The following is a 72,089-nucleotide window of genomic DNA, read 5'->3' as shown; positions in this document are numbered from 1 at the left end:
TCTTAGGCCTTCCTCTTTTCCAGTTACCTGGCAGCTTCATCCTTAGCATCCTTTTCCCAATATACTCTGCATCCCTCCTCAGCACATGTCCAAACCAACGTAATCTTGCCTCTCTGGCTTTGTCTCCAAACCTTCCAACCTGGGCCAACCTTCTAATATACTTATTCCTAATCCTGTCCACCCTCATCACACCCAGTGCAAATCTTAACATCTTTAACTCTGCCACATCCAGCTCTGGCTCCTGCCTTTTTGTCAATGCCACTGTCTCCAAACCATATAACATAGCTGGTCTCACTACCCTCTTGTAGACCTTCCCTTTCACTCTTACTGGTACTCATCTGTCACAAATCACTCCTGACACTCTTCTCCACCCACTCCATCCTGCCTGTACTCTCTTCTTCACCTCTCTTCCACACTCACCATTACTCTGAACTGTTGATCCCAAGTATTTAAACTCATCCACCTTCACCACCTCTACTCCCTGCATCCTCATCATTCCTCTATTCTCCCTTTCATTCACACACATATATTCTGTTTTAGTCCTGCTGACCTTCATTCCTCTTCTCTCTAGAGCATATCTCCACCTCTCCAGGGTCTCCTCCACTTGTTCCTTACTGTCACTACAGATCACAATGTCATCTGCAGACATCATAGTCCACGGGGACTCCTGTCTGATCTTGTCTGTCAACCTGTCCATCACCATTGCAAATAAGAAAGGGCTCAGAGCTGATCTTTGATGTAATCCCACCTCCACCTTAAACACATCCATCACTCCCACCGCAGACCTCACCGCTGTCACCCTACCCTCATACATATCCTGTACCACTCTTACATACTTCCCTGACACTCCCGACTTCCTCTTACAATACCACAACTCCTCTCTAGGCACCCTGTCATATGCTTTCTCTAAGTCCAAAAAGACATAATGCAACTCCTTCTGACCTTCTCTGTACTTCTCCATCAACACTCTCAGAGCAAACATCACATCTGTAGTGCTCTTTCCTGGCATGAAACCATACTGATGATCACTAATCATCACCTCCCTTCTTAACCTAGCTTCCACTACTCTTTCCCATAACTTCATGCTGTGACTGATCAATTTAATCCCTCTGTAGTTACTACAGTTCTGCACATCACCCTTATTCTTAAAAAATCAGTAACAAAACACTTTTTCTCCATTCCTCAGGCACCCTCTCACTTTCCAAGATTTCAGTAAACAATCTAGTTAAAAACTCCACTGCCATTTCACCTAAACACCTCCATGCTTCCACAGGTATGTCATCTGGACCAACAGCCTTTCCATTCTTCATCCTCTTCATAGCTGTCCTTACTTCCTCCTTGCTAATCCACTGCACTTCATGATTCCCTATCCGCACATCATCCAGCCTTCTCTCCCTCTCATTCTCTTCATTCATCAGCCCCTCAAAGTACTCTTTCCATCTGCTCAACACACTCTACCCACTTGTGAGTATGTTTCCCTCATTATCCTTTATCACTCTTACCTGCTGCACATCTTTACTAGTTCGGTCCGTCTGTCTAGCCAATCGGTACAGGTCCTTTTCTCCCTCCTTAGTGTCCATCCTTTCATACAACTTGTCATACGCCTTATCCTTCGCCACCTCTCTCTTTGTATGTCGCATTTTTATTTGTGATAACAACTTACTTAAACTAATATACAGGAACAATTTTGTAAAGACCAAGTCAGACTATAATGTTGCTTGAGGTCAGTTGGATGCAAAAGATCACAACATTTATCAGAAACCATAGGGTAAGTTCCTCAAAGGTCTGCCAACTACAATGACTAATTGGTCAACAAACTATGACAAAAAAAATAGTACGAAAGGCATTATTTTTGTTAGGAAAACAGCAGTTGTATGCTACAAAAATTATGCTTGTCTAGCCAGTCAAACGTTAGATATGTGGGACGCCAGGGGTGACAGGATGACACTGAAAGTAGTGTAATCTCTCCCACATTAGTAATATCATATGTCCACCATTTTATAGACACACACACACACACACACACACACACACACACACACACACACACACACACACACACACACACACACACACACACACACACACACACCTTTGCTCTCATTCATGCAAGAATGCAAACACTCACACACACATTCAGAAACATAAACAAATGTACGTGTGCACTTTTCTTTTTTATGTTTATTGTACACTCGCTAAACAGCAAATGCGCTGCTTAACGAGTGTAAAATAACATCTTAATTAATCTCGCTTGTATTCATATGCATGCAGACACACAGTTCTATTTTTTTTAATTTTCTTCCTTTTTATTCTACACTAGCTAAACAGCGCCACTTAGCAAGTGTAAAATAATGATGGCTCCACTGTAATCTCCTTAAATATAAATTCGGGGATTGTTGCTATGGCAATGCAAAATGAGACATGTTATGGTGATAGGAATGCAAATTGAGGGTTTCATTCAGAATGGGAACTGAAAAGAGACTGGGGAAGAGGATGTACAAAATAATTAAAGGACAACAACGGGATTCTGTTATTAAATGCTCAACTTCTCTGTCCTTTTTCTCCCTATTTATTGTCCCCATTAAGAATAGACAACAATACAGCATTTAAAATATTTTAAATCGACTGTTTCTCTCCACTAGAACAGTACCTTACTGTACTGTGGTGGTTTCACTTTCAAAAAACTTTTATCCCACCCTGGAAAAGCTTGCTGCAGTCTCCAATTCATAGATGTCATCAAGGCCACTGAATACAGGTAGTTTTCTGGCCAATTCCCTCCCCAAACTGACATCACCATGACGATCCTAAAAACCCACCCATACTGTGATGTCACAGCTCCCTGGTCCTTCCCCTACCCATACAGAAAGTAAAGGCTAGAACAAGGAAACAGTACATGAGTCAGGTCTCCTGTTGCGAACTGTCACTCACAGCAGGTAACAGGTCAAATTACCCTTAGCACTTTACCAGCTAGGGAAGTTAGGTGTGAAGGAGGATGGGAGATGAGTCATAGTACTACAATTCAGGCTTCACAAAAGACTGCAATTCAGCAATTCCAAAAAGCAGCAGCAGTAAAAAAGCACTTTGAAAGTCTATTCTGTGGCATTTGCACTGTTTGTGTTTTAAATAGTCATTGAATGGCATGAAATGTTACTTAAAACTGACTGAAAGACAGCAGTGTATGCATGTAAAATCAATGTAGTGACAGGAGCTTTAGGATGAAAGAGGCCTATGTGATGTCATTTTTTACAGACGAGCACTGCATTATGGGATACCTAGAGGCAGACTAAACAATCAGAATTACTTCAAGATGCCAGACCCCATGTGGTCAGACTCAGAAATTAAGTATAAAAATATTTTAAAAACTGTAAATAGTCCCAGAGTGGTGTTAAAATGTAGGAAACACCAAACCATGATGAAATAAACATGTTTTTTTTAGTCTGTGGGTTCTGTTCTCCTTTAAAGTAAAACAACACTGTGGGCAGGAATTATGTGACTTTGCTAAAGTGGCTATTACTCTGGTTGACCTAAGTTTGTACCTGAAGTTTAAATGCTGGGTTTTGTATAAAACAGAGAAATGTGGAAATAAAGAAAGAGCACAAATTGAAATATTTGTGGAAGACTTAATTTGCCAAAGTTAAAGGTATACGTGGCCAAACAACTAACATTTAAGATAGGAGATGAGATAACAATGGTGATATATAATCAATCTTCAGGAAAATCTCCAGTAACAGATGGTATTTCTGTGGACGTTTGGAAATTAGGAAGGAAGAAAGAGATAAAGAAGGTGTCATTCACCAATACTCTCTTCAGTGGTTCCACACTCTTTGGACCCGTGGTTAAGGACAAACTAATGGGGTACAAATAGTAAGGGAAGAAGCTGTCTGCCATAGGCGTCAGATTTGAGAACCCTCAATGATCCTTTAATTGAAATTAGAAGGGTTACAAGTCACTGAGGTTTAGAAAATTCCAGGATCAGCAGTTTGATTACTTCTCAGACAAGGACAGCTACATCAAAGAAGACCCCTTCAACGGATGCTGACCATGTGGTCAAGGGAGTGAAGATTTTGTTTTATAGTATTTTAAAAGGAGGGAAAGCACCAACATCTTGGAAGAAACGGTGGTAGCTGTATTATCTAAAGGCATTAAAGACTCATCAGACCCAGCTTCACAGAGATCCATTTCAATTTTAAACCACAATTATACAGTGCGTATGTCTATACTAGCAAAAGGCATGGCAAAGGTGTTACCAAAATTGATAGATATAGATCATTGTGGTTTTGTGGAGGGAAGGTAAACATTTGAAAACCTTAACAGAACAATGATGATCCAGGTGGAAGCAGAATATAAGAAAATACTGCTGTTGTTAGTGGGTCTTGATGCAGACAAAGTATTCGATAGAGTAAGCTGGGATTTTATGAGTAGGCAATGGAAGCCTTTGCATTCTGGGATACAATAATAAGGCTAGCTAGAAGAATCAAAGGAAAGAATTAAAGAGGGAGTGTTCCTTCCGTATAAGCTGTGTTTGAACAGAGGAACTAGGCAGGGATGACTTTTATCTTCTTTGTAAAAAATAAAAGATTCAGAAGTGCATGGATATAATTGGTATTTTAAGAAAATTTGGCTTTATTTACAGATGATATCATGTTGTACCTGGTAAATACAGAAAAGTACATCTCAGTTTTGTGAAACATTTTGATGCAGTTTCAAGTCTTTTCAGGATATAAAATGAATGAAGATAAAACAAAGGCTATAGCCATAAATTATGTGCCAACACATGAATTGGTTAAGCAATGCCTATATTAATGGGAACACGATAAGATGAAGTGTGAATTAGAAAGGTTTCTGTTATGAAGCCAAGGATATGTGGCAGGAGACTAAACAAAAGATAATAGAAAAACTGAGAAATTGGAAACTCTTGTTTATGAATGTGGATAATAAGATACAAGCAGTAAAAATGTTTAGACCTTTTAGTTTTATATACAGGTCAGGCATATTTTTATCAATCAGAAGAGAAGTTGTGGACAATACACCTCAAGCAACATATAGCCCTTCTAAACCCACACCACTAACACCCTCACATAGCAACACTAAACTCTCATATGCGGAGGCCCTTAACAGTAACCTGCCCAAGCAACATGGACCTCTGAAGCTGAAATGCAAACAAACACCAATCTCAACCAAAGTGTCACATAGCTGACAACACCAGTGTGCCACCCAACAACAGCCCCTAAGGCAAGACAATGTACCCAACACTTTAGTCATAGGTGACTCTATATAGTCAGGCACACTGATGTCCCACTCACCAGGCTGAACAAGGAGAAAATTACAGTCAGCTGCCTGTTGGGTGCCAGGATCTGCCACATAATGCATGCACTCAAGTCACTCCACAACAAGGGCACATATGACTCTGTCATTGTCCATGTTGGAGTGAATGACTTGAGATGTACCTCCCTGGACTACATGAAAAGAGACATGGAAGAGGTCTCAGATCATGTGGTCCAGACAGGTATGATCCTAGCCCTGAGTAACATCCTACCTTCGCCCAGAATGATACCACAGTATAAGGACAAAATAATTGACTACAACAATTGTCTTAGCTTCTGGTGTCATTCAAAGGGGATCCAGTATCTGTCTGCCTGGGATGACACGATCAACAGACCACGATGCTTTGCCAGAGATGGTCTGCACCTGTCACCCCAGGGATTCAGGTTACTGGCCAAGGCTCTTGCCACCCCGATAGTGTCTTTTTTAGGCAAAGTTCAAAGGACAAAACCACCTCTGTAACAGGTACAAGCATGGAAAATCTGAAGGTAATGCTACTCAATGCTAGAAGTCTAAACCTTAAAATGCACTCTCTCGAGACACTCCTAAAAATGGAGAACATCGATATCTGTGCAGTAACTGAGACCTGGTTCAAGGCTCCAGAGAGCACCCCTGCAATACCAGGCTACAACTCTTACCACCCTTTTCGGCCACCAAACCAGGACCAAAACACTAAAGGTGGAGGAGTGTCCATATTCACCAAGGATATTCACACCACCAGGCTAGTTGCCCAACACAATGCATTTGAAATTCTCCAGGTGCAACTAACACTAGGTAAGACGGCAATCCAAATTGTAGCTTGCTACAGATCTACCACCATGCCTCAAGATTCTCACTACACCTTTCTAAACATACTGGAAAATATTAAGATACAACCAAACACCCTAATACTGGGTGATTTCAACTACCCTGCCATTAACTGGGAAAACTACTCATGTACCAACACCTTTGCCCAATGGTTCTTGGAATTCACAAATTCCAATGCCGTGGAACAACTAATCCATAGTCCCACCAGGGGCTCCAATATCCTAGACCTGATCATTACCAGTATGGGAAATCAATGCTCCATACCTATGGTCACCCCCTTGTTGGTCAGGTCTGACCATAAGCTAATCACCCTTGACATCCACATCCCTCCCCACCCCCAGTAAGGAAACCTCCGTAAAAAACTTCTCCAAAGCCAACTTCATGCTACTCAAGTCAGAAGTGACAAACTTCATGACACCCATGCAGACGGGAACTGAAAGTTCGACTGCTGAATCCTACACTAAGGCACTGAGCGAGGTCATCCACTCTTGCATGAATTGTGCCATCCCAAATAGAACCAAGATGCTCTCCTCCAAAAAAAGGAAGCCAATCTGGTGGTCCCCTGCCATAAACAAACTATACAACAGAAGTTAGAAACTGTTGCAGAAAAGAGGAAAATCAGTGGATGCAAAAAACTCTTACCAGCCTCAGTAAGAAGCTGAGATCCCTCATAAAATCCTCCAAAGCTAGTTATGAAAACAAATTTGCCAAAGATTCCAAAGACAACCACAAGGCATTCTATAGCTATGTCAAGAATCTAAATGGCAATGCTCAGATCTGCTCTGAGCTACAACAGAATGGCATTAAATATACTGATCCCAAGGATATTGCCAATATCCTGGCAGATCAGTTCAGTGCCAACTTCACCCCCCCACCCCCTAAAGGGCCCATCTCAATACTGAAAGATTGCCAAATTCCTGTAATAATGGCCACACAGGTAAAGAACTGCACTCTCCAAAGCTAAGAATACAGCATCTATGGGAGCACATGACATCCTGGGCTGTGCACTTCATGAACTACAAAATGAACTGGCACCGCACCTAAGTGCCATGTTTAATCATAACCTCACCTCAGGCTTCATGCCCACTGAGTGGCACACAGCTACAGTGATCCCACTCCACAAGGGGGGATCCACCTTGGATCCTGGGAACTACCGCCCCATCAGTCTGATGAGCCTGATCTGCAAGGCCATGGAACGTATTATCATGGAACTTATAAACAAAGACATTGGCAACCTTCAAATACTGGACCCCACCCAGTTTGGGTTTGTGAAGGGCTGATCTTGTCTCCTGAACCTGATTCTTTGAATCAGTCTCCAGAGCTGTGGACCAGGGTAAGGCAGTCCACACAGCCTATCTGGACCTCGCCAAGGCCTTTGACACCATCCCCTACTCTGGAATCATAGATAAACTTACTAAGCTGGGCATTAATCCCTACATCACTCGATGGGTTGCCAACTAGCTTACTGACAGAACCCACACTGTAAAAGTAGCTGACTCCAAATCCAGCTCCAGACCAGTGACAAGTGGAGTACCTCAGGGTTCAGTCCTGGGACCGCTCTTGTTTGGCATCTACTTCTCTGTACAGGCCAACACTAAGGGACCCTGGCTAACAAAGTTCGCAGATGACTGCAAACTGGGAGCCATTATTGAATCCCCAAATGATGTGGATATTCTACAAAAGGGTCTTACAGAAATAGATGCTTGGTGCCAGAGCCATGGGCTTAAGCTCAATGCCAAGAAATGTATAGTTATCCCCTTTGGGAAAAAAACATGTACCCATGAATTACCACATAGGTGGCAGTACACTAAACACCGAAAGTGTGATAAGAGACTTAGGGACACAGGTGGACAGTGGTCTCACCTTCGATGACCACATCACCACAGCAGTCAGGAAATCCTTCTGTGTGGCACACCTCATCACTAAGGGCTTTTCATCCAAAACAAGGAGGACATTGTCCCACTGTACTCGTTCCTCATTAGACCCATTATAGAATACAATGCCCCGTTTGGTATGTACCTCTCAAGGCATCTGCAACAACTGGAAAGGCCGCAGAAATACCTCACTAAAAGAATCACAGGCCTAAAGCAGATGCCCTATGCTGACCATCTAAAAAAACTCCAGCTATACTCTGTCACATATTGTCTACTGAGAGGTGATCTCTGCTTAACATACAAGGCCATGTCAATCCCAGAGTTGTTGGACATGCTACACTTAAAGAAATCCCAATCCCTCAGAGCCACATACTCCAGGGATCTAAACCTTGTCATCACAATGAACAAAACATGCTGGAGGGATAGGTTCCTGACCCAGGGACTCCCCAGACTCTGGAATAGATGCCCATACATGTCAAGCACAGCGGCTCTTTGGCCCCCTTCAAAAGGAACCTTGACGATTGGATGGGAGATAAGAGATTCACCCGGAGATCACATCAGTCACCCTGCTAGACAAGGGTCCAGGGAAGTAAATATTATGGAAAGAAATAGCCAGGGAATTGTTATGGTTAGTCCAAAGAAAAAAGTATATACCAACAACCGCAAAGGAAAGGCTCGGAACAGGCAATAATACAGCAATAAAAGAGCATGATAACTATAATAATTTATCAGAGAAGGTTAAAAAAGATTGAGAAGAGAGTGGAAAAGTAATTTACAAGAGAACAATGGGAAAACATATATATGGCTCCCAAGTATGCAACAAAGTCCAGAAGGTTTGGGGTCTTTGCTTGGAAGTATTTGCATAGGTATTTTTATACCTCAAGCAGACTTCAAAGAATTTTCCCACAGGTAGATATTAAATGTTAAGTGTGATAGTGAAGAAAGAGGTAACTGGGAACATATGTTTTGGGAGTGTAAATGCCTTATTAAGTTTCATTCTGTTGGGTGCCAAGAAAGCAATAACAAGAAAATGGAAATCAAAGTATAACTCAACTGTATTTGAAGTACTGAATATTATAAAAGAAATAAAAGAACTGGAAGAGACATCTTTAGAAAAAGGAAGGAGAACATTACATACAGATAAATGAAAATTGTGGGAACAATACATGCAGAGTAATGTTCAGGAAGAGGAGTGAGGTTGAATGGAAAGCAGGAATTCAGGAATTTATGTAATGTTGGACTGATGAAAGTAACAAAAAAAAGAAACAAAAGATATGTCATGTATAATGTATAGTATATGTAAATTACTACTGAGTGCACCTCAGGGAGTATCTCTGCATACATCTGAGCACTCCCTGAGGTGATATATAAATTGATACACCCCCCCCCAAAAAAATTTAAAAGGTAACCGAAAATTACAGCTTACCTTTTGAACTTTGTTTCCCCACTGTAGTTACTTGAGGTTTTCATGAAAAAAATTGGAGAAAATTATCTTGCTTTGCAACATGAATGTAGTCCTGATCGTTCACAGCAAGCTAATCTTCTGTTAGCATCTTACTTGCACACAGAATACGTTCTGAATGCAGTAGAAGCTTCATTTGTCTGGAGCTTTGTCATTGCAGAATCACTCAGAAAAGATTCTGCAATGACAAAGCTCCAAAAATGAAGTAAAATATGCATATAGCATTAATTTAGACCTGCAGTAGTACTGACAGCAGGACTGTTTGAGTGAGCTATGGGAGGAGATGTAAGTGGTGTACAACCAATCAGATTCTCAGAATCCAATCAGTCACTTGCAAATCACCTCCACACCTTTATCTCAACATTATTTGTTAAAGGGGGATAAATTAGGGGTCCAGTAGCTGTAATCTCACCTTTATATTGATATAACAAATTGATATGGGCCCCTTTCAGCAATTACACACAACTGCAGGAGAAGACAACAGAAAAAATGATGAAGAATAAGATAATTAGCAAGGCACTGCAGAACACCAGCAGTTCAAGAACTGAAAGCAAACAGTATTTATGATGCTCTCTAACCAACTTTGACAGAGTAAACCCCCAGACCTATGGTCAAGTGTGCCACATTGTCTACAAATGAAAAAAACTGCGAGTGACGCAAGTGTTAATCGAGGTTAGTCCACAGTATATCTCTCTTGCTGAGATTTTTTGCAGATTGACCAAGTTTAATGCCCTGGTCAATGTTATGTACTCTGCTCATATATAGCACTTCTTTTCCGGTCATCTTCACTGTTTGGTATTGTGTAATTAACTGTGTCATTTCTCCAGATTGCACATGTATATACCTATTGCTTATTATAGCTCTATGCCATTGTAATTCCCATGCATTATGGCTGTTTTGAATTCTGGTAATGCACAGAATAACTGAAGCTGACCGCCATATTGCATTTGGTGTAAATCAAAATCTGAAGTCAGTTGTAATGGCAGTTTATCTTTATTAAATGTAGCATCATAGGTTGTACTTTTGTGTAAATCTTGTCCAAGTAATGCTAAGCCTCTTCCAAGAAGGTGGTGGTGTGGTTCAAATACCTGGCATTGCTAAACACCTTGATGTTAATAAGTAGTCCGTTACCAAGCATCCTGCCATATCAATTTGAATATAAGGTGTTTCAATCGGCTGAAGAGTATGGCATCAAATACACAGTCATAGTAGAACAGGAGGCTTGTTATCATTTCTTGAGAATCTGCTGTATTTTCTGATTCAAACCTGTCAGCTGTATACACCTGTGGGGTGTGTGTGTGTGTGTGTGTGTGTGTGTGTGTGTGTGTGTGTGTGTGTGTGTGTGTGTGTGTGTGTGTGTGTGTGTGTGTGTGTGTGTGTGTGTGTGTGTGTGTGTCTTTGTCTATATGTCACTGTGTATGGTACAAACTTCGAGTTGCCTGTGCACATGAGTATATCATTCGCTTGAGAAGAATGGTCCATGGAGGTAATGACTTGATGCTAGAAGGCAGCTAACCCCAAAATAGAATACTCACTTCCATCCTCAGTAAGAATGTTATTTTCTCCAAGGATTACTACTGTAATTCCTACTTTTTTAACAATGCTATCAGTGATCAACCACATATTTTAGGCACTATTTCTTGATTTGTCATTTCTGTGGACAGTTCAAAGGAGAGGAATGTATAAGTGAGATGCATGTTATTTATAGGTTCATAGGTAGGTATTAGGCTGTTGGCCGTAGGGCCTGTATAAAACCTAGCCAAAAAGGTACCCTGGCTTTTGCCACCCAGGAAAATTATTTTCCTGTGCTCCTGTCAAGGAGAGCCACAGAGGTGATCCCCGGGGTGAATTTCCTATCTCCCATCCAATCATCAAGATTTTTCTTGAAGAGTGCTAATGAGGAGCTTTGTTTGATATAGATAGGTAGTTTGTTCCAGAGTATGGGAAGTCTCTGGGACAGGAATCAATCCCTCTGGCATATTCTGTTTATTGTGGTGACAAGGTTTAGGTCTCTAGAGTTTGTAGCTCAAAGGGATTGGGATTTATTTAAGTGGAACATGTCCAACAGCTCTGGGTTTGACATAGCTTTGTATGTTAGGCAAAGATTGCCTCTGAGTAGGCGATATGCGACAGAGTAAAGCTGCAGTTTTTTGAGACGGTCTGCGTAGGGCATCTGTTTGAGGCCGGTAATCCTCTTTGTGAGGTATTTCTGCGGCCTTTCCAGTTGTTGTAGATGTCTTTTGAGGTACATACCAAAAGGAGCATTGTACTCTATAATGGGTCTAATGAGTGATGAGTAGAGGGGAACAATGACCTCTTTTTTCCTGGATGAGAAACCTTTTGTGATGAGGTGTGCCACATAGAAAGATTTCCTGACTACTGTGGCAATGTGATTATCAAAGGAGAGACTACTGTCCGCCTGTGTCCCAAGGTCTCTTATCGCACTTTCAGTGTTAAGTAAACTACCACCTATGTGGTAGCTTATGGGTGCAGAGTTTTTACCAAAGGGGATGACAATGCACTTTTTGGCATTGAGCTTGAGGCCATGGCTTTGACACCAGGCATCTGTCTCAGTGAGGTCCTTTTGTAGGATGTCCACATCGTTAGGAGTTTCGATTATGGCTCCTAGTTTGCAGTCATCTGTGAACTTTGTTAGCAAAAGACCTTCTGTTTTAGCCTGTACTTCAGAAAAGTAGATAGCAAACAGGAGAGGACCCATGACTGAACCCTGTGGTACTCCACTTGTCACTGGTGTGAAGTCAGATTTGGAGTCTTCTACTTTCACAGTGTGGGTTCTGTCAGTGAGCCAGTTGGCACCCCTTCTTGTGACATAGGGATTTATACCTAGTTTAGTGAGTTTATCTATAATTCCAGAGTGGGGGATGGTGTCAAAAGCCTTGGCGAGATCTAGATAGGCTGTGTGAAACACCTTACCCTCGTCTATGGCTTTGTGACTGCTTCAAAGAAGTCTATCAGGCTTAAGAGACATGATCTGCCTGTTACAAGCCCGAACTGGGTGGGGTCCAGAGTTTGGAGATTACCAATGTCTTTGTTTATAAGTTCCATGATGTTACATTCCATGGCCTTGCAGACTAACTTTACAGTAGTTCTGGCCGTGATCAACCAGTATTTTTGGGTAACATTTCTTGCTTTGTCATTTGTGTGGACAGTTCAGAGGAGAGGACTGACTAGCTGAGATACATGTTTCCTAACAGGTGATAATGACTCAGTATTACAGCATAACTTCACTTGGAATATAATGCCTGTTTAACAGAATATGTGTAGCAATTATCACCTCTGTCTGAACATGCAGTTGTCAAATGTAAGTCACTATCATATTTGTTGTGTCATTACAATATATGCAGTTATAGTGTATCACTGTGTCATCACTTGTTAGGAAAGAGCCTCACCAGTTGCCAAAGCTACTAGCATTACAAAACATCATAATCACATTGGATAAATATACGTCAGAAATTAATTTGTGTTATTTTAGCCCCATGCCTTTCCAGGGTTAATTACTCCAGTGGCGGCCCTTACCCTGCTTTTTATTTTTATTTGTGTCCTTTCTGAGCCTTCTGTGATTCTCACTGAGGAAAAGTATTTAGGTCAGGCAAGTCATATTAAGTAAGTTTAAAACTATCATGCCTTCCTTCCATTCCTGAAAGGACACATGGAAACAGAAAAAGCAGAGTTAAGGTTTTTTCATTTCACATGTACCCTTTCTGTAGCCCTCCTGTCACTCACCCTTTAGAAAAGGCATTTCAGTCAGGGCAATATATGTTAGATCAGTTTCCATTCTGGTTCCCTAGTTCCATTCCTAAAAGGACACATGCAGGCAGAAAACAACAGAGTAAGCCAGACTGCTACAAGTGAAGGAAGCTGTGAGACAGTGCCAGTCTCAGCAGCCTGAATTGGCAGCCAGCACAGGTATGGGACACTTCAGATGGCCTTCAGTATCACTGCAGCCCCATGACTGTTCTGGGTAAATTAGCAGAGTGGTGGTCCTTACCTGCTTTTTGTCTTTACATATGCCCTTTCTGTAGACCTATCACTCTCATTTCAGGCACACTATTTTGGCCAGGCAAGAATGTATCTCTTTGTAGTGATCTGTACCTACTGTCGTTCTGATAGACTGTGTGAGTCGGTGTTTTACTGGGTGGTAGGTATGTACCTCTACATTGCTGAAACTAATGAAGTTTATCATGTTCAAAAGACTTATAACACTGTGGATAAGAGTGAAGTTTCCAGCTGGCAAAAAGATAACAGCGTAATGCATATTATGAATATATATATCTATATCTATCTATATATATATATATATATATATATATATATATATATATATATATATAGTAAATCATTATTATTACTATAATTATTTTTAATTTTATATATATATATATATATATATATATATATGTGTGTGTGTGTGTGTGTGTGTGTGTGTGTGGGCAGCCGTGGTGGTGCAGCGGTTAGCGTTGCTGCCTCACAGCAAGAGGTTCTCCAGTTTGATCCTCAGCTTGGGTGCCTTCTGTGTGGAGTCTGCATGTCCTCCCCGTGGTCGTGTGGGTTTCCTCCAGGTGCTCCAGTTTCCCCCCACATCCCAAAAACATGCTGTAGGTGGATTGGACACTCTACATTGGCCCTAAGCATGAGTCCATGCGTGTGTGTACTTTCTTTGGAAGGTTGGGCGCTGGGCTGGCAAATCAATACTGTAAAACTCCACTGCCTATCATGAGCGGGCAGGTGATCTGCTGTGGTGACCCCTAACTGGGAATAGCCAAAAGAAGAAGAATATATATGTATGTGTGTATGAGTGTGTGTGTATGCATGTACATATATATATATATATATATATATATATATATATATATATATATATATACATACATATATATACATACATATGTATAGAGTAAATCATTAACGCTGCTAAACATCACCAGTAACCTGCTTTCATTTATCACCTGTGCAGGTGCTTCTTGGTAGTGACAGACTGACATAGTTTCAGGAGCAGGAGAATGATGAGTGAGAGTGTTTTATAGAACTTATTATGTTTCTCATTATTAAGTCCATATTTTTGGGTACGACATACATGATGGATCATTTCAAAGCTGATATTAATCCACAAATCCTGTACACTGATATATAGCCTCTGTTTGTTATAGCTAATAAGATAGTGTCCTTTGTTTAATTGTCAGATTATGAGAAATATATCATATTTCTGTGAATATCTCAGTAAAGGAGCATCACACAATACTGGTTAAGTTATCATTTTAAAGCTGGCATTCACACAAACACGTTAATTACAAATTGTATGGGTCTACATGGTATGTTCACTGACATTTTGTGATTTGTTTTACCAGATATGTAAAAAATATGCATAACATCTGCATTCAGTAGCACACTTCAGATCTTGACTTAGATACATACTATCATAATTTACACCATTTCAAACACTGGTGTCTGCTAAACAAATTTCATATTTACATCAGCAGTCTAGCTATTATGGTTAGACAGTTATGAATATTTTTTTCTGTATGGTGCTGGAAATGAATTCATTGAGAATGACCTCAGGCTACACTTATTTTTCCTATGGTGGAAGTAAGCAGTCAGCATTTTTGAGCTGCTTTAGAGTAAATGAGTTAATATTCTTTGTTTTCCTTTCTGTTAATGTGTGTGTGCCTATGTCTTAAGTGATAATTTCATAAAGGTGTTAAAAGAATTATTCATCTGAGTGTCTTTGTAAAGATCTGTCATACTGTTTAGTTTAACTGTTGTTGTAATGTCCCTCCCAAGTAGAAATCCTATTCTTTGCCCTCTTACCTGTATAACCTCTGCTCATCTCTCTTTCCAGTCTTTTCTGTGATCTCTCTGTACATCCTAATGTCTTCTCTCGCTCTGTTGAATTATATAGTACTATCTTTAATAATTAAACACTATCCCCTACTTGTTTCTTATTTTTCTGCTACCATATCTTTGTCTGACTCTTTCTCGCTCCCTCTTTGCCATATTGGTTGCTTATTGTTTTCGATGGCGACACGGTTATTCTGTTGTCTATACTCCCGTTTCCCTTTTACTCTGCACTTGCTTTGTTCTTGCTGGTCATCTTTGTCCTTATCTCATTCCACTAATCTCTTACCTTATTCACTTTACATGTGATTGCCTTTACCCCTTTCTTTATTGCCTCTATCTTTTGTCCTATATTTAACACCATAACGTCTGTTGTATGCATTCTGCCCATGCTGTTTATCTTTCTGGGGTGTTTTTATCTCCTCACCATCACCCACCTCTTTCTTTAGTCTCCTTTTCTACTAATAGCCAAGATTTGAAGGTAATTCTACACTGAGTTAGTTTTCTGGATTTTATTTATTTTCAGTGTAACATAGATTGTTTTATTTGGGAATCATACTTACTAATGTTGCATGTTTTGGTCTTGCTATGTTCCCACCCCCCCAACTCCACCTTTATACAAGTTACATCCTCCCATATCCAACATCCTATCACAAAATTACATACAAGCACTACATCTCCTAGTCATCATATCAACAACTATCTCAATATTATAATAACCAATCAAATCAGTGCAATTTGCCAATTCTCACTCAAACTGTCTCCCATTATATTGCAGAATACCCTTTATTAAATTCTCATTTCCACAGTTGCTTGATTTCTTTCTTGTTTTTTTAAACAAGAAATATCTTTATTAAATTATCACTTATGACATAAGCAATTATCCATCCATCCAACCTCAACCCCTTTTCCCATTTTGCACATGGGGTCAGGGTGTCACTTCAACAGTGACAATCATCTCGAGTCAAGGTTTACACCGCCAGGTGGCTAGCCCTACTGCGGTATTTCATCCGTATCACTCACTTGCACATGCAATCACACTTACGGCCAATTTAGAGTTTCCAATCCACCTACTGCATGTCTTTGGAATGTGGGAGGAAACCAGAGCACTAGGAGGAAACCCATGCAACTGCATAGAGGACATGTAGACTCTGCACAGAAGGCCCCCAACAATATAGTTATATAAATGAAAACAAACCATATTGACTTACTTTCAGTTGCAAACTTTATACATCACTTATAGTCGATCCAGTCATTGTCAGGCAAACATTACTTAACTTATTTAGTTTCTGCCTTCCATTAAACCTCGTTCTTCGTCAAAAACATTATTGTGTATGTAGTGTTCCTGCAATTCCCATTTTTTTCTATGTAATTTGCACCTACCATTTTTTAAACATCTCATTTCCAGTTGTTTTATCGCTTGTTACTATATTCACTTCTTCTAGTTCAGTTGCTTTAGACTTTGATTTCCATTTTCTAGTAATTGCTTTATTGGCAGCCACTAGAATTAAACTCAGCAAGGCCTTACTATGTGTAAGCATTTTGGGTTCCGTATCACAGCTCAAAATAGTAATTTCATTAGTTACACTGATTTGCTCACCCAGTATTCCTGATAGAGTAGTCTGCAAGGAATTTTTAAAGTCTGCCAGCTCATTACACTTCCAAAAATTATGTTCCCAATTACCTTTTTCTTCCCAATCACACTTCCAGCATTTGCAATCTACCTGATGAAAAATTATTTGGAGTCTGCTTGGGGTATAAAAATAACTATGCAAACACTTCCAAACAAAGATCCTATATCTTCTGTACTTTGTTGCATTTCTGGGAGCCATACATATATGCCCCCATTGTTTCTTTATGAATTGCTTATCCAGCCTCTATTCTCAATCCTTTCTAACCTCCTCTGATTGATTCATATAGTTATCATGCAATATTTTATATGCCCTACTAATTATCCCTTATTTTAACAGCAGCTTCTGTTCTAGATTCTACTAACAACTCTACCTTTGCTGGTCTTTCACTTAGGATCCCCCTATTTCTTTCTCTTTGCCTGTACTCTGATATCAATCCTTGATAGGGAAGGCAAATCTCTAGCCTGCAGAACAAATGAATTCTTGGCCTCTTCCCATTCCGTTATCATTCTCTCTCTAATTATTTGCTCCCAATGCCTTGGTTCCTTTCACAGTTTTCTTTAGAAACATCCAGCCCCCTTTTGCCTATTCTGTGTGCCCCTGATTGCAGTAATCCCTATCGGCAGAATCTCCTTTCTCCATCACCATGTTGGTTTAGTTCTTAGAATATTTTCTGCTACTTTATGAATATAATATTCTGTGCTATTCTCCTCAAAGATCTGCATCCAAAATCCCAGTATTTTCTCGTTTCTTTAGTTTCTCCTCTGTTTCATCATCATCCCTTTCCACTTTGAGTTATAGCTTTCCACTTGAGCTATGTATAGGAGCCTTAACTGGGTCTACTTCAGAAGACTAAAAAAACAAAAGACTGAATCCCAAAAGATTGAAAATTCAAAATACTAAATGATGGAATTTGCCCCTTCTCCACTATTGTGCGATCTTGGAGTTGGTATATATAGTTAGCAATGGTTTTAAGGGGGGTGCAGCCCCCCCATACGAGGGGTGCAGGGGGGCTTGCCCCCTGCATTAAAAATGTGTTCAGTATTTTTAATTTTTAATCTTTTGGGATTCAGTCCTTTGGTTTGTCAGTCTTCTGAAGTAAATCTGCCTTAACTGTGTAGCTCTGAAATACCCCTTCAAACCATGTAATCACAAACCACCTTGTTCTATTGGAAGGAAAAAGTTGTTCCATATGACTATTGCCCTCTTTCCCTCCCAGATAAAATCATTCAACTCTTTCTTAATTGCTACCCACAACTTCTTCCCTGGTTAATAAAAATATGCCTGGCCTATGTATAAAACTAAAGGGACTAAAAACATTTTCACTGCTTATATCTTGTTATCTATATCCATAAAAAACAGATCTTCCACTTTCTCAGTTTTTGTATTATTTTTCTTTAGTCTCTTCCTGCATATCTTTACCTGCCATAACAGAATACTTTTTAACCCATACTCCTAAGTACTTCATTTTATCATGTTCCCATAAATATGGACATTTGTGTGTGGGCACATATTTTACAGCTACTGCCTTTATTTTTTCTTCATTAATTTTGTATCCTGAAAAGATATGAAGCTGTCTCAGAATATAAGGCAACACTGAAATGTCTTTTTTTGGTTTTATCAGACATAAAATAATATCATCTGCAAATAAAGATAAGTTTTCTTGACTACCATACCAATTATATCCTAGAATTTCTGAGTGTATTATTTTATTTGCCAATGGTTCTAAATATAACAGAAATAACAAAGGGGAAAGAGGATGCCCCTGCCCAGTTCCTCTGCTCAAACAGAACTTATTAGACAGGAACCCTCTCACTTTAATTTTTACCTCCAATCCCTCATATATCCCCCTAATCAAACTTATCATTTTATCATGGAATGCAAATGCTTCCATTGCCCTACTCATAAATCCCAGCTTACTCTGTTGAATGCTTTCTTCTGGATCATCATTGTTCTATTAATGTTGTCAAAGGTATGGCTCCCCTCCACAAAATCACATTGATCCATATCTATCAATGTTGGCACCACCTTTGCCACTCTTTTAGCTATTATAGACATAAACACTTTATAATCTTGGTTTAGGATTGAAATGGGACTATATGAAGCTGAATCTGATGGGTCTCTAGCATCTTTAGGTACTGTAGTCACTACGGCTTTCTTCTAGGATGTTGGTGCTTCTCCTCCTCTTAAAATGCTGTTAAACAAAACCATCCAGATCTTTACTTTCTTCCCTCCTAGCTTCCAAACGTCCACAGGAATGCCATACATTGGTGGAGATTTTCCTGTAGATTGGTTATACATCACTATTTTATCTCATCTCCTCCTGTCTTAACTACTAGTGACTGTGCCTCATCTGCTTCTAACCTTGGCATATTTAGTTCTTCCATAAACATTTCCACTTGTTCTTTTTCTTGATTTCCACACTTCTCTGCTTTATATAGATTTTCATAAAATTTCTGAAATGTTTCTAATACCTTAAAAGGATCTATGGTTATCTTCCTTGTTATAAGTTCCCTAAACTTGGTACCAACCCATTCTACTTTCTGTTGCCTGAGCCATTGTGCTAAAAGTTTTTGTGCTCTGGAATTGTTATCAAAAAACAGTTGCCTAACAGCGATCTTTCTAAACCTCCTACATATCATCATTATTATTTATTTAGCACTCTGCAGTTGTGCCTCTTCTTTTTCTGTAAGATTTCCCCTATTCTGCAACAATTTAACTATATTTCTTGTATTTCCACCTTACCTTTAAACACCACTTTAGTTTTATCCAACTCTCTAGCTATATTTTTAGAAGATACCTCTATCTTTTCTAACAACTCCCAAATAATTTCCACTACACTTTCCTTAAATTCCTCTCTTTTTAACAGATAAGTGGGGAAGCACCAGTGTATCATTTTTATTTAATTACCTTGCATTTTTATTTTAGTTATTATTGGCACATGATCTGAAATATTTATTGGATATGTATTAAACTTTCTATTAAATGCACATGATCCTGTGAAATATAATTTCTGCCTAGCCCAGTTTTTGTTCCTTGTGGAATAATATGTAAATGTAATGTAATATGTAATGAACTCCTACTACTAAATTCACATCTTCCATACTAAATATTTTCACAAATTTCTTCAGATATCTGCCCTCTCTTGTTACATTTACCCTTCTAGACCCTCAGACACATCACTATTGCTAATCAAATTCCAGTCCCCACCTATATGTAATATTCCCTGCTGAAAGCAGATTATTTTTCCCATAATTTTCTTAAGATCCAATGAAGCAGTTTTAGGTGGAATGTAAATATATGCCCACATAGTCCTCTTCCCTTGCCAGTTGCCCTTTAGTGCTACAAATCTACCATTATTATTATTTTCCCTCTTCTATCACTATTGGAGTTCCTCTCACAATTAATATAAGTACTTCTCTTTTCCTTTGTCCCAGATATTCCACTGAATAACCATACTGAATTCCTTTCTTTATCAAATTCACATGTTCATTTCTTTCCAAATGTGTCTCATAGCATAGCTATTCACACTGTGCATTTTTAATATGGTTCACTACTCCATTCACATTTAAAGGTGATAAGGAAAGTGCTGTCATTGTGATAATAACTTAGCATTCCCACCTGTTTTATATATAACTATATAACTGTGTGTGTGTGTGTATATATATATATATATATATATATATATATATATATATATATATATATATACACACACACAAACATATATCAGCTTTTTTGTAAAGTGCTACCTTCAGATTTTGTGTTACATGCATACACTACTGTTTGGCAGGTTGATCTTTTATATATTCATTTCTTGTCATATCCAGTTGAACCCATGTCACATCTTACAAGACTTTTTGTTTTAATGAAAACCCTGAAACAAACAAAAAAAACACACCCGGAGAACACCCCCAGAACCTTTTAACTTAATGCTAACACACAAAATTATGTAGATCTTCAAGTAATAAAGTTTAACCCTCCAAATAGGAATAAATATCCAAGATTGACAGCCACACTCACAGGCTTGAGTTAAGCTATAATGCAGGCTATCCATGTTAAGATGCATGTTGCAGCCTGTGCTTTACTTCCACTACACACTGTCTGTTTTTGTCTTGTCTTTATTCTTCTCCCAGATGTAGAAAATAACTTGAATGCTTTCAGAAATCTTTATCTTCTAGTCACTGAAAGAAAGAAAGAAAGAAAGAAAGAAAGAAAGAAAGAAAGAAAGAAAGAAAGTATTCTGTTTTTATTGCCCCATTATCAGATTGTCTCCACAGAAACATGAGCAACAGATACACAGTTGCTTAAGTACGTACATTTCCTAGAACTGAACAAGAAGAAAGAAAGAAGGAAAAAATAGTATATGTAATGTATTATAAAGAATACTGTTAAGAACAAAGTTTAGGGGTACCTGTTTACTTTAGTATCCCTATCACATACAAACATAACTGAAAAAAAAATACTTTATACCATGCAGTATATGTAATATATTATAAAGAATACTGTTAAGAACAAGGTTTTGTTTTACTTAGAGTTAACTATTTACTTCATCTTCCCTTCTCCTTAATGATCTTCTAAACATTAATGACATGAAGTAGAGGATGTGCTTTGGAGTCCCCTACAAGTTTAACAAAGACACAAAAGTCCAGTATTTCCGGATTTTCTTGTTCCATCATATTTCACAAATGTAATTGATGCTTTGTAATCTCACATTCATTTATCAATTTCTAAGTTGCTTTTTTTCTTCCTGTTGATCTCCGTCTCCCAAATCCAGTCTCTGGTTCATTTCCAGAATACTCCTGGTTCTTCTAGACAACTCTTGTGCTTTTTTCTGTCTCTCAAGCTTTTTCCTTTGGAACATTGGAAAAGGTTTCACTAGCATAGTCTATCCATGGGCTTTATTATCGGAAGAATAAGAAGCAGAATCCCAGTATGTTTGATAGTTCACTTTTTCTTGGAAAAACATTTGTTTTTCTTCCTTAGCAGGTTCTACATCAAAAAATTATTTTGACCCTGCAGGGGAAATATTCTGAACATAGCTGGATATAGCAGCTTGAATCTCACACCTACTTCTCAATATTCCCTGATTGCTGGAATACATTTTTTCCTCTTTTGCCTGGTGTACATTGAGTAATCATTTTGTACAGTCTACTGTCTCCCACTTTTAGTACTTTGGCCTTCTGTCAAAACTTTGTCAGAGTCAACTCTTTCTGCTGGTAGGATTGCATCATTACTATTCTAGGTCTGGGCTGCTTTTTCGTGGCCAGGTTTGGAGCATACCCATAATGTGCATTTTCAATTAACAACTCCTGATGTGGACTACCAGTCAAGTTGCTTATTTGACTTTCATAAAATTAATAGTCTGTTCCTTCCAGATTCTGTGGTACACCATACAATCTCAGGTTTTCCCTACTTGCTCTGCCTCCAGTTCTACCATTTTTGAAACAACTGTTCTTGAGCAGTCTCATATTCAGCCAACCATTTCTTCACTTCATACTCTGATTTTTTCAGTTTTATCAACTCATCTGAATATCTGTTTAAAGTGTCTTCCATTTTCTGTCTTCTCTTATTCCATTTGATATACTCCTTCAATGTTTCATTTATTTTAATCAGCTCTGAGCATATTTGACTTATTTTTCCTCTAGATTATTGGGTGTCGTGTCTTGTACCAGAACTGGAGCTTGAACTGCTTTTTGCTGAACTGCTGCTTGATTCTTCTTGGCCAGTGCTTTCTCCTTACCATTCGTGATTATTTTCCTTTCAGGTTCTCTGAATTTCTGTTTTTGCTGGCACCCAGGCTGTGCACTTACTAGCCTGTTACTGAAATTTACCTAAAAAGATAAATTCACTGGCTCTCTTTTTTGAGCTTCTGTTTTCACACTGGGAGAGCTGAAATCAAGCTGTTAGTCAGTGTGCAGGCACCTCAGAAGTCTTCCACAGTTGCTTGTGTTCTTCTGAAAACCAAAGTACTGTTATGCATAACTGTCATCTTAAAAAAATCCACATCAGTGCTAAATCATAATACAGCACTAATGTGCAATCCAGCACATTAGCTGTATCACCTGCATCTGCATCTGGGTAGCTATTTCGTCTTACTACTTTGCAATACTAACTTCTGTGTTGACCTAGAATATGTTTGCCAAACCTTCCACTGATCTACTTATTTTTATCAAAAACTGTCACCGACTCTTCCAGTATCTAAGATGTAGAATGCTATCTATACTAATAGTCACCCCATTTATTTATCCCCTTGCACATACCACTTCCTACCATCACCTACTAACATACCATCCTTACAATTCTCATCCATCACACCCAGAATACATCTTCAGGCATAAAATGTAATAACCTGAAAATAAAAATCTTTTAGAATAAAAATAACCAAATTACATTCATGGGTAACATATCACACCCCTGATATCCTTTTATTCACTAAAAAAAAACAAAAAAAAAAAAACAGGTAAATATTCTATTAAAAATGAGGACATTCTACCACAAGGGCTCAATATCCTAAGGCATCCACTAAATAAAAATAGCTGGAGATGTAGGAATCATGTACCATAGTGCATTACAAATCTAACCACATCTATGTCAGATATTTTCCTTCAACAATATTGAACTTCTACTAGCCTCCTTCAAATTAACACAAAGAAAGCAAAATGTATCACACCCCTATACATACCCCTCAAAATAATCCACAAACTCTTGAAGATATCCTGTCCTGGCCCTTAAAAAGCATTTCTCACAAAACTATTATACTTGGTGATCTAAATATCAACAGGATAAACTCACTGCATGCATCTCCAGTGCACTCACTGAACCTCTGCAACTTTACATAGTTGATAAATAGACCAACCAGATTTAACAAGGCCACAAAAATTTTTGGCTCTAATCCACACAAAATCCAATAGGCAAGTACCCTTCCTGATACCCTATGTTTTCACCACCCCATACAAGCCATTAGACAATGCAGTACTATCCTGTTTCTCCCCACTACGGTCTAGTTTGCAATTTAACAAAATGTAATCCTGAAACTTCCATATCTACCCTACAGGAATGTAACTGACACCCTCTAAAATACCTTCCTCTACACAAAGCTTCCTATCCAGTCTGAATGCACAAACCACATTTAGAAGAAAAAGAGTAAAGCTGCATCCAACCGCTTGGCTTTCTATGTCAAAAAAGCATCTACTAAAAAAATAAACAGTGGCAGGCCAATAAACCCCCCTACAACTATCAAAACTACAGAAATCTAGATCATAAACTCAATACTTTAGTAAACAATGACTAAAATATCCTAATTTAGTCTATACAATAAACAACTAAACATCCCAAAGAGTTTCTGGGAATCCATTAACAAACTCCTAAAATAAGGAAAATCTATAGCCCAACCTGATTCCACAGGTCAGTAACAAGAAAGTAGCAGCCAACTTTAATTTCCTCTTAGGTTGATAGGTGTTTATTATGCTAACAGCCGCAAGGGCCTTTTTAAGCCTAGCCATACGTCCTGAATCTCTGAAAAGTTCTAATACCCTTAATAAGTGAAGCAGGGGCTTGGGAGATGAAACATTTACAGGTTGCCTGTATCCATTAGAGACATAGGTGCCAAACCCGGGATGAATTTCCTGTTCCCCATCCAGTTGTTCAGGTTGCACTTGAATTGGGTTAGGGAGGAACTCTGTTTCACATGGATGGGGAGCCTGTTCCAGAGATGGGATAATCTCTGGGATACATACCTGTCTCTCCAGCAGGTCCTATTTATATCACAGGCAAGGTTTAAGTCTTTAGAATGGGTAATTCTGGTGTTGTTTGTTTTGCAGATATGCAGGAGGTACTTCAGAGTGAGATCTGACAATGCCCTGTATGTCAGGCATCAATCTCTACTCAAAAGCATGTAGGAGACAGAATACAGGGATAGAGCCTTGAGGTGGTCTACATAGGGTATTTTACTTAAGCCCTGTGGATGTTCCAGTTGTTGGTTATGCCTGGTTAGGTACATATACTGAATACCTAGGAACAATGACTTCCTTGGATTTAGATGCCATACCTTTGTTTGTAAGTTGCACAACATAGAATGATTTCCTCACCACTGTAGACGTGATGGTCAAAGGCTAGATTACTATCCATGTGTGTCCCTAAATCCCTGACTACTGGGTCATCTCTAAGGGGTGTATTGTCACTAGGATAGTTACCAGGGGTGGATGACTTCCTGAAGGATACTATTATACATTTATTGGCATTTAGTTTTAATCCATGGCTCTGACACCAGTTGTTTGTTGGTATCAGCCCCTCCTGTAGAGCATTTGTGTCAATGTAGGATTCAATGACAGCTCCTAATTTGCAATTATCTGCAGATTTAGTCAGCCAGAGACTACTGACATTGGCCTTGACTTCAGAGAAGTAAATGCCAAAAAGGAGCGGTCCAAGGACTGATCCCTGAGGGACTTCACTTGCGACTGGCCTCTATGTAGAGGTGGACTTTCCAGTTCTAACTTCCTGGGTCCTGTCTGTGAGCCAGTTAGCTATCTACCAGGTGACATACGAGTTTGTACCTAATCTCCTGAGTTTGTCAACAATTTCCAAGTGGGGTATTGTGTCAAATGCTTTGGCCAGGTCAAGGTAGGCATTGTGAACCATTTTGCCCTCATTCATTGCTTTGGTGACCTTCTCAAAGAAGTCTAGCAAGTTGAGTAGGCATGATCTGTCCTTGACAAAACCAAACTGGGTTGGGTCCAGTGTCTGGAGGTTTACTATATCACTAGTGATCATTTCCATTATAATTCTTTCCATGGCTTTACATATAAGACTAGTGAAAACCAAAAAAATACCAAACCGCTGTAAAAAACCAAACAGTCACGGACTCCTTGTACCAGCAACCAGACAGAGTCGTTATCTGAACGCAAATTTATTTTACTTTACAAGCATTTTCGCCACTGAATAACGTGGCTTCCTCAGAGAAAATCGTTAACAATAAAAACTTTTGCACGCTCTTTTTATAAAATTCTAAAAGGAAGTGACATCACATAAATTAAAAACACATTGTGTTCACTTTCATTAAATTAATATAGTATAACAATACCAAATTTGTATAAAACAGATGCTATCATACCACAAAACAAATTCAAAACACAGTAAATAAAGTTATATAATCATATAATGTTAATGGTTCTAACTGATTCAACTATAAAATAACAAACCAGTTCCATAGCTCTCCTTTCTAAGCGATCTTTTTATTATTTATTTTATATCTATCGCTATTAAAGAAACTGTTTGGTTGAATCAAGGACCCTCAACAAAAGTGTTGTATATTAAAATATTAATAATATATGGTCCTATGCTAAATGGGCATTGGCTTACAAAGAACCAAATGCTCATTAGCATTCATTAAATAACCAAAATCAATCACATAATACACAAAATTGTCCCTAGTTAACATTACATGACAACTAAGTGCGCCATGGTATATAAGCCACGGTATCCTACCTCAAGTAACTCCTCATTTTCAATGCTGCAAAAATGTTGCAGTTTTCATTGAGACCCGGGTAGCAAAAAGCATCCGTTCTCAATTGCCACTCCAACTCACATATTTCCAAAAGTAACGGTATAGGTCCCCCACGAATATTGGTTTTTACTTGGTCAATAGCCATAAATGAGAAACAATGGCCTGGGAAATTATCTATGTGTTTTGCTAGAGCATTGACATCATTGCTCTTCTTAATGGCATACATATGCTCGTAGACACGATCACGTAGTCTACGATCGGTCTTCCCTATGTAAAAGGAAGGGCAACACTCACAAAAGGCCACATATACAATAGATCTACTCTCACAATTAAGTGGAAATTGAATAGTATACTTCTTATCCCTTATTATGTAAGTCTGACCCGTTCTCACTTTATGGCACCAATTGCAAAAGCCACATGGGTACATACCAGTTCGTCTATTAAAACCTTTACTGGAAAAATCCCTTTGTAAAAGTTCTTTAAGATTGTTATTCCTTTTGAAAACAAAATTGGGAACAAGTCCCAATTTCTCTGTTAATCCTGGGCTACTCAAAATAAATTGCCAGTTCTTCCGTATTATTGATATTATAGCCCTAGAATTAAGGCTGTAAGTGTTGACGTAACTTACTAAAAAATCACATCCATTACCGTTACTAATATTGTCACATGGTAAATCAATATTACCAATAGGTAGTACTGGCGCCCCAAGAGTAATAGAGTCCGATCTTAATTGGCCTTGGGAGAGAATGGGTTTATAAAAACCACTCGTCCTCTTTGCTACAACCTCAGAAGTTCATCAACCAGGTATTTCGGGTAACCCCTATTAAGGAACATGTTGCCCAGCAAATCACACTCACTCTGAAAATCAACTAAATTACCTAAATTACTGCACATTCTCCCTGCTCTGACCAACTTCCCCTTCACAATAGATCTCTTTTGTTTAAGGGGATGATGGCTCGAGAAATGCAGGAAAGAATTGCAGTATGTCGGTTTTCTGTATACACTTGATGTGTAAGTGTTTGTACTGGCATCCTTCCTTAATTTCACATCCAGATAGTCTATGTTGGATGCCGAGAACTTAAACGTGAATTTCAAAAATTCCATTGTACCGTTTAGTGAGTGGACAAATTGACTAGCTTCAGTGCTTTTCTCTGAGGAAGCCACGTTATTCAGTGGCGAAAACGCTTGTAAAGTAAAATAAATTTGCGTTCAGATAACGACTCTGTCTGGTTGCTGGTACAAGGAGTCCATGACTGTTTGATATAAGACTAGTGAGACTTATGGGTCTGTAGTTTCCAGGGTCTGTAGATGGCCCACCTTTGTGCAGTGGGATGACTGCTGCTGTTCTCCATTCATGAGACATGAAGCCTCTTTGGAGGCTATAGTTAAATAGCAATTCCAGAAGCCCTGATAGGTTATGTTTCATGCTATTTAGAAGGCATCCTGGGATATTGTCTGGGTCCATTGATGCAGTGTTCTTGGCCTTAGAGAGATCAATAAGGATCTGTTCCTTAGTGATAGCAGGGGGAGTTATATTTGATGGTATTTCCTGAGGGAAGGTTGAGGGGGAGAGATGGGTAAAGTTGGAGTTGAATTTATCAGCCAGTAGGTTTGCTATATCTTCTGGCTCAGTATAGGTGGCTACATTTAGAATGAGTTCTGCACACAACTGTGTATTGCCTTTGAGGTTGTGGACATTGCTAAAGAATGCCTTGTAGTTGTCCTTGGCCTGGGAGGTTGAATTCACCTCAAATTTGGCTTTGGTAGACTTGATTTGTCCTCTGAGATGTTTGTTTAGTTTGGTGAGAGTGCTTTTATCCTGCTGGGTGCTGCACCTCCTAATTTTTGTCATTATTTTCTTCCTTCTATTATACAGCCTATTGATTAAAGCAGTTTATCACTGGTCAAAAACTTATCTGTAAACACCATTCCCATTGCCCACTTAAACCTGGAAATCATCCTGTCTTCACCCTTAACTAAGTTCCCACAATAACAATTAAAAAACTGCTGTAGAGACTAAAGCCAATGACTAGCAGCCGACAATATTCCTGCAGCATACATCAAGCTATCAGCAGATGCATTAGCCTATCCAGTCTGCATACTCATTAACAGATCCTTACAGAATTGTAAAAAGGGGAAGACTCTAAGTATGGCATGGATAGTTTACAAAAAAAGCATATGACAGCATCCTACATTCATGGATAAAGGAGTACTTACTGATGTATAAGATACATGCTACATTGATTGGTTACATTACAATGACTATGAAACAATGGTAAACCACTTTGCAGGTAAGCCATGACAAAGGACAAATGATTATCCCAGGGATAAAAATTCAAAAGGGGTATTCCAGGTTGACGTTTGCCCTTTACTTTGTGCACTTAACAGATTAGGTCATGTTTACAATTTGTCTCCTAGATAACAAGTGTAAAGACTTTTCATCTTTTTTTTGTGGATGATTTAAATCTGTATAGTTTATCAGATGAGGAGTTGAAAGCACAACTGGAAGTGGTTAAAACTTTCTGAGATGATATAAGAATGTCATTTGTTCTTGATAAATGTGCAAAAGCAACATTTAAAGCAGGAAAGCTGCAGTACCAAGAAAATATCAGTCTGGGACAAGAATGTGATATAAAGAAACCCGAGCAGGAAGGAGTGTATAAATATTTGGGACTTGAAGGATTGACCATAAAACATGAACAAATGCAAATAAACTCAGTAAAGAATATTTTAGAAGACGAAAATTTATACTGAAAACAGCCCTGTCATCTAGGAACAAAGTCCAAGCTATAAACCAATTTGCTCTTCCTGTTCTAACTAACAGTTTTGGGGTGATTGTTTGGCCCCAAAAGGTTTTCGATCAGTTGAACAGGAAGACAAGAAAAATGCTTCATACTTATCAAATGATATAAAAAAAATTAGTGTATACCAAAATTATATATCAACTCCTCGGAACTGATTACATGTATAAATTTGCAATCATAGGACTGTATACATATCTGCTGACCTCATCAAATACAAACATAGTGAAAGTTTTGAAACATGAGGAGAACAAATCTAAGATGACTTCCCTGTTTAGTTTAGCAGAAGCATATCGGTGTCAAGTAGGAACAGAAACCAAACTAGAAGTAGACAAAAATCAGGCAGCAACTGATTGTGTCAAAAAAACAAAAGAAAGAATATAGGGAGAGGGTCAGATGAGAAGTTAAGAAGGGTGGAAAAGGGATAAATATAGTTGCAAGTATAGAAATCTCCTGGAACAATCTGATGTCGATCAGGATCTGATGCAGGAATGCTTAAGGAGAGGTGAATTTAAATCAGAAGATGAAAGGTTGATATTAACGGCCCAGGATAGTGGACTACATACACGTTGGCTTGCAAAGTCTATTGAACACGTGGGAAAAGCAGACAAATGCAGGTTGTAAAACAGAAGAGGAAACAGTTGAACATCTTGTTGCTGGGTGTAATATACTAATGGCAGAGGGCCTACACTCTAAAATTCATAATAATATGGGAAGACGAATTGTGGATTGTGCAAACATTACAATAAAAGTAGCTGAGAAGCCTTAGAAACATGGACCACAAAGCATTATAGAAAATGATGGTTTATATCAGATGGGATCACCCATTACCAACAGTTCAAAAATAGATGTAAGAAAATCAGATATAGTAGTCCTTGAAAAGTAAACAAAAGTAACATTGATCACTGAAATTTCTGCATTTAGTGACTATAGTGTCTTACATACAGAGAGACACAAAGTCAGAAAATACCAGGATCTACAGGCAGAAATTAGTGCAATGTGGAAGAAGAAAACCCAGACAGTTCCAATAGTAGTAGGAGCAATGGGTTTCATAAAAAAGAATTTACAATCATATTTAGATATGTAGCTCTGTATGAATTGCAGAAGGAGTCAGTTGTGGGCACATTGTGGGTGCTTTAAAGAGCACTTTTGGCTAATATCAAAGATTGAAACAATACTAATTTCACAAAATTTTATCATACTTTGACTTAGGAATGGGTCCATTCCTGTCATGGAATTAGAAACCCAAAAGACTTGGAGAAATTAAACAGAGAGAAAATGATGTTCCTAAAATATTGAAACAGACTTTTATTGTACCACTACACAAGGGGGACACCTCAACTGAATCAACTAATTGCAGACCTATATTCTCCACCCCCCCCACAAACAAAAGTACTGGAGTGATGTGTCCATTCTCAGCTATACAAGTACCACCTTGAAAATAATGAAGTGGCCTCTAGGTGGCATGGTTCATGGCCAAACCGTATTGCAACAGCTGCTTTTACTCTCCTTTCTTAACACTATTAACTCACATTGTGACAGTAACTAACTACTCTCAACAACCTTCCTGGATCTTCCTAAAGCTCTTAACACAGTCTCCCACCCCATACTGCTTCAAGTCCACAAAGATCTCCACCTGTCTGATGACACCACTCTGTAGTTCAAAAGCTACTTTGGTGACATTAGCCAATGTGTCAGAATGCAAACTGCATTCTCAACCTTTCCCCCTGTGAAGATAGATGTACCTCAGGGATCTATATTTGGACCTTTATTATTTAATACACTCACTAATACCTTGTACAGTGCATCAGGCCCCCATACCATCCCTCAGGATGCTGATGATTCTATACTTACTTAGTCAACTGTTTCCTTAAAGGAGCTTCAATCAGTCATTCATACTCTTCTATTGAGCACTGGCTGCAACAATCTAAGCTCATATTCGTTGATACAAGACTTATGCTTTTCCTGTCCCAAATCTCATTTCCTAACCTATCTAATTTTGCTGTACTACCCTCTCAGAATATAATAACAGGCATAGCCTAAAATGACAATTTATTAGGTGTCACCATTAACAATAATCTTCGGTTTGATGTATATATCAGTAACAGCATTAAAAAACACACCAAAAACTAGAGGCCTCTACAAAGTCAAATATTATCTGACTGAACATTCTGGGCTGCCATAGCCTACCTACTAGTCTACTTTATGAACCTCCAATATCCAGCAATCTGCACTTCACTCAGCTATACAGATTGGAGCAATGCTATTACAAAACAGTAAAATTTACAACTGACCGCCCCAGTAGGACACCATTGCACTGCAGTCAAAAAACTGAATTGGATGGAGTTTCCCAATTACCTCAGTAGTTCTCAACTAAAAATCACACAGTTTTTTTCTCTACCAACACAAAAAAATGGCCAGTCTTAGCATCACTGCTCAACTGGTACTTTCCCACCAGATAGCGATCTTCCCAAGGCAAATACCTTGCTCGTCAACACAAGTCACAGAGATAAATTAGAAAACGTCTGCCTTCCAAAACGTCCTGCAGAACTGACTGGATACTTTGCAGAAAAGGGTTGAAGGTTGCATCCTTTTACTGTACAGAAAGCAAGAAAGCCAGCTATGACACAGAAGTTGTGCTGAATATGTGGGTTTAGTCATTTTTTCAATATGATTTATACATGTAGTCTTTGTTAGGGTACCAAAGTTTGGAATTCAGTAGCTTTGTTACAAATCTCTTTAGCATTTGTCTAAATTATTTTCAGGCCTTTTTTTCAGTGCTGATGTTTTTATAGGCCCTGGTTAGTTGAGTTGTTACATTGTTGGTCTTGAGTTAGTATCTAAGCCTCCTAAGCAAAGGTATAGCATTTTGGTTGGAAGGCCTTGAATACTTATTTAGATGGGTCAGATGGATGTTATAATACATGTAAATGAAGAGATCTGTTTATTTCCAGTGTGGAAGAAGGAGAAGGGGAAGGACTTGTAGTTTTTTTGAGTAGAAAGCTGGTATTTAGATTATGTATTGATAGACTGGATAAGAAGATTTAGATTTTGATGAATGGTTGTTGTTGTTTGTCTTTTGGCTTTTCCCAGTAAGGGGTTGCCACAGCGGAACTCCGGTCTGCTAATGATTGGCAGTAGATTTTTACGAAATGCCGAGGTGCCAGCTCGACACCCAATCTTCAACGAAGGCATGCCCATTTACACACGCATGTCTTCCGAACGCTACCCAACCGTGGGGAGGACATGCAGACTCCACACAGAAGGCACTCCCAAGCCCAGCCAAGAATCGAATGGGAGAACCTCTTGCTGTGAGGTAACAACGCTACCGCCGTACCACCGCGGCATTAGCTTTTGATGAATGGTACAGTGTGAAAATACAATGCCTATTAGATGCATATAAAGACTTCTGCTACATGTTGCATGATTTGGAGAAGTGTTTTTCTGCAACTTCTGTAGTTATTTGTTATGTGTGGATATTTAGTTCTTTATATTTTAATATATAGTCAGGGCTATGGCATTCCATGATTTTAAATGTGATGGGTTATGTGAGGAGTGGTGGGTGTTACTGCAGTAGTATACAAGTAGATAATAGTGGGGTTCCTGTGGATGGGAGGGGGACTAAATAATGCTAGCAAATGCAGTTAGGTGTTGGCTGTTGAGAACTACATCATTCACAGTGATGAAAGGTTTGAATCAATGTCACAGAAACACATTAGGAATCTTCTGTCTTCTAGAAAGTCCTATAGAACTGACCGGATACTTTTCAGAAAAGGGTTGAAGGTTGCATTCCTTTCTGTACAGAAAGCAAGAAAACCTATTTATTCCTAAACAGCATATTTATGGTGGACTTTTTAAGACTGATTTTTCTAATTGTATCAGGGCTGCAGCTTAGGTTAGGTACTAAGTTGTGTGGTTCTTGTCTTGCTAGTGGAGGTGAACTGCCAATAACTATATTGTTTATAAGGATCTGCATACCTATGTGGGCTTGTCAAGTTGCACAATCATGTGCCATTTCACAACCATAGTTGCTAGCTTTCTTACACAAGTCCTTAGTGAGGTGTCCAGCAAGGGTTAGAATATTATGTTCATGCATATATTGATGCAGTAGATCATCTACAGAAACTAGCTTGATTTTAGTTATGATCTGAGTGAATTATTATGGTGGCATCCTAGGTTGCCTTAAACAGAGGTGACTGCACACCAGTGTGGGACACCCAAAGTATAAGGAATGTGTCTCACAGTAAAGAGGATGTTTCTCAATATGATTAGATTTTGGTAAGTTTCCAGTTAAGCAATGCACAGAGGGGCTCTGCTGCATAGTTACCTGGGAAGGAAAAGGAAAAATAATTAAAAAGTCACAACTCTATAAGTTACCATAGCTTACTAAGTCACAACTCTATAAGTTACCATAGCTTACTAAGTCACAACTCTATAAGTTACCATAGCTTATTCAAAGGTTGTTGATCTTGAGTAAGCAATCAGTTTTGGAGATAATAGTAGACCACCTTCTTTAGCTCCCAGTTGTGCTACAGTAGTACTGGTAAAAGTAAAAACAGATAGGTGCAAACAAATCACAGCACTATAGGAGCTGTACACACATTCTGGTAAAAGAAAATCCAGTTAGATAATAAAATTCTAATACTGGAGCAGTTACAGAAGTTCATTACATCAAGAGATGGCATAACCTAGATAGTGGTTACAGTCTGCATCTATTTAGAAAAAAACAAGACTGACATTCCTACAAGCACCAGGAAAAAGGATACCCTCATGGGGTGACAGAGAAAATGCTATCATGTTTGTGCTGATGATCCATAAAAATTGTCAAAAGAGAAGGCCTTAACGCTGTGCATCAATGTTGCATGGTAGTTTAGTACAGTAAAACACAGACACAAGTCTGTGATATGTGCTACAATATCACTAAGAGACCCATTATAACAAGAGGCACAGTGCTACTGCACAGAAGAAAGATACTAGCAGTCTTCCTTAAGACAGCTTTCTAATAAGCAGCATTGCTCAGATAAGTACAGTATATGGGTAAGCAATCAGTTGTGCAAAACAAATTACAAACCTAAACAGCGAGATGAAGGCCATGATAATCAAATCTACAGAACATTACAGAACAAACAAATAAACTCTATGTGGTGACAATTATGGATTTAGATACATGGAGTACAATTAGACTAAAGCTTTATTGGCCTTGAACAGGGTGGATTGGCATTATTTAATTTGAAGGGGTATTTCAAAGCTACATTAAGGCTCCTATACATGGCACAAGCAGAAAACTATAATTCAAAATGGAAAGGGATGGTGATGAAACAGGGGGGAGCTCAATAAACAAAGCGAGACTGGGATTTTGGATGCAGGCCTTTAAGGAGAATAATAATAATCATACAGAATATTATTTCTATAAAGTAGCAGAAAGTATTCTAAGTACTAAGCCAAGACAGGAATGGAGAAGGGAGATTCTGCTGATAGGAATGACTGCAATTAGGGATATAGACAATAGGCAAGAGGGGGCTGCATTTTATTGGAGAAAACTTACAAAGGAACTAAGGTACTGGAAACAAATAACTAGAGAGGGAAAGATGATAAATTGGGAAGACGCTAAGAATTTATTTGGACTGCAGTTTAGAGATTGCCTTTCCTATCAAGGATTGATATTAGAGTATAGGCAAAGAGAAAGAAATGGGGGGGGGGGTCCTAAACAAAAGACCAGCACTGATAGAGTTTTTAGTAGAATCTAGAACAGAAGCAGCCATTAAAAAAGGAATAATTAGTAGAGCATATAAAATATTGCATGATAACTATAATAATCAATCAGAGGAGGTTAGAAAGGATTGAGAGGAGAGACTGGATGAGCAATTTGCAAAGAAACAATGGGAAGATATATGTATGTCTCCCAAATATGAAACAAAATCTAGAAGATTTAGGATTTTTGCTAGGAAATGTTTATATAGATATTTTTATAATCTAAGTAGACTCCCGAGAATTTTTCATCAGGTAGACAGCAAATGTTGGAGGTGTGACGGGGAAGAAATAGGTAATTGGGAACATATTTTCTGGGAGTGCGCTGAGCTGGCAGACTTTAAGGATTCCTTGCAGCAGTGGTCTCCAACCTTTTTTTGCACCAAGAACCAGTTTCATGTAAGACAATCTTCTATGGACCGGCCATCACACGCACATAATAAAGTGCATAATATTTATTTATTGATTTATTTGGCATTTGTTTACCGGGGAGGCCAGACTGGACTAGAAGTCCATTTTCAGCTGAAACCTGAGGAGAAAAGCTCCAAAGTACAATAAAAACATAATTGGCAATAATTACCAGAAAAAAGTGTACATCTTAACAGCATAACATTTATCTACTATGGCCGAGAGGTACGTAAACCTAATGGCAACCTTATTGACTTTCTACGTTTGTAAGAAGTTGGGAGGTTGCCATAATGGTTAAAGTGCTTACCTTACAAGCACAAGGTGCAAGGTTTGATCCTCACATGGGGTAATTGGCTAGGCTTAAAATGGCCCACATGGGCAGTTAGCCTAGTACTAATCTGTGAACAACAGCAGTATTTAAAGTATGTCCCTATTATTTGACACTGTCCAGCATACATCTCAAATGTACAGAATTTTGCCTCATATTTTTGGTTTGTTTCCTCATAAAATTGTTGTTTTCTGGCAAATCACTGGCAGATCATTGAGGTTTGAAGTCAGAAAATAATGACAGACAGTTGACCTCATACCCTTCAGAAAATACATGCTAATGCAAAACCTGTATTTCAATCTACTTTCTAAGTTTGTAAGAGCAGTACTTAAAAGTGTCCCTATTTTTGGGCGTTTGTCTCCCCCCCTTTATTTTTGGCTTTGTGCAGATTTCTTGCTCTAAAGAGGTTGACAGGTATGCTGGCCAGATTTATTGTGTGAGAGGTTGAGTGGTATAGTCGAGAGGAATGCAAAACCTCATTGCTGCTGCTGCTGCTGCCAGGGTCACTCTCTCTCTTTCTCTCTCTCTCTCTCTTACACACACACACACACACACACACACACACTCACAGTATCAATGCTTTCATGCATGCATTCACTCATACACACAGAGAGAAACACATACAACATACACGCACACTTTTCTCCTTTGCTCGATCGATCTCTCTGTCTTACTCACATACATGCATACACTTACAAACATGCTTTATTTTAATTTTATTTTTCTTTTTTTATTTCACACTCGCTAACAGAAAAAGTGCTGCTTAGTGAATGTAAAATAATGGCTTGCTCACTCTCAGTTTCACTGACATGCACACATACACACAGATACACAGTCTCTTTTGCTTTCATGCATGCATTCACTCACACATGCAGACAGAAACATAAACACACACATGAACTCTTGTACTTTCATGGACGCATTCATTCACACATGTAGATAGAAACATACACACACACACACACACACACACACACACACACACACACACACACACACACACACACACACACACACTTTTTTCCGTTTCCTTGACTTTTATTTTACACTCGCTAAACAGCAAAAGTGCTGCTTAGCGAGTGTAAAATAATGGCTCGATTGATCTTACTGCTCACTCTCTCATACACACACAGTCTCTTGTTCTTTCACACGCACACACACATTCTGCTTTCATGCACGCATTCACTCACACATGCAGACAGACACATAAATACACTCATACACATAAATACACACAATCACTTTTTGTTTCACTCCGTGCCTAGTGGCCCGGTAACAAATTATCTGCGGCCCGGTATTGGTCTGCAGCCCGGTGGTTGGGGACTGCTGCCTTGCGGGATGCACTATCGGAGATGATTTTTATGTGGTATGCTACAGAATTGGAATTGCCTAGACAGGGTAAGGCCTTGCTGTGTCTATTTATGGTGGCTGCCAAAAAAGAAATGACTAGAAAATCAAAATCAAAATTTAAACTAACAATACTAGAAGTGGTGAATGTAGTAACAGAATAAAACAGCTGGAGTTGAGATCTCTAGAAAAGGGTAGGAGCAAACTACATAGGAAAAACAGGAATTGTGGGAACAATACATACAAGGGAGAAATTAGGTTTAAAAGAAGGTAGGACTCAATGAACTATGTAATGTTTGACTGAAAATGATTGGGTAGATTATAAGTGATGTATAATGTTTGCAAATGGGAGTGTGTCAGTATGGTTTGTGATGTAAAATGCTTGCAACTAGGATTTTTTTCATTTATATAAATATATGATTGCTATGTCATAAGTGATGGTTTAATAAAGATATTTCTTGTTTAAAAAAAGCAGGAATTTAATCATTTATGTAATGTTGCTTAGGTTATATGATATATAGCAATATATGTGAAGTCTAATGCATTTATTTATTTATTTATTAAATGTAAATAAATAAAACAAATAAGGACATTTGTAGCAAGTAGTTGTTACTAGTTTAGCCAGGGTGGTAAGATTGAGGTCCATTTTGTAGTATGACCAGCTGAGTCTGACACATTTACATTAAAATCAGATTATTTAGGGTCAAAAGCCAGTCAGATGGTGTTTAGATACAGGATACTCTAAGGTGTAATTGTATGGTGTGAAGGAGGCAACTGTAAAAGCACAGGGGCAGCCTGCATATATTGTGCATAATCAGTATAGGCCTGCATATTTGGGTGCCGACAACTAAGAACTGCATGTCAGATGTTTCTGATCATTTTTTGTGTAATATGTTTTGTAACTTATACGAAAGGCTCTAAACAATGTCATGGAGTTCATTTAGGAAGCCTCTGCCTTTCACATATTCTACAGAATTGACTAGTACTTTGCAGGAAATGGTAGAAGGCTACATCCTTGCTCTACATACGAAGGTAGAAAGTCTGTCTATGCATAAGCAGTGAATTTATGTTGTCTGATGTTATAGTTGTAAAAAGTCTCCTACTTTGGTTAAGCAGTAATATCAATAAAATTTAGGATTACAGGGATTTCCAATATCTATATGGCTTTCTCAAGGTGCAATATAGTGTACCCTTTGACAACAGTAGCTGACAGCTGACTTACATAAGTCCTTGACAGGGTGCCCAGCAAGAATTTAGTTTATAGCATGTATGCACAAAGTATCAAAAAGTTGGATGGCCAGAAGTCCATCTCCAATGGATTTTCTTGCAGAACTGAGTGTTGAAAATCCCACTACCACATTTCTTTTAAGGAAGACCCAACCCACATGTGTCACTCCATAAATTCCTCCAGACATGCCTGCATATTACACTGCCAGTTTTGGTTTTCAACATTTTTATATTACTATTTTCAAGGATCCATATTTATTAGTTGCATTTTTTTCTACTTTCTTTCTCCCCTGATCTGTTTACTGACTTATATCCCCACTGAAGCATTCCAGTGTTTTTTATCAACTGCAACCCCCTCACTATGGTATTCAGGCTTTGATATTTATTCCTTATCTTGACACTATAGCACCCTACACCGTGTAGTGTTGCCTAACATTGTGGCATGACCTCTACTCCACATGAGAGGTGACACTGTTAGCAAAAGCAGGTGCTCTATTCAAGATGGCTCTTATAAAAGCAGGTGCAGTGAAGAATCTAAGTTTTAAGATTATACTGTTTTGCTCCTGTAAGTTTATCATGGAAGAAAATAGCCTGAAAAAAAAGCTCTCGGGTAAATTTCCTAGGTGTGGGTAAGTTGCATATTATTGCAAGTTTCATAATGGTCATGTTTTGTGCTGGTTTAATCAATGGTTGTCAGAAAAAAAACAGTCCTGATATTGTTAACGTACAGTGTTTTTGTTTAGCTCTAAAACTTACTGTTAATTTAAATCAGTCAGAAGAAATAGCATTTCATATTAATTAAGGATAGGAAAAAAACAAAACAAAAATGATACTTTTCAAATATTAACAAAATGTAATAATCACAAGGATTTTTTTTAGATTATACTCACAGCTGATCTACCCACCATCTCAGGCAGAAGAGACATTACCTTAACATCTCTTCCTGAGTATGGCCCCTCATGAGTAGAGCCACCCCAATGCTGCATTTCAATAGCAGTAATGGATCCAAGTACCCTGTGCAGGGATGGAACCTGCAGCCTTATGATATTTCCTATATCAAAGGTAAGCATGCAGCTTTCTGAGCTACTGATAGTATTATAATAATAAACGTAGTTGTACTATAATGCACATTAAATTATTTTCAGTCATCTATTTATGCCTTGATATTTATGTACAGCACTTTCTCTGTATTGTTTTGCATTCTTAATAAGTACTGTGAGGTATTTTGCATCTCAGTAAACATAGACAGACATAAAGATGCAAGTGAGGTACAGTTGCTTAGGGTGTCCAAGGTGAAGAAGTGTAAAGTTAAAAAAAACTGTATTGATGCTGTGTGAATAAATTCCGGAAGTCCCGCTGTAGCCAGAAAAAAACAATGGAGGGTCTTATCTGGTCTACCTGTCAATAAATTTAAACATAAATCAGTGTAAACAACTACATCAGATAAGTATGCCTGCAAATGTATTCTGATTTTCACACTGCCCATACTGCAATATATAATAAAACATATGCAGCAGGCGTGCAATAAGGCGTTGTAATGCCCGTAAACCTTCATATAGGATTAAACACTCAAAGTTCAAGTAAATCATTTAGTAAACTATAACAAACATTTGGTGATTATTTTTATCCCCAACAGACTTTCATACGTTACTGAAAATATTACTTCATCAGCAATGTCATTTTAAATGTTAGCAAACTGTAATTTGATTAACGCATGAGTTCTAAGAAAAGGCTGCATAACTTATCTTACTGTAGTTTGTGGTTAACTCAGCTTTTTTTTTTTTTTTACCATGCATGACACTTATAAAGCTGAAAGGCAGCTGTTTTGTCCACGACAAATAAACTAAGTTTTGTTTGCAAGAGGCAGCCACAATAATTTACATTTAACTTGTTTGTTTCTGTTTATTTGGTGTTCCAAGGCACAGCTTTAACGTCGGAGGTTCCTGGTTTCTCCTTTTCTTTGTATTTTAATACCAACATTAAAATTTACAGGGTATACAGGAATATATTTTTTACCCAAGGTATTATGAAATGCTTGTTTAAGAAGTCAAGAGACTCCCTCCTTCCTAACAGCAAGCAGATAAGCAGTGTCTGCAAGGCAATGATTACAAGGCCTCAGCTTGTTATCTTGCTACATAGTATTGTAAAACAGACACATGCTTATACACAAAATACTTAGATTCTGAACAGAATTATTTTTAGTATGAATGATTAAATAAACTATTTATACAGAGTAATGCAGTTGCAAGCATAACGTATTTCATGAAGTAATTAAACAAATAATATAGGGGTACATTTGAAGATCATTTTTTGCATGTTAATCATTCAAAAATAACATCTGCCAAGCATTTGCAGTAGATTACAGTTCCAGGAAGAAAGAGCAGATTCTAAACTCAAACTCATTTCCATAAACATACTTTTATATTAACTGCCAAACATATGGAAGCTCACCAGCACTGGAATAAGACTATAGCAATAACCCATGCCTGGGTGTGGGTAATGCTGGATTTACCCACGGTTGGCGTGGTTTGGTCCCGAGGGCAAAGCCCGAGGGACCAAACAAAGCCAACCGTGGGTAAATACAGCATTACCCACACCCAGAAGTGGGTTATTGCTATTATACCATGACATTATTTAAGAAAAGAAACTATTAATTTTCTTAAATAATGGCATAGTATAATGCCTGTTTACTGCCCTTCCGCAGATGTCTGGCATCCGGCAGTTCTGATGTACTGCGCACCCGCGCAGTACATCAGAGTTGTAAGCAACGGAGAAAGCAAGATCTCAGTTGCTTTTTTTAAGCTATGTTAAATGGGTTTACCATACCGAGACAGCTTTAAAATAAGCAACGGAGATGTCTGTTGCTTATTTTAAAACTGTCTCGCCATGTTAAACCCATTTAACATAGCGAACAGTAAAAAGCAATGGAGATCTTGCTTTCTCCGTTGCTTTTTTTAAAACCTGTCTCGCTATGTTAAATGGGTTTAGCATAGCGAGACAGCTTTAAAATAAGCAACGGAGATCTCCGTTGCTTATTTTAAAGCTGTGTCGCTATGTTAAACCCATTTAACATAGCGAGACAGTGTTTTAAAAACCGAGTTATACTAATGGAAAAAAGTCCGGGCGACCGGACCTTTTTCCATTAGTATAACTCGATTTACAATGTGCATGCTGGCCAATCAGCGTGCACGTTTTGGGGGGGTCATGGTATAATACTGCTGTTATACTATGAAGTAATATCAAAATCCAAGGAATCCAGTTTGCTACACTCCTCTCTTTGAGACTCATCTTCTGTGTAGCAAATTCTAGATCTTGTATTGCAGACAGTATAACTGTTATATCATTACCTGTATGTAGGAGAGTCCACTTGTTTCCATTTTCTAGTCGTGGATTTTTAGTAGCCAGTATCATAAGATCTACCAAGATTCTTTCAGCTCTGGTTAATGTATTTACATTAGTTACTTCTTCTGGCTTTTCCCGGTTAGGGGTTGCCACAGCGGAACTCCGGTCCGCTAATTGGCAGTAGATTTTTTATGGGTGCTGAGGTGCCAGCTCGATGCCCAACCTTCAATGAAGGCACGCCCATTCTTCGCATGTCTTTCGAAAGCCACTCGACTTCGGGGAGAACATGCAGACTCCACACAGAAGGCACTCCCATCAAGAATCGAACAGGAGAACCTCTTGCTGTGAGGTAACAACGCTACCAAAAATAAAGATGCAGTAGCATTAATCTTAATGACCAGATTCATTCACACATTTCAAGCAGGTCTTCTTTTAGGGGATTTAACATGGACCATTCCTAAAGTGTATGAGATAAATCACCTTCTTCTTCTGGCTTTTCCCAGTTAGGGGTCACCACAGTGGATCACCTTGTCCACTCATGATTGGCAGTGGAGTTTTATGGTGTTGATTTGCCAGCCTGGCACCCAGCCTTCCACAGAAGGCACACACACATGCACGCACTCACACCTAGGGCCAATTTAGAGTGTCCAATCAACCTACAGCATGTCTTTAGGATGTGGGAGGAAACCGGAACACCCGGAGGAAATACACGTGACCACAGGGAGGACATGCAGACTCCACACAGAAAGCACCTCAAACAAGGATCAAACTGGAGAACCTCTTGTTGTGAGGTGGCAACGCTAACCGCTGCACCACTGTGGCTGCTTGTATGATATAAATCACCTAGTGTGCCAAAATTACACCTCTAACAGCTTTGTTATACTGTGAGAACTGTTTCAGCCAAGTCTAGCTCAGGTGTAAAAATACACAGACATTTTCCCCAGTAAATAGATAGACAGATAGATAGATAGATAGATAGATAGATAGATAGATAGATAGATAGACAGATAGATAGATAAACAGATAGATACACATTTCTTTCTCCCATACTTGCTGAATTCTTGAAATAGCTAGATCTCTTTCCTACACCATTCTAAAAGTGTTGGCCTCACTTGTTTTCATTTTACAAAATATCTTCAACAATAAATTTACACCTGTGGTTTTGTTTCTGCCTTGTGTCATGCCACCACAGTACTCATAATGGTAAGTCCTCTGTCCTGGCAATATATATAATTTGTGTTTTCTTAAAGATGTTGTCACAAAAGGAGATACTGCCAGCACAGCTATCTGGAATTGTGTAAATAATTATGTCATTTGTGATTATCAACATGATCTATATAAGATGCTTGTGTTACAAATGTATTAGAACTGTATGTCATATAAGATTATTTGTACAGACGTGTGCTGAAGAGATATTTTGTAGAGTGCTTGTGCTTGAAATGTTTCCATAGTGTACCCTACTGGAAAAGAACAGAAATGTACATGCACTATTGTAACTGTATAAATGTATATTTTTAACAGTGGAAACTAGAATACAGGAGGTTAACTTCAGAAAAAGAATTGAAATTAAATTACTTTATGGCCAGACCATAAAAAGATGTTATCTTTCAGTTTCAGTGCAGCATCTAAGCTTACTCTATTGTCTTTAAGGTGGAATAATTACTAGTTTTGAAATGTGAAGGGATGCAATTGTTTCATGACTTCCACCATCTGAATAAGATCTGAGGTCTGTGTATTTTCAAAGGTAGATGCTAAATGCTACCAGCTGCCATCAATAGTTATTTTGGGCCTGGGAACTAGGAGTCAGATGACAAGCAATGATGTCATTCTGCAAGTTATCTCGCCAGTAATATTTGAGATATTAATTTGGGAAATCTCTTAGTGAGAGACAGCATTTTGTATTCTGTCTTTGACCTGACAACAACAGGAACCATTCACTGCACATCTGCCTTGCTATTAAGTAAGTTAACTAGGGTATAGTAATTCTCTTAGATATAGTCAGGAATATAGCAAAGCTTAATTTAGATGTTTTTCTGTATTTATTTGAGACTGTCTTGCAATGTGGTTTTGCATATTTCCTGTGATTGTGAACTCTGATGTCACTGTAATTATATACTGAGTATTGTCGTGTTCTTTTATTATTTATTATTAAATATATCTAAACATTTCATTGTGGCTGATCTTTGTAGAGCTGTTGAAGTTCTGAGAGTACTTGCATATTTATTTGGTGACAGTGTGGTCCACCCCTAATAGCCTTGCTCTGGGTCAAACTACAATTTGTATTGACAGTAACATTACACAGTAAGATTGGACACCCTTTGTTAAGGGCCTTAAAGTAGCTGATAAGGACCTGGCTGGTGGCAGTGATAGCTTCCTTATAGTCTGGGCAAAATGGGGCATAGCTACTAAACCTGTGCCAGCCTTTCCCAGGTGTGTGTGTGTGTGTGTGTGTGTGTGTGTGTGTGTGTGTGTGTGTGTGTGTATAAAGCAAACCTCAAAGAGTGTGTGTGTCAGCTACTTGGGCAGAGACATGAAGCATTGGTTGGACAGATATGGTGCTGGAGGTCTTGGCTGTGGCACTCGGCTGAGATCTCAACTCCATAGCTGTGCCAGTGGGTAGTCTTATTGGGGACCTGGAGAAAGAGGGAGAAACCATCCCTGGACTGATTGTGGTCTCTGTGTGCTCTTAAGGGAAATTTCTTGATTTTACACTTGATGCAGAGAGCTGCGCCTGGAAATATTTTGTGTGTACTTGTCATCCTCCTAATGTACATCTCCCACTGGTGCCAGTGGTGAGGATTGCGGTTCCTTGATTACTGGTCCAGTGGTGGGATATGACATTTATTAGTTGGAAGCTGTGGGATATCCACATATTGGGATTCAATGGTGTGGATATTGAACTCCTGTAGCCTGTAAACAGTGGTCACTAAAGAAGGTGTCTGTACTCTCAAGCAGCCACACAGTGAACATTCAGAGTTTCATATCACAATAGTTTTATTTATTTTTGCTAGCTTAGTTAGTCAGGGAGAGCAGGCAAGGATATCAGCAGAGGAGTATGGCAAGCTGACAAGGAGCCAGTTGGCTGAGATGTGCCAAGACAAAGGACTGATGCATGCCAACCTGGCTAAAGCAGAAATGATTACAGCCTTAACCATAGCTGCATCAGAGACCAGCATCCAGGAGAACAACCAGACTGACCTTAGGGATGCACAGCTCTCAGAAAATGGACAGTTCAGCTTTGCCTCAGAGGACTTAAAAATCCATCTGCCGTTAAAGAGACTTGAACTGGAGGCCAAACATTTGGAAATAGAATCAGCAACGAGACTGCAATATTTGGAGGCTGAAGAAAAGGAGAAACAGAAACAAATGGAATTAGAATCAGCAGAGAGACTGAGATGTCTGGAAGCTGAGGAAAATGAGAGGCAGAGGCAACATGAAAATGAGATGCTGACTCTTCGCCAGGGTCATGGAGGTAATGGGGAAGGGAGTAACTGAACTCCAGAAGCAACAAAGGTCTGTAAATTTCTTCCACACTTTACAGAGGGTGATACTTTTGACAGTTTTATTCTTATGTTTGAAAAGGTATGTAAGCAGTATAATGTTGACCAAGGGCTCTGGGTACGGTTCCTGACCCCCTTACTCCATGGTAAAACTGTAACTGCTGTTTGTAAATTCTCAGATACTGATTGCTTAAATTACAATACCATTAAAAACTTGTTTATTAGAGTGTTTTAAGTTAACACCTAAAGCTTATCAGAAAAAGTTTTGTGAGCATAGATGGAAAGCAGATGAAAGTGTGTGTGAATATATTCCTGAGTTAAGCACTTATTTTCATAGGTGAGTGTATGGGTGTCAGGTCACCACTTTTAAATGGCTGGAAGACCTTTTGGTGATGGGACAAGCCCTTAGCCCTTTGCCTGAGGACATGAGAATCTGGTTGGCAGATAGGCAATGCAATACCGCAGATGAGTTGGGGAAAAAGGGAAACCTATACCTAGCAAGCAGGTCATCACTGCACAGGAAAGGGATACCCACTGTTGCACATGAGTCTAATGTAACTCATGGTGGGCAGCCTAAACAGCCCCAACAGAGTCCACTAGTAGCAGGGGAAAGCACTTGTTCAGGTACACAGCCAGGACCAAGGGTTGAATGTTTTAAATGTAACCAGTGGGGCCATGTAGCATATAGATGTCCATGGAGGCAAGGTGAATAACAAAAGGTGGGAGAGCCAGTAAGTGGGAATGACAGAAATCCTGCAATACGTTGTCTGGAGACAACAAGAGGTACCAAACTACTACAAGAGGTTAAATCCTATCTTAGTAGATTGACAACAGGCCACTGCTAAAAGAGACACAACCTCTGACCTAACCATTGTGAAATCTGCGATGGTTAAAGAGGAGCATTACTTGCTTGGGCAGTCTGCTCCAGTCAGAGCTTTAGGAGGGACACCATCCCAGAAGGGATCACCTCGACTGGGTGATTGGAAAAGAAAGCAAGCAAGTAGGTGTGTTTGAGGATATCCCTGCAGATGCCCTGATGGGGAATGATTTTGATAATGCAGTACCTTGTGGGCATACAGTTACACACAGTCAGGCTTGGAGACAGGCATGTGAGTCTGGTAGCATGGGGCGGGGGCCCAGGCAGACTGCACACTTGAAGCCAGGACTGGTGAGGTGGCTATGTCTGGAAGGGAGCTACCCTGCAGCAATGAGACTGAAGGAGAGCCACAGCTGCTGGTGTGTGCTGATGCTCCCTTGGACAGATTGACTGCAAGGGCAGAGGTGAATAGTAGTACCCAGGCTGACAGTGAGGCACTGCTGTCAGAGTATACCTGACTTCCTGTTGAAGGGGAGCTGGGAAGGGTTACAAAGAGAGAGAGTAGAGACAGGCTCAGCTGTCAGACCCTACATTACAAGTTTTGAGGGAGATAGCCATGGAGGCACCTGATTCTCAAAGAAAAGGGGGATCTGTATACTGGGACAAAGGGTTACTGTGTAGAGAGTGGACCACTGAGGGAGGGCTAGAGGGTGAGAGAATACAGCAGTTATTAGTGCCCAGAGCCTACCATCTGACATTTCTAGCCATAGCCCATGACATTCCCTTTGCAGGTCATATGGGCATAAAGCATACAAAGAGACGTATTATGCAGAACTTTTATTGGTCTGGGATTTCCAGAGATGTAACAGGGTACTGCAGGACCTGTGAGCAGTGCCAAAAAGTAGGCAAGGCAGCAGACAAGGTCAATGCTCCCTTGATGCCTTTGCCTGTGATTGAGGAGCCATTTCAGAGGGTAGCTATGGATACTGTGGGGCATCTGGGTACCCCAGGTTCCACAGGGAAGAAGTATATCCTAGTGGTAGTAGATTATGCTACCAGATACCTTGAGGCAGAAAAGGTGGCAAACGCTTTGTTAGAGGATTTTCAGCAGGGTAGGTTTCTCAAAAGAAATACTGACTGACAGAGGTGCTAATTTTATGTCCGACCTGCTGGCTTGTCTTTGGGAGCCCTGTGTGGTGAAGCACCTAAAAAAAATACCCCCAGACTAATGGTCTGGTGGACTGGTTAAACGCTACATTAAAGACCATGGTATAGGCTGCGATGATTGGGGAGAGATGGGCGAATGCTGACAGCCTAGTCAAATAGAATTTGATATATAATTCTGGCATTTGTAAATAAATGTAAAATACAGGCATGTTTCTTGAGTGTAAAGAATACTGCGAAATGTGGAACTGCAAAATATGTGACAACATTGCACTCTACTGGCCCAGTGAAGCATGTTGTGACCCTTTCATGTAAGAATTTGGCTCCAGTGCAGCTGGATGAAGGTTTCATGCCCATTGTTTTAAGGCTAAAGTTTATGGCCAGAATTTAGATGTGGAATGTGCTTTATTGCTCTAGTTTCTGTTAGAATATACGTGTGAAATGTCTTCTATTGTAAGTTTCTGTGCAGGTGTTAGATTGCTAAATAATGCAGTTTGTGGCCTGAGAACTCAGACCAGGTGTTAAGATGATGAAATATGAATACTGGGAAAACCTAAGTGTCAAAAATGATGTAATTTGAGAGGGCCTTAGAGACCTGTTTGTTAGTAATGTTTAAATACTAATTCTCACAAGAGACTGAGAGCATTTTGATCTTGGATATCCAACTTATCAGCACTCTGCCTTGTGCTCACATGTAAGTTTTAGCACTGTGATTTCTTGTAGGAATAGTTAAAGCTAGTAAAGATTAATTAGGTATTTTTTTTAATTAGACCTGGCCTACTGTATTATTTTAAGTTTATGTGTGATCTCTGAACTCTTAGATATCTCTGTGGTGTAGTAGTTTTGTCTTGTGTTTTAATTATGTATTATTAAATATTTTTAAAACCTTCCACCTGTGGCTGGTTTGTGTAGAGATAAGCTCTAGCTGATATTATTAGCTGGGTGGTGGCAGGGATTACTACCATATGGTCTGCGTAAAGGGGAACAGCTGGAGAATCTGTGTCAGCCTTTCCCAGGAGTGTCTGTGAAGTTGTGTAAATACTTATCTCAAAGTGTGTGTGTGTTGTGTCAGGGACATGAAGCACTGGTTGGACAGAGAGGGTACTGGAGGTTTTACCTTTCCCAGCTAGGCTGAGACCTGGACCCTATAGCTGTGCCAGTGGGGAGTCTTATTGGGGACCTGGTGAGCAAGGGAGCAACCAGCCCCAGACTGACTGTGATCTCTGTGTGCATGTAAGGGAAATTGTACTTTACTGTGTGTATTAGTTATCCTTTTCTCTTCTGTGAGATGACCTCCCTGGTGTTAGTGGTGAGGACTGAGGCTCCTTGACTGCTGGGCCAGGGCACCGTTGTCACATGTGGTGGTAGTGGTGGGATCTATTTCACATACTAATTGGCTTGTAGTGGTGTGGGTAGAGCAAATTCCTGTAGCTTACGTACAATGATCTCTAAACGTATTTTGTACTCTAAAACAGCCACACAGTGTATGCTCAGACTTCATATCACAATTGTGTTATTTCTTTTGTTAGCTTAGTGTTAGGCAGGATGAGCAGGCAGCATGTCAGCAGAAAAGTATGGAAAGCTGACAAGGAGCCAGCTGGCGGAGATGTGCCAGGCTAGGGGACTGGTGCATGAAAACCTGACTAAAGCAGATCTAATTGCAGCCTTGGTTACAGCTGCATTAAAAAATAACAGACTGAAGGACAATCAGACTGACAGTGGAGATACAATATCCTCAGAGAATGGAACATCTCAACCTTTCTGCAGTGGAATTAAAAATTAAAAATTTTAGCTGGAGCTAAAGAGACTTGAGTTGGAGGCCAGGCATATGAAACTAGAAGCAGCTGAGAAAATGAGGAGTCTGCAAGCTGAGGAAAATGAACAACAGAGGAGGCATGAGAGGGAAATGCTGACTCTTTGCCAGAGTCATGGAGGTAATGGGGAATGGAGTAACTGGATCCCAGATGCACCAAAGGTCAGTAAATTTCTTCCACAGTTTAAAGAGAGGGATAATTTTGATAGCTTCATTCATATGTTTGAGCGGGTATGTAAACAGTATGAAGTTGACCAAGGGCTCTGGGTATGGTTCCTGACCCCTTTACTCCATGGTAAAGCTGTAACTTCTTTAGCAAAAATGCATGACACTGACTATTTTGATTATACTGCTGTAAAAAGACATTTATTATAATGTTTTAAGCTAACACCTGAAATGTATAGGAAAAAGTTTTGTGAGCATAAATGCAAGGCAGATGAAAATGTATGTGAATATGTTGTTGAACTGAGCACTTATTTTCACAGCTGGATGAGTGGATATCAGGTCAACACTTTTGAAGGGCTGGCAGACCTTTTGGTAAGGGAACAAACCCTTAGCACTTTGCCTGAGGACATGAGGATCTGGTTAGCTGATAAACAGTGTGCTACGTCAGAGGAGTTGGGGAAGAAGGGAGACGTATACCTAGCAAGTAGGGTAGCCCTGCACAGGAAAGGGACCCCCAGTATTGCTCATGGGTCTAAAGGAACCAATGGTGGGCAGCACAGACTGCCCCAACAGAATCCGCCAGTAGCAGTGGAAGCCACTAGTCCAGGTACACGTCCAGGACCTAGGGTGAAATGTTTTGAATGCAGCCAGTGGGGCCTTGTGGCATGCAGGTGTCCATGGAGGCAAGGTGGGGAACCAAGGGTGATTGAGTCAGTAAGTGGGAAAGACAAAATGCCAACAGTAGGTTGTCTTTAGGCAACAGGGGCGTAGAACTACCATCCAGCAGATGTCCTGAGAGGGAAGGATTTGGATGAGGCAGTACTATGTACTTATGCGGTTACATGCAGTGAGGCTAGGAGACAAGCATGTGGGTCTGGTAGCCTGAGGGAGACCCAGACAGACTGCATACTTGCAGCCAGGACTTCTGAGGTGGTTACTTCAGGGAGTGAGCTACGCTGTAGCAGTGAGACTGAATGTGAGCCACAGCTGCTTGTGGGTACTGATGTTCCCTTGGACAGGGTAACTGCAAAGGTAGAGGTGAGTAGTAGTACCAAGGCTGACAGTGAGGCACCACTGTCAGAGGATGCCAGACTTCCTGTGGAAGGGGAGCTGGGAAGGGTTACAAGGAGAGACTTGAGACAGGTTCAGCTCTCAGACCATACATTGCAAGGCCTGAGGCAGGTAGCTAGAGAGGCACCTGATTCTCAAGGGAAGGGGGAATCTGTATACTGGAACAAAGGGTTATTGTACAGAGAGTGGACCCCTGAGGGAGGGCTGGAAGGTGAGAGAGTACAGCAGCTGGCAGTGCCTAGAGCTTACCGTCTGGTGCTTCTAGCCATAGCCCATGATATTCCCTTTGCAGGTCATATGGGCATAAAATGTACAAAGAGGTGTATTATGCAAAACTTCTATTGGCCTGGAATTTCCAGAGATGTAACAGGGTACTGCAGGACCTGTGAGTAGTGCCAAAAGGTAGGCAAGGCAGGAGACAAGATGAGAGCTCCTTTGATGCCTTTGCCTGTGATTGAGGAGCCATTTCAGAGGGTAGCTATGGATATTGTGGGTCCTCTGAGTACCCCAAGTTCCACAGGGAAAAAGTATATCCTAGTGATTGTAAATTATGCTACACTATACTCTGAGGCAGTGGCTTTGCCCTCCATTGAGGCCGAAAATGTGGCAAATGCATTGCTAGAGATTTTCAGTAGGGTAGGTTTCCCAAATGAAATACTGTCTGACAGAGGTACCAATTTTATGTCAGACCTGCTGGCTTGTCTGTGGAAGTCCTGTGGGGTAAAGTACATGAAGACCACTCCCTACCTACCATCCCCAGACTAATGGTCTTGTTGAGAAGTTAAACTCTACAATCAAGTCCATGCTATGGGCATTTGCAGATCAGTTTAAGAGGGAGTGGGACAAATATTTGCCCCATCTGTTGTTTGCTTACAGAGAGGTTTCCCAGGAATCCACAGGTTTTTCACCCTTTGAGTTGCTGTATGGGAATAGGGTGAAAAGACCTCTAGATTGAATTTGAAATGAGTAGGAAGGTGAGTGTGAGTCTCACAAGGAATCTGTTGTGGCATATGTCCTGACCCTCAGGGCAAGGCTCAGGGAACTCAAGGGCGTGGCCCAGGAGTACTTGGCAGAAGCCCAACAACAGAAAAAGGTGTGGTATGACAGGAATGCTCAAGCTAGAGAGCATGCTGTAGGGCAGCAGGTGATGGTTCTCATTCCTGTCAAACACAACAAGTTGCAGGCAGCTTGGAAGGAACCCTACAAGGTGGTAAGAAAGGTAAGTGATGTTAACTACATGGTGGAAGTGCTAAGCAGATGGCTGGGACACAAATTGTACCATGTTAATATGATAAAACCTTACCATGATAGGGAGGCCCTTGTGATGAGCATTTGCAGTGGACTGCAGGAGGAGTCTGAGAAAGATCTTGTGACTGATCTCCTCAGTGAGGCTTGGGCTGACACCTTGGAGAAAGGGGTAGCAATGTCCCAGCAGCTATCTCCTACCCCGGTTTGAGAAATCCGAGCAGTGTTGTAGGAGTTTGGGGGCATATTCACCAGGAAACCAAGGAACACCTACCTGGTGCAGCACCAGGTAGATACAGGACCCTAAAGGCCTATCAGGCAGGCCCCTTACAGGATGCCTGAGAGAGTCAAACAGACTCTGAGGGAAGAGGTACAGGGGATGTTGGAAGTAGGGGTGATTCAGGAGTCCAACAGTCCTTGGGCTTCCCCAGTGATACTTGTGCCAAAGAAGGATGGCAGCACCAGGTTCTGTGTGGATTACAGGAAATTAAATAGTCACACAGTGGCAGATGCTTACCCCATGCCTAGGACAGATGAGGCCCTAGAGCAGCTGGGTGGGGCTAAGTATCTTACAACCATCGATCTTACCAAGGGTTACTGGCAGGTGCCCTTGACTCCCAGTGCTAGAGAGAAATCAGCCTTTGTGACTCCTTTTGGCTTGTATGAGTTCACAAAGATGCCCTTTGGGATGAAGAATGCCTCAATGACTTTCCAGAGGCTGGTAGATCATATCTTAGCAGGAGGGTTTGCCCTTGCTTACATGGATGATATTACTATCCAGCCATTCCTGGCAAGAGCATCCTCAGCATGTCAGGGAGGTGCTGGGCAGACTACAGAGGGCAGGGTTGACCATTAAGCCAAGCAAATGTCAGGTGGGAATGGCAGAGGGCTCCTACCTATGACATAGAGTGGGGAGTGGTAAGTTAAGGCCAGAACCTGCCAAAGTGGAAGCTATTCAGATATGGCCTGCACCTGTTACCAAAAAGCAGGTGAGGGCTTTCTTAGGGACAGCCGCGTACTACAAAATGTTTGTTCCCAGTTATAGTACCACAGCTGCTCCCTTCACAGACCTGACAAGGAAGAACAGGCCAGATAAGGTAGTGTGGACCCCAGCATTTCAGAAGCTTAAGGAAGCTTTGGGAGGACCCCCTAAGTTAGCCAGTCCAGACTATAGCAAAGATTTTGTTGTGCAGGTGGATGCTTCAAACTATGGGGTGGGGGCTGTACTTCACCAGATTTCTTCAGAGGGAGAAGAGCACCCAGTGGTTTATCTCAGTCGTAGGCTCCAACCCAGGGAGGAATGCTTTGCAGCGGTAGAAAAGGAATGTCTAGCCATAGTGTGGGCACTACAAAAACTTCAGCCTTATCTGTATGGAAGAAAATTCACTGTGATGACAGATCACAATGCTTTAACATGGTTAAACAGAGCCAGTCAGCAAAATGCCAAGTTGCTAAGATGGAGTCTGGGGTTGTAAGCATATGATATGTCAGTGCAGCAAAGCAGTGGGAGTAGCAATGCCAATGCAGATGGGCTCTCAATACAGGGAATGGGGTGAGGTACACCCAGATAGACCTGACACTCTCAAGTGACGTTTCTCAAGGGGCACTTGAAAAACTTCCTTGAGTTTCCCGGCGGGGAAGAGATGTGATGATTGGGAAGAGATGGGCAAAGGCTGCCAGCCTAGTCAAATAGAATTTGATATATAATTCTGGCATTTGTAAATAAATGTAAAATACAGGCATGTTTCTTGAGTGTAAAGAATACTGTGAAATGTGGAACTGCAAAATATGTGACAATGTTGCACTTTACTGGCCCAGTGAAGCATGTTGTGACCCTTTCATGTTAGAATTTGGCTCCAGTGCGGTTGGATGAAGGTTTCATGCCCATTGTTTTAAGGCTAAAGTTTATGACCAGGATTTAGATGTGGAATGTGCTTTATTGCTATAGTTTCTGTTAGAATATACATGTGAAATGTCTTCTATTGTTGTAAGTTTCTGTGCAGGTGTTAGATTGCTAAATAATGCAGTTTTTGGCCTGAGAACTCAGACCAGGTGTTAAGATGATGCAATATAAATACTAGGAAAACCTAAGTGTCAAAAATGATGTAATTTGGGTGGGCCTTAGAGACATGTTTGTTAGTAATGTTAAAATACTATTTCTCACAAGAGACTGAGAGCATTTTGACCTTTGATATCCAACTTATCAGCACACTGCCTTGTGCTCACACGTAAGTTTTAGCACTGTGATTTCTTGTAGGAATAGTTAAAGCTAGTAAAGATTAATTAGGTATTTTTCTTTGAAATCAGACCTGTCCTACTGTATTATTTTAAGTTTCTGTGTGATCTCTGAACTCTTAGATATCTCTGTGGTGTAGTAGTTTTGTCTTGTGTTGTAATTATTTATTATTAAATATTTTTAAAACCTTCTACCTGTGGCTGGTTTGTGTAGAGATAATCTCTAAAGTACATTGCATAGTTATAGAGGTTATTATAATAGACCACTCTAAAGTAAGCCTTGACTGTTATTCATACTACCATTGGATTATAATATTGCACAGTAGTAATTGGACACCCTTTTAAGGGCCTTTTAGTAGCTGATATTATTAGCTGGGTGATGGCAGGGATTACTACTGTATGGTCTGGGTAAAGTGGCACAGCTGGAGAATTTGTGTCAGCCTTTCCCAGGAGTGTCTGTGAAGTTGTATAAGTACTTATCTCAAAGTGTGTAGGTGTTGTGTCAGCTACTTGGCAGGGACACAAAGCACTGGTTGGACAGAGAGGGTAATGGAGGTTTTAGCTTGCCCAGCTAGGCTGAGACCTGGACCCTATAGCTGTGCCAGTGGGGAGTCTTACTGGGGACCTGGTGAGCAAGGGAGCAACCAGCCCCAGACTGACTGTGACCTCTATGTATACTTAAGGGAAATTGTACTTTACTGTGTGTATTAGTTATCCTTTTCTCTTCTATGAGACAATCTCCCTGGTATTAGTGGTGAGGATTGAGGCTCCTTGATTGCTGGGCCAGGACACGGTCATCACATAGGCATTTGCAGACCAGTTTAAGAGGGAGTGGTGGTACAAATATCTGTCCCATCTGCTGTTTGCTTACAGAGAGCTACCCCAGGAATCCCACAAGGAGTCTGTTGTTTGCTTACAGAGAGCTACCCCAGGAATTCCACAAGGAGTCTGTTGTGGCATATGTCCTAAACCTCAGGACCAGGCTCAGGGAACTCATGGGCTTGGCCCAAGCGAACCTGGCAGAAGTCCAGCAGCAGAAAAGGTCTGGTATGACAGGAATGCTTGAGCTAGAGAATATGCTATGGGGCAGCAGGTTATGGTTCTCATTCCTGTCAGACACAACAAGCTGCAGGCAGCTTGGGAAGGACCTTTCAAACTGGTAAGAAAGGTCAGTGATGTTAACTACATGGTAGAACTGCTAGGCAGGAGGCACAGGCATAAATTGTACCATGTTAACATAATGAAACCTTACCATGATAGAGAGGCCCTTGTGCTGAGTATTTGCAGTGGATGGCAGGAGAAGTTTGAGGGGGATCTGGTGAGTGATCAGTGGAATGCATAGCCATGTCCTAGCAGCTATCCCCTATCCATGTTTGAGAAATCTGAGCAGTGTTACAGGATTTTGGGGACATGTTCACTAAGAAACCAGGGTGCACCCACCTGGTGCAGCACCATGTGGATACAGGCCCCCAAAGTACTATTAAGCAGGCCCCTTATAGGGTGCCTGAGAAAGTCAAACAGACTCTGAGGGAGGAGATACAGGAAATGTTGGAACTAGGGGCAATCCAGGAGTCCAGCAGTCCCTGGGCTTCCCCAGTTGTGCTGGTACCAAAGAAGGATGGCAGCACCAGGTTTTGTGTAGACTACAGGAAATTAAATAGTCACACAGAGTCAGATGCTTACCCCATGGGGATAAGTATCTTACCACTATTGATATTACCAAGGGCATCTGGCAGTTGCCCTTGACTCGCAACACTAGAGAGAGGTCAGCCTTTGTGACTCCTTTTGGCTTGTATGAGTTCACCAAAATGCCCTTTGGGATGAAAAATGCCACTGGTAGATCATGTCCTAGCAGGAGCAAGAGATTTTGCCCTTGCATACCTGGATGATACTGCCATCTACAGCCATTCCTGGCAAAAGCACCTTCAGCATGTCAGGGAGGTGCTGGGCAGACTACAGAGGACAGGGTTGACTATTAAGCCCAGCAAGTGTCAGGTGGGTATGGCAGAGGTCTCCTTCCTGGGACATAGAGTGGAGACTGGTAAGATCAGGCCAGAACCTGCCAAAGTAGAAGCCATTCAGGCATGGTCTTCCCCTGTTACCAAGAAGTAGGTGAGGGCATTCTTAGGGACAGCAGGATACTACAGAAAAGTTGTCCCCAATTATAGTAGCATAGCTGCTCCCCTCACAGACCTGACAAGGAAAAATGGGCTAGATAAGATAGTGTGGACCCCAGCATATGCGCAGACATTCCAGAAGCATAAAGGAGCTTTGGGAGGACCCCCTGTGCTAGCCAGTCCAGATTACAGCAAACGGTTTGTTGTGCAGGTGGGTGCTTTAAACTGTGGAGTGGGGGCTGTACTTATCCAGATTTCTTCAGAGGGAGAAGAGCACCCAGTGGTTTATCTCAGTAGTAGGCTCCAACCCAGTGAGGAATGCTACTCAGCTGCATAAAAGGAATGCCTAGCCATAGTGTGGGCACTGCAGAAACTTCAGCCTTATCTGTATGGAAGAAAATTCACTGTAGTTACAGACCGCAGTCCCTTAACATGGCTATATCGAGGCAGCCAGTAAAATGTTAAGTTACTAAGATGGAGCCTAGGGTTACTGGCATATGATATGGCAGTGCAACACAATAGTGGGATCAGCAATGCCAACGCAGATGGGCTCTCAAGACAGGGAATGGGGTAAAGTAATCCCAGATAGGCTTATCCCTCTCAAGCAATGTTTCTCAAAGGTCACTTAAAAAACTAGCTCAAGTCTTCAAGGGGTGAAGAAGTGTCACAAAAGGAGATACTGCCAGCACGGCCATCTGGAATTTTGTAAATAATTATGTCATTTGTGAATATCAACATGATCTATATAAGATGCTTGTGCTACAAATGTATTAGAACTGTATGTCATATAAGATGGTTTGCACAGATGTGTGCTGAAGATATATTTTGTAGAGTGCTTGTGCTTAAAATGTATCCTCAGCGTACCCTACTGGAAAAGAAGAGAAATGTACATGCACTATTGTAACTGTTTATATGTATATTTTAACAGTGGAAACTGGAATACAGGAGGTTAACTTCAGAAAAATAACTGAAATGAAATTACTTTATGGCCAGGTCATGAAAAGATCTTATCTTTCAGTTTCAGTGCAGCAGCAGACACAATGTCTGTGCTAGGGATCTTTCTCTATTGTGTTTAAGGTGAAATAATTACTAGTTTTGAAATGTGAAGGGATGCAATTGTTTTATGACTGCCACCATCTGCATAAAATCTAAGGTCTATGTATTTTCACAGGTAGATGCTAAATGCTACCAGCTGCCATCAGTGGTTATTTTGGGCCTGGGAACTAGGAGTCAGATGATAAGCAATTATGTCATTCTGCAAGTTATACCAGTAGTAATAGCTGAGATATTAATTTGGGAAGTCTCTTAGTGAGAGACAGCATTCTGTATTCTGTCTTTGACCTGATAACAACAGGAACAATTCACCACACATCTGCCTTGATCTTAAGTAAGTTAACTAGTGTACAGTAAGCCTCTTAGATATAGTCAGGAATATAGCAAAGCTTAATTTAGATGTTTTTCTTTATTTATTTGAGACTGTCCTATAATATTGTTTTAAATATTTCCTGTGATTTTGAACTCTGATGTCACTGTAATTATATATGAGTATTTCCTTGTTCTTTTTATTGATTATTAAATATATTTAAACCTTTCATTGTGGCTGATCTTTGTAGAGCTGTTGAAGTTTTGAGAGTACTTGCATATTTATTTGGTGACACTGTGGGCCAATCCTAATAGCCTTGCTCTTGGTCAAACTACCATTTGCATTGACAGTAACATTACACAGTAAGATTGGACACCCTTTGTTAAGGGCCTTAAAGTAGCTGATAAGTAGCTGGCTGGTGGCAGTGATAACTACCTTAGAGTCTGGGCAAAAGGGGGCATAGTTAATAAACATTTGCTAGCCTTGGTGGCAGTGATAACTATCTTATAGTCTGGGCAAAATGGGGTATAGCTAGTAAACCTGCCCCAAACATTCCCAGGTGTATGTGTATATAAATCAAACCTCAAAGAGTGTGTGTCAGCTACTTCGGCAGGGATGTGAAGCACTGGTTGGACAGAGAGGGTACTGGAGGTCTTGGCTTAGGCACTCAGCTGAGATCTCACCTCTATAACTGTGCCAGTGGGGAGTCTTACTGGGGATTTGGAGAAAGAGGGGAGAAACCAATCCCAGACTGACTGTGCTCTTAAGAGAAATTGAACTTGATGCAGAGAGCTGCATCTGGAAATACTGTGTGTGTACTTATCATCCTCCCAATGTATGTCCCCCACTGGTGCCAGTGGTGAGGATTGAGGCTCCTTGATTACTGGTCCAGTCGTGGGGCTTCACAGATGTCAACAGTAAATCAAAGATTTCTTTAGGAATAACATTTCACTCTATAATCTGTATCAATTGGTTCCACATGTATTAGTCTTATTCATCACCTCTTTAACCAGTGTCTTTAAATTATAGACATTGTTTTATCTCTTTGTCTTCTACAAGGTCACTTATTTTACACATCTCATAAAACCATTTCTCCTCTCCATACATTAAAATGTAAGCTGTTTTTCACCTAGCTTCATAGTGTTTGTATATCAAGAGTTGTAAAACTTTTAACATTGCTGTCATACTATATAGAATAAAATCTTGGACTCACAGACCCCCATATCCATTGGAAGAGTAATTATATTCCAGGTCACCCTCAAATTTTGTATTGTCCAAATAAATATAAATGTGGCCTTCCTTTATTTACCAAAACATTCTACTGGTAGATCATGAGAAAGACCTTGTGAGGCATATATTATCAAGGGGAACACAAACCACTGTACTGCCTGTATTATTTGTGCAATATCCAAACAAATTCTCTTTCATTTTTGTTAAAAATCCTTAACCTTCCCAGAAATCACCCCAAAGTTAACCTGAAGGACAGAGCTATACCTGGCTCATCTAGTGCTTCTTGCCATTCCAAGATCTGATGCCCCTCAATTGTAAGTTGAGGAGCAAATAAGAAAATGACCCATTTCTATCTGACATTCCAAGCCAAGTCCTTTCTTCATAATCTGCACCCCTTAACTGTTAGAACTCTAAGTTTAGGAGCAAGAAAAAAAAGGTCCATTCCAATCTGCCTGGCACAACTATCCTCAGGATCAATCTTCTAGGTCACATTTCTGCTGTTGAATAATACAAAAAAAGGTCATGTTTGTAGCTTTGCATCTACATTTGTAGCAAGTGGCTACATTTAATACCACACACAAAGTGTGGCAGTTCTTTAGTCCTGCAGTCCTGACCACAAAATCAGTATCAGAATTCATACAGAAATTAATACTGATACCGCACTACTGGTCACTAAGCATCTCCTGCTCATTCCCTGTAACACCTTGAACCCAGAATGGCTGCCCATTTCCCCACCCTAGCTATGCCTTTACTATATGCCTTATGCTAGTGTGTCAGCCAACTTTAAATCAAATTGGGTTAAATGATAAGTTTTGTCAAAAGGGATATTCTGCAATCATATAGCTATTTTTTCTTTGTATTAACTTTACAACCTATCAGTCTTCTAAAATATATCTAATTTATGGAAAAAAAAAAACAACCAAGTCCTCTTTTGGATTGGGTACATATAAAACAAAGATCATCTGCATATAGAGAAATCGTATGTGTTAATCCGTGTAAGCTATATCCATTAGTTAGGATTTGTTTTAACCTACTTGTGTTAATCCTTGTAACCTATATCCATTAGTTAAGATTTGTCTTAACTTATTTATTTTATTAGCAAAAAGCAGCACAGCAAAAGCAAATAACTGTCAGAAAACAAAATAAAAAATAAATTGCCATATCTTTTTTAAGTACATAACAAATTCCTCAACACAGAGGAAGAACTAGGATGGCTAGAGTACTGTTTGCAAGTTAAATTAAATGCATGTTTTTCCATGGTCTCAATAACAGAGAGGAATTTGTTATATACTTAAAAGGAAAAGGGTTAAAACACTGACTTTTTTAGAATGTTTGTAGAAGTTTTATTTCTCTTCAGTTTAGCCTATTTCATTATGTGACTAGGCTTTTTCTTTAATTTAGCCTATTTTATGATGTGACTAGGCTTCTTAACTTAGATTGGATGTTGTTGGGTGATGTTTCCCAAAAATGGGTATTTAATGTATGTAAAGAACAATGAATTTTAGTCTGAAGAAGTCTCTAGACAAAAGTGCTAACTGAAGTCATTGTCTTGTTAATAAAGTGCCAGTAATCCTACAGATACTGCAATTTATTTTTTATTCTATTTATTTATTTATTCATTTGCCATTTGTTAACCAGGTTGGTCTGGTGGGGCAGGTGCCCTTTTTCAGCAGAGACCCGAGGAGAAAAGCTCCATTACAGCAAAGAATTTTTACAATCAATAAAGTATTTACACACATAATCAATAATGCATTTAACCATACAATCATGGGGAGATACATACAACAAAAGAAGATATAATTTTTTTTACAATGTATGAAGAGGAGAAAATTAAACATAGAAATATACTATTGTGTGCCTTATAAGTACAGGATGAACAATGAAAATCATACATTGGATGGGAAATTACTAATCTTTGCATAAGTGTAGTAAGGCATACAGGTGTCAGAGAGAAAGAGAGAGATCCATGCACAAAGCAAAAGAAGAGGAGGGGTATAGCATGAAGGAGGAGGTAGAAGTATAGAGTGAAGATTAAAGTATAGTGGAAGGGAAAGGTCAAAGAGGAAGAGAGTCTAGAATACAGATAAGAAATAAGTATACTATAAAATATAAAAGTATAAAGTATAAAACAATACTTGTGTTAATCCCTGTAACCTATATCCATTATTTAGGATTTGTCTTAATCTACTTGCTAAAAGTTCCAAATAAAGAACAAGCAAAAACAGAGAGCATGAGCATCCTTGCCTGGTGCCTCTTTGTAAATTAAACACCCATGAAATGTTATTCCCCACCTTTAATCTGGCCATAGCATGTTTATATAGTGAGTGAAGTACTTTAACAAACCCCTCAAAAAATTCAGGAATTGTAATAGTTGATTACACTGCCAAATACTTTTTCAGCATTTAGACTTGCTACTAATAAAGGGTGGTTTGCTGTAGTATAATCTTCTATAAATAAGCATTTTTATCTAATTATTGTGGGTGCTTGTGGCAGGTATGAATGTTGTTTGGCCTAAGTCAACCAACAGGGAAGTATTATGGCCAACCTTTAGGTGAATGGGCAGTTAAAAGTTTATAATCGAGGTGAGAATAGATACTGGGCAGTATGTGCCTACCTGAAGTGGGCCTTTACTAGGTTTCAGAATGGCAGCAATTATTGCCAGCCTGCAGTATTCAGGGAGTAAGGTGAATTAAGAACATAGTTCACCAAGACTTTGAAAGAATGTGGAAACATTTCTTTAACTTTTAGATATATCACTAGATATATCTCTATAGTTAAGCCATCAGAACCAGGTGATTGATCTTTCACTGGTGATTTTTCTCTAATTCAGGCGACAGCTGTTATACTTCCTCTAATAAAAAGTACTTTATTAAGGATCTTGCCTGGAACTGATTAAGTTTATTCAAAGGTTTAAAACTAAAATACATCAACTAATTCTTTGTTCCTAACAGCTTGCATACATTGCTGTATATGTATTCATAAACTACCAAAAGAGTTTATTGTAGCTCCAGAATGTTATAGCATGTCCCTAACAAGTAGCCCTTTCTTTTATTAACCACTCTATCCTCTTTTTGCTGTCTCAACCATAATGCCAAATGTTTCTGATTACTAGAAGTAACCTCAAAGTTTCTTAGTTTAAGAAATCTCTTGGTAGGTTTACCCTTATTCATGACATTTTTTAATTTTGTCTTATATAGCCTTAATGTTCTGTGCTGACAACCTTGCTTATAACATCACATTGTCTATTAACTTCATATTGTTCCCTAGCTTGCTACGTATAACATTCAGCTTTCCTGATACACATTCCCTCATAAACTTTATTAAATCTGCTTTGATAAGCTGTCATCTTGCTGGAATTAAACCCTGATATTGTAGCTTTAAAATACACCACTGTGATATTAAATTTTCAAAACCCAACTTTTATTGCTATCCAGAAAAAAAAAAAAGAATTCAAGCTCCAGTGGCTGACTGATTGGGACCTATGCAGATGCATTTTTGCTAGCAAAGGAGCATGATCTGGGAAAGTTTTCTATCTATCAATCAGATAAGTATATTCCCTTGCCACTGTTTTGTCAGTCATAACATATGACCCACATTTGTAATGAACTTAAAGTGCTGTTTATATCCATCATTCCTGCTGTCAATATATATTTACTTATGAAGTTCTCTAGTGGACGTGTCTTTTTTATGCAAGGACCCAAATAAATACCCAAATGCTCTTTGTCTGAGTAAAAAAAAAACACAGTTGAGATATTCCATGGGGTATTTATACATTAACTAATGTAAATACCTTACCTTTTAACCTGATACTTATCTACCCTCTGTACCAGCTCTTTTTTCCTATCATCTGAAAATGGGTACCTTTTACCACTGTAGCAAAACTCCTATGTCCACCTGAAGGATATGAAACAAAACATACTGTGTAATAACCAAATGCCCTTAACCTCAAATACTCAGGTTGTGAAAGATGTGATTCTTGTAGCAACCCAAAATGGGGCTTAAACTTTTTCATATATGCAAAAACGTTGACTGTTTTGACAGGGTTAGAAATTCCATTTGCATTCCAAGACATTAAATAGTATAAAAATGTGTAGACAATATATACTTTTTAAGAATGCTCACTCTCTGTTCATAATTTAATATCTGATTTAATAGCTCATTCTCACTGAATATTTACACCCCATATACCAGTTGGTCTTGCAACCTGAAAGGCCGTACCAAGTCTTTTGCTGCAAAATAAAGTACAGTTTTGTAAAATATTACCATAATGGTAGATGTCCTTGTCTTCACTGCTGCAGTATTCTTAACAAAATGGGATTCCCTACCGAGGAAGCCCGATGTCCAGCCAGTCTTCCAAAAACTTCTGAATTTAAAAGATATGCTGACCATCACTACATGCTCCCTGAGTAATGTAGGGCATAAAGGTGACATTCAGGCTTATCAAAAACAGTACTAATTGCCCCAGGAGGAACACCAGTCCAAGGAACCCAAGAGGTAATGTGTATATCCAGGAAGGTAAATAACTAGGGGGATGGAGGGAGGGAGTGAATACTGTAGCAGTGAAAGCAAGGACATCTACTGTTATGGTAAGATTTTACACAACTGTACTATGTCCTTACATTCACTGCTGCAGTATTCTTAATGATATGGGAGAGTGCCGAGCTCAAGAGGAAACTTGGGAGGAGGAAAGGGTAGAAGAGTCCCCTAAAATATAATGAAGAACTGAACTAGCAAAACCAGCCCTAGCACTAGAGATACCATCCAACTTGTAATGCTTGGTAAAGGTATGCACAGAAGTCCAGGTTGCTGCTTCAAGAATAGAATCAGCATCTAAGCCTTTGAAAAGCACCAGAAGAAGCCACAGCTTTAGTAGAATGAACCTTGAAAAAGGAAGGCTCTTGCCATGAAAAATGTAAGAAAAGGAAATAGTGTTAAAAATCCAAGAAGAAATAGTTTGCTTGGATACAGCAAACCCCAAAGATCTTGGATGAAAATAAACAAATAACTGATATTTTCTAATAGCCTTGGTCATATCCAAATAAATTCTAAGTTGCCTATGCAAGCCCAAAGTATGCAGCACCCTCTCACTGTCAGTTTGGGGAGAGGGGAAAATGTAGGCAGATTAATAGACTGATTAAGTGATAACTCATTAACCACTTTCAGCATAAAAGAAGAGTTGGTGTGTAAGGACACTGTCCTCATGAAAAATCAAAAAAGGAGAACAAGCCATGAGGGCCTGCAACTCAGACATCCATCTGGCAGAAGTAGGCACTAACAAAAGAACAGTCTTCCAGGAACAATGTTGCAAGAAAGTTGAAGCAGCAGGCTCAAAAGGAGCCTGAGTCAACTTCTCCAAAACAAAATTAAGATCCCAAGGAGGACAAACAAGCTTTCTGGGAGGTCTAAAATTAAGGATGCCTTTAAGAAATTATCTCACCTCAAATCTAGCAGCTAAAGGAGAAAAAAAAAGGCAGACAAGCAGATAGCTGATAGGTGGGCCTTAATAGAAGAATAGGCCAAACCAGCACTGAGCAACTCATACAAATAAGAGAGAACCAAAGGAGCATCCAAAGTAAGTGGGTCCAGTTTATGAGAGAGACATCAAAAAGAAAAATGCTTCCATTTGGATAAGTAGGATTTCCTAGTCATAGGTTTTCTGGCCTCCTGCAGGACTTGCAGCACATCCTCAGAAAAAAAGGTGTTTATGAGGAATAACAATTCTATCACCCACAGTGTCAGTTGAAGCGTGGACAGATGGGGCTTGTTAAATGATCCCTTGTTTTGTGTGATTACATCCACCCTGTAAGGTGACTTGTGATGACTACCCCTGGTTAGATGTAGAAGAAGAGGGAACCAGTGCTGCCATGGCCAAAAGGGAGTCACCAGCAAGATTTTGGGAGCATCCTGTTGGATTTTGAACAGGACTTTCAGAATGAGTTGAAGGGGATGGAATGCATAAAGAAACATCCCCTTCCAACAGAATGTGAGGACATCTACCTTCCCTACCAGATGACCTGGGACTTTGGCACAAAACAGAGGAAGTTGTCCGTTCAGGGGGGTGGCAATAAGATCCACTTGAGAAGTACCCAAATGGCGGATAATGTCCAGAAACACATCCCTGTGAAGCATCCATTCATGGGACTGAGTTAAGGACCTGCTCAGTGTGTCTGCCACAATGTTTTGACTGGAAGGGATATAAACTGCCTGAAGAGTCACTTGACACTTGTCATCAAGATCCCATATCAGAAGTGCCAACTGACAAAGAAGATAAGATCTTGTTCAGCCATGCTTGTTGATATGCCACATCACTGTGGTATTGTCTGTGAATACCTTGAAAGGCCCTAGAGAAAAGAGAGACTGATAGGCCTGAAGAGCCAGCAGAAGGGCTCTCATCTGTTTGACATTGATGTGCTCCTTCTGCTAACGAGGTGACCACACCCCCTGTACCTTTAGGGAATCAAAAGTCGCACCCATCCTATGTCTGATGCATCTGTGAACAATTTCTGAGAGGGAAGAGGGGAATGAAAATGGATCCCTGGATTCAGAGACAACTGCTGAATCCATCAGAGAAGTTACTGCCTGAGGCAAGGAAGAAGAGGAACTACAAATTCTAGAGGATGAGCATGTTGAAGCCACACTGACTTCAGAAATCACTGAAACTTTCTCATATGATATTTGGCCAGAGGGAGCATTGGAATGTTGGATGCCATGAAACCCAGAACTCTCAGAAACTCCCTGTTGGTAATGGAAGCCAGAGGAAGAAGAATATGAAAGAAAGAAATGAGAGTTAAGGCCTTTGGAGGGGGTAGAGATGCAAGCATTGGCACCGTCTGAATCCTGCAACCCAGAAAAACATGATCATGAGAAGGAGTCAGAGAAGTCTTTTTGAAATTTGCAGTGAACCCCAGGCTCTAAAGAAGGGATAAGGCAAAATGACGATTTTGCAAAAGGGTCTCTAGAGAAGACGCCTGAATCAACAGGTTATCCAAGTAAGGAAATATTTGGATCTCTTGAAGTCTGCAAAAGGCAGTCATAGGAGCAAGGCATTTGGTGAACACCCTTGGGGCAGTAGAAAGGCCAAAGGGCAAAGCAGAGAACTGAAAATGCCAGGAAGCAACAGAGAAACACAAAGATGTCCTGAAAAGAGGATGGATTGGAATATGGAGGTAACCATCCTTGAGATCCAGAGACACCATATAGGCCTGAGGGAGCAAGAGACAGAATCTGAAGTGACAACATGTGAAAGGAAGGTACCTTTAGAAAAAGTGTTTATATGAGAGAGGTCTAGAATAGGTCTTCAAGTATCCTCTTTTCTGAGCACTAGAAACAGTCAGGAGTAGAAGCCTTTCCCCCTTTGGGAAACAGGCACCTCTTGAATAGTACCCTGAGACAAGAGATCTTGAAGAACCTCTGGTAAAAAAGGAAGATGTTCCTGAGGAGACTGAGGAATGCCCATAAAAGGAGGATGGGATTTTCACACTATGAAGTACCCTTGATGAATGATCGACAGAACCCAAGAACCCTGAGTGATCTGAAGCCAAACCAGAAAAGAAAGAGAAAGGCAAACAGAGAGAGGTATGTGGCTGGGAAGGGATGGATAGTCGCACAGCACCTGGTTTGTCCAAAAGGAAGGCTTTGGAGTCCCAAAAAATCGAGTAGCCTTAGCAGGAGGAGTCCCTTTGTCACTCTTCTTACTTTTAGTACTGTCTATGAACAAAGGCAGGCTTAGTGGCATAGTTTCTCTGAAACATCCTCTTTTCAGGAGAAACAAACACATGTTTAAGTTCCCATGAGGCCTTACCCTTATCTTGAAGGGACTTAAATAAACTAGCAGTAGCTTCCCCAAACAAAAGTTTAGAATCCAGAGGAGCATCCATCAACTTCACTTTAATATCATCAGGTAAAGGTTGAAGCCTAAGCCAAGAATACCCCCCTTATAACTGAACCAAAAACAGCAACCCTAGAAGAAGCATCTGCTGCATCAGAACTACATTTACTAGAATGACAAATGACTTGAGAGGAAGTCCCTAGCAAGGAAATAACAGAAATTTTACCCTCAGAGTTTGGAAAATCAGAAATAAGTTGACAGGCTTAGAAAGAAGAGCCAACATGTACCTAGACATATGGGACTGATAATTAATAGTCTAAAAGCTAGGGTAGCAGAAGTGTAAATCTTTTTGTCCAACCTGTCCATAGTTCTTCTGTCCTTGTCAGAAGGCTATAAGTTGAATAAAGGAAGCAATTGAGATGGCTTATCAGAGGCTACGGACACTACCGAGAGGTCAGCAGCAGAACATTTATATAAAAAAGAACAATCCTCAGGAACCCTATAAAAACCTGTCAGGCAGCAGGCTTCTTGGAAGCAGGGGGAGAGAATCAGGCACCTGAGAGTCACTGGAGAAAGCATCCAGTAAAGCAGCCAAGACAGGAGGAATAGCTGCAGGTTTAGGAGAGTCCAACTGCAACAATTCATAGTACCTCTTATGGATATCAGAGACCTGAGTACAATCCCACTTAAAAAAGTCCATCATCCTAGAGAGTATGTCCCCAAAGCAATATCAGGAAATAGATTCCTCCTCTTCTGACCCATAGTCCAAAGGAGAAGATATTTGAGTAGAATAAGTTAGGGATTCATCAGCAGAATCTCACTCATCCTCAGAAGAATCTTGGTCTCTAGGTCTTTTAAGAGGAGTAGAAGACCAAGGAGCAGCAGGAACTGAAACCCAATGAAGAGGCTTTAAGGACATTAAGGCAGGAAATAACCCCTGAATAAAAACCTGCCACTCACTTTGTGGATCCCTAGAAGCAGAAGAAACATGTTTAATTTTTTTGTTTCTTTATTAAGGGAGCATCCTGAGAAGGCTCAGATCCATGACGACAGTCAAGATCCATAGCAGGAACTTCTTCCCCAAATAAAAACTGAGGAATTCCCCTAGGCCCTTCAGAAAAAATCAGTCATGGTTCCCTCTGAATGTCTGAGACAGATGGCTGCAAAGCCTCTTCGGACGTGCTGCCAGCTGGATCCTCACTGGCCTCCAACATGGTAGCGGCAGAGAAATCTGACAATACAGCCGGGGATGAGCTTCTGGGTTCAATAAACCTCAGAAGAAACATCTAGCAGAGGCTGGACAGCAGAAGATTTGTACCCTTTTCACCTTTTTCCCTAATGGTTGACCCTCGGGGCAAGAGATTCCTTCCATACTTTCTTTAGCGAGTAGCTTAAGATGCTGGTTCTCAAGATACAAGAGAAGAAAGACTACTGTGAAGGGTTTTTGGAACAAAAGCCTGGCAAATAGAACAAGACGTATGGTCACGACAAGCACCTAAGCAAAAAAGACACTTATCGTCATAGTCTCTATGGAGAATCTGTCACCCACACTGGCATTTACCCTTCCTGGATAACATTAACTTTATGGAACACAAAAAAAGATGAGAAAAAACTAAATCCCCAATGGGGGACTTATCTTGCAAAAACAGCAAACAGGCATAGGAAGTCACTGGAGAACAAAAATGCATTCAACTGGCAGAAGATGGATGCAGGCAAATATAGCAATGGTGTAAAAGAATTTCTGTTTTTGGTAAGCCTGAACGTCACCTTTATGCCCTACATTATGCAGGGAACATATGGTGACATTCAGCATACCTTTTATATTCAGAAGTCTTTGGAAGACTGGCCAGATGTCTGGCTTCTGTCGCATGAAATCCCATATTATTAAGAATACTGCAGCAGTGAATGTAAGGACATCAAACTGTTCCTTCAACATTATAGTAAACCTTTTTTTCAAGCAAGTTAAATCTTAAAGCATTTCAACACCAATTAATAGCCCCACCCATGATAGCAAGACATCAAATTCCCTTTTAGACTGGATCCTAGTATCAGACTCTAGCAGGTACACCACCACGGGTACAATATCAGACTCTGTCAGTGATCATCTCCCAATCTGTATGACCAGACATCTCACACATCCAGTTAAAAAGCATTGTTATAAAACAACATGCAACCTTTCCAAGTTTAACCCAGTAATGTTCATTACTACACTATCATCTATTAAATGGAACCTCCTAAAAATCCTCCCCTTAGACTACGCAAATTGTAAATTAGTGCAATAACAATTTCTTTTCTAAATATCCTAAATAACCTTGCACCTTCTAGAAGGAAGAGACTAAAAACACATAATGGCTATCCAAAAAGAGTAGAATGTTAATGCAGGACAGAGAAACACAATGGAAAGAATGGAAACAATGGAAAATACCTCAGTATCTTCAAAACTTCAGAATGCTTCACAATCATACTAAAAAAGCAAATTAATGAAGACAAAAACTATAGCATAATAACTTTCAGAATAATACTAAATATAACCCTAAAAGATTTTGGACATCATTAAAGAAATCTTACATCCCGGCCAAAAATTCAACCCAAACCCCTCTCCTGAAAACTCACCACTCGAAACTGCAGTACAGTTCAACTCTTATTTTACAGATAGTGCAGCATCTCACCAAGGATTCCTCAACATCTAACCCCCACCCTAGCCCAACAGCTACATATAACCACATCCACTTTCACCTTCAAACCTGTGCCCATGGCCTATATAAAACTTCTTATAAACAAACTTAAACCATGCTCTTCTTCAGCTGATGACCTTCCACGCAAGTGCCTAAATATAGCAGGTAATAACATTGCCTATTCTGTCTCAATCCTTATAAATAGGTCCACCCATTAGACCTATAGCAATCTTATCTTCCCTTGCCAAAATACTTGAAAAATTTATTCACAAACAATTGCTAGTCTATCTCCTGTGGGAAGAACTCCTATCACCTACACAACAAGGCTTCCATCCTTCCCACAGTACTAGCACTTCCCTTCTAACCTATATAGATACTGTCTGTAAAGCTGGAGATAATGGCAAACTAGTCTCTTCCTTATTTCTAGACTTGTCTAAAGCCTTCGGCACAGTTTGTTACAGCAAACTTCTGCTTCAAATGTCCTAACTTAGTCTCTCTTAGCCCACCCATCTGTGGTTCAAAAGCTACCTGTCCAGTAGGTATCAGGCAGTAAAATGGCACTTCACTCTTTCTCCTTACCTCCCAGTCACCACTGGTGTACCACAAGGCTGTATCCTTGGACCCCCCCTTTAACATTTTCACCAACACCCTCTACAACACAACAGGCCACCCTAATACAGTGTGCAGATGATTCCACTCTCGTTTGCACATCTGACAACATGGTACAACTTCAAAAAATTACTCAGGAAGCTTTAACAGCCAATGAAACATGGCTTCATGACTCACAATTCATGCTCAACCCAAAAAAGACTAAACTACTACATTTTTCCCCAAAATCCTTCTCTCGTTAAAAAGCAAAATTTATAGTCCTCTCTCTTGATAATACAACCATTGAAGTCATTTCTCATAACAAATTATTAGGGGTGATAGTGGATGATAATATTACATTCAACCTGCATACACAATTGCACTAATAAAAATCATCAAAAATTAGGGATGCTTTACAGAGCCAAAAATATTCTCACCAACACAACTAAAAGTACACTTGCTACTACTTATCTCCTCCCCACACTTCTTTATGGCACTCCCATCCTTACTAACCTCCAGGCTTGACAAAAATTAAAACTTGAGCAATGCTATAGCAAAGTTGATAAATTGGCAGTAAATACCCCTTTCAGAACCCACCACTGCATAGCATTCAAAAGCCTAAGTTGGTTAGAATTGTCTTGTCAACTAACATATACACATCTTTTTACCACCAATAAAAGTATCCAGCATCCTTCTGCCTGTCCATCACTAAAAACATTCTACACAACTATGTTCCCGGTCAGTCATTGTGATCCAGTGACAAAAACTTCTACCTGTCTACATACCTATCAATTCTGCTGGGCATTGTCTCTACTTTTATAAGGTTGCTATAGCCTGGAACTCCTTGCCTGTATCCATCAGGCCAATATCCTCCATACCATCTTTCAAAACCACTCTGAAAGATTTCCTAGCTAAAATCTGACTCTGTTCTTGCTCAAAACCAGGATAAACTATATCCCTAAATGTGAGCAAGTACCTTTTCATTCCTTATATCTTCTTAATCTCCCTTCTTCACTTAGTTCCTTACTTCTATCAAGTTCTCTTCCCCAACTTTCTCTCTAAATGTATCATAAGCTTGTTTTCTCTCACTTCATATTGCAATTCCTGTTTGTATTAGACTAACCTTTAACTGTCTAAAATATCTCTAAATATTAAATGATGTATAACTTGTATTGATTCTTAACCAATGTTTTTATATTATGACTAATTTGTAATAATTATTTAAACTGGAGATGTTTTTGTTTTATTTTTTAAGACTGTATATTATTGTTCTTAAAATGTTTTGTAATAATTTGGAGCTTTTCTTCCCGGGTCTCTGCTGAAAATGGGATTCTACTCAGCCGGACTTTCCTGGTAATCAAATGTCTATTAATAAATAAACACTCAAAAATTAACTGAGTAGCAAACTAACATTTATAACAACAGTCTTTAAACAATACATACTGTGTTCTAAAGTAGGAGGTACAATTCCTCCTAAAGGGAAGGGTATTTTTATGCAATTACAACAGTTACTTTATAGAGTAGAAATATAAACTCTCCAAGACATAAATCTTCCCCTGTTGAATAGTCTTCCTCCCCTATTACTAGTCATTAAACTTTAGCAAAAGTCACCTTTGAAGATCAGCAACACATCTGTTTAAGATCTATTGCAGGCACAGGCAAAGACAAAAACTGCCAAAATCTAAAGTAAAAAAAAAAAAAATTTCAGCTCTTGCAGTGTGGTGGTACAGCAGTAGCATTGTTGCCTCACAGCAAGAGGTTCTCCCATTCGATTCTCGGCTTGGGTTGGGAGTGCCTTCTGTGTGGAGTCTCCATGTCCTCCCTGCGGTCGAGTGGGCGTTCGAAAGACATGCGTTGAATGGGCGTGCCTTCATTGAAGGTTGGGCATCAGGCTGGCAACTCGACACCATAAAAAACAACTGCCAATCATTAGCGGACCGGAGTTCCGCTGTGGCGACCCCTAACCGGGAAAAGACGAACAACAACAACAACAACAACAATAAAGATAGCCACCTTATTTTTGATTTTTTTTTTTGCATCAGAATCTAGCATGTTATCTAGTTTGGTCCTTGCAATGTGCGGGTGCAATTAATAGGCAATCTTTTTTTTTTAATGGCTTCTTTAAGTGCTCAGAAATCTTTCACATTCATGTAGATTTTCTACTTGCACTTCCAGAAAGTTGGTGCTAACAACAAATATTCATTCTGAAGCCTTCTGGTTAATTATGGCATCATGTTTTCTGCTGCAATAACCTTATTAGTAATTAACATTTCATATAAACTTGTGTACATATATTACCCATTGCCCTTAAGATTAAACAGTTTTTGTTAAACAGGTCAGGTGTAACTTTTGTGCATATATTACCCATTGCCCTTAAGATAAATAGTTTTTGTTAAACAGGTTAGGTGTAGTATCTGTCACAGTAATTTCATATAACACAACCAACTAACATCCAAAACCCTAAAGAAAATTCATTTTGTAACGAACATTGCAATTTATTTTTAACTTGGAAAGGATGACTAAAGGGCAGTTACCGAGAAACAGTGACTACATGCTAGACTTTCACAGATCAGTTATCCAATTATGTCCCTTCGATACAAGTTACTGCCCTCCATCATTCAAA

Source organism: Protopterus annectens, chromosome 2.part2 (assembly GCF_019279795.1).
Source record: "Protopterus annectens isolate FY-2018-M chromosome 2.part2, PAN1.0, whole genome shotgun sequence".
Classification (NCBI taxonomy): domain Eukaryota; kingdom Metazoa; phylum Chordata; order Ceratodontiformes; family Protopteridae; genus Protopterus; species Protopterus annectens.
The sequence above is the reverse complement of the archived record's forward strand: the minus strand, read 5'-3'. Positions refer to the sequence as shown.